The sequence below is a fragment of the Gallinula chloropus genome (assembly GCF_964237585.1).
Source record: "Gallinula chloropus genome assembly, chromosome: 1".
In the NCBI taxonomy this organism is placed as follows: Eukaryota; Metazoa; Chordata; class Aves; order Gruiformes; family Rallidae; genus Gallinula; species Gallinula chloropus.
The window spans coordinates 185,909,262-185,981,350 of NC_140085.1; the positions used below are offsets into that span (position 1 = coordinate 185,909,262).

The 72,089-nt window shown below is 41.3% G+C and overlaps 2 protein-coding genes across 2 annotated transcripts in view; one reads left to right on the forward strand and one right to left on the reverse strand.

The window, feature by feature from the left end:
• STOML3 (stomatin like 3) overlaps window positions 1-5,550 on the forward strand; it is a gene marked incomplete at both ends in the record, with an annotated part of 10,977 nt that extends 5,427 nt beyond the window's left edge. Inside the window, 4 exons of the mRNA XM_084261573.1 lie at window positions 1,118-1,200; window positions 3,073-3,276; window positions 5,059-5,193; window positions 5,350-5,550. Of these exons, the coding sequence (XP_084117699.1) occupies window positions 1,118-1,200; window positions 3,073-3,276; window positions 5,059-5,193; window positions 5,350-5,550 (623 nt within the window). The remainder of the gene's footprint in view (window positions 1-1,117; window positions 1,201-3,072; window positions 3,277-5,058; window positions 5,194-5,349) is intronic.
• Window positions 5,551-7,814: 2,264 nt separating this feature from the next.
• On the reverse strand, window positions 7,815-56,794 carry LOC311201787 (complement C4-like). Its single transcript, XM_084276231.1, has 41 exons — window positions 56,705-56,794; window positions 53,950-54,142; window positions 52,796-52,979; window positions 51,995-52,065; window positions 51,593-51,678; window positions 50,275-50,357; window positions 49,131-49,218; window positions 46,422-46,524; window positions 46,112-46,235; window positions 43,864-43,979; window positions 42,884-43,051; window positions 42,042-42,239; window positions 39,896-40,087; window positions 38,273-38,422; window positions 37,741-37,867; window positions 37,323-37,394; window positions 35,526-35,723; window positions 34,413-34,524; window positions 34,119-34,189; window positions 33,054-33,193; window positions 31,702-31,914; window positions 30,408-30,459; window positions 29,641-29,721; window positions 28,393-28,596; window positions 26,131-26,206; window positions 25,608-25,764; window positions 24,001-24,096; window positions 23,518-23,686; window positions 22,593-22,759; window positions 22,008-22,166; window positions 21,355-21,414; window positions 20,832-20,925; window positions 19,933-20,101; window positions 18,226-18,313; window positions 17,908-17,982; window positions 16,782-16,890; window positions 15,786-15,875; window positions 14,574-14,666; window positions 13,737-13,820; window positions 9,880-10,012; window positions 7,815-8,725 (listed from the first exon to the last, which is right to left on the reverse strand). Exons 1-41 carry the CDS (start codon window positions 56,767-56,769, stop codon window positions 8,590-8,592), a joined length of 5,046 nt encoding a protein of 1,681 aa, XP_084132357.1. The 5' UTR covers window positions 56,770-56,794; the 3' UTR covers window positions 7,815-8,589.
• Window positions 56,795-72,089: the final 15,295 nt, after the last annotated feature.

A 72,089-nucleotide genomic window follows, 5' to 3' on the forward strand; every position in this document is an offset into this window, starting at 1 on the left:
GCACTTAAAGCTCTCAGAGAGTTGCAGAGGTCCATTAAATCATTCATAACATATGGGGGGATGAGAAGGTTCTCTCTGCTGCAGTCTTGCAGATAGGTCATTTTTCTGAAGATAAAGCCACCCTCCCTGTCACAGCACAATACGAAAGGCTGAGGTCCTTGATACCAAGTATGGCTTTGATGTTGAGTAGGTTGGACAATGGAAAGTTGAGCTCATGCTGCAGACACTGGTGGGTGACAACAGAGGTTTAAATGAAGCCTTCAGCTCTGCTGCAGACTTTTTTGGGTGACTGTGTCCACTCTCCCTGTATCCCACTTCGAACACTGCTTGCTGCTGTCAGCTCTTTAGCTGTCTTCTGCTGGGAACATTGTAAATGTGTCAGGGCAGGGACACTGCATCTCTATGGAGTTTGTTACAGTCACCCAGGATTAGGTTACAAATTACAAATACAAACCAAACCAAACATGAGCTATTTGCACCAGCGCAGTTAACACCTCTGTGCAATGAAACTGGTAAAACTGGAAGTTAAAACAAGAAGAAAGTCCTTTCCAGGCACTGTCTTTCCTCTTGAATAATAGCCAGGGCAGGTGCGGAGCTCTTCTGAGATAAGAAAAATAGTTCTGTCAGGTCTCCCTCGCTAGTGAATGGAGAATGAGGATGCCTTCACAGGATGGGTCAGGTGTTGGGACAATGTTCTTCATGTTCCCTATGGGTGGAGCAGGAATCTGGACCCAGGAGATGTCTTTCCTGGGGACACACATATGTAACTGGCCTATGATCTAAAGAGAGGAAACTGGAAGAAGGCATGGAAAGATTTTTTTTTTCCCCTCAATAATCTCATGGCAGATTTGAGACTAGAATTTGAATCTGCCCATTCCTAGTCCAGAGCTTTTATAACTTCACATTATCTGCAGGTATCTGCATTTCCCTCTGTTACCTGAAGATGCACAACCTCCCTGTTGTCACCTCCTGTAGCAGAAAGGACAGCCACAGCAATAAGGCTGGCTCATTCTCCACCCTGTGGACGTTTCCATCTGTTTGCTTTGCATCAGGTACCTGGTTCTAGACTTACCTCTCAGAAGCAAGTGTTTAATCTAATTGTTTCTATTTTTTTCAGGTTTGATCCTCATACTTCCTTGTACAGACACGTTTATCAAGGTTGATCTTAGAACGGTTACCTGTAGCATTCCTCCACAAGAGGTACTATTCTCTAGCAGCCTTCCAAACCATGCATCTGATTCATTGCATCATCAGAAACAATGCAGATGTTTTATAGTCTTGCAGTTGTGAGCTACCATATAGAATTTAGCTTATTTGTTCTGTCTATGACTTCCAAACTGTAAACAAAAGCATGATCCTCTTGGGGGCAGGGCAAGAGAAGCTAGACTAAAAAATGGGCTAAAAAGAGGCAAGTTTTATTGTCATCCCACACATGGAAATGAAGCAATAGACTAGTGTAAGAGATCTAGAAATGAATGTCCTAATAAAATTAGGTCTGACATGCAGCTCACCATTCCAAAAAATGCCTTCACTGATGTTGTAGTTGCTTCTTGGAGGTATGCACACTCTACATGTTTCTTAAAATGTAAATTAAATATTGGTAACAAATCTCCTTTAATTAAAAGGAATTACCAGACAATCATCCACAAAGCTCACACCCAAGCAGAAATGGAGGAGAGTAGCTCTACACATTTTATTGACAAAACTTGACCAAAGAATTTAATTCAAATAATCAGTTGCTGAGAAATTCTTGCCCTGGAAATGTTTTGGCTCTGTATGGCCCCAGCCCCACCACAGTAAAGTGCTTCTGCTGGTGAAGCTGGCACTGCTGCATTCTTCCTTTCTTAAAGAGAAGAGTAGAAGGGGATGGGATGGCCCCAGGAACCCTTTGGCTCCTGAAATCAGCCACTGTGTTCCCTAGAGGAGCTGTTTCTTGGACCATTGCCCTTCCATAATTTGATCAATTTTTATAAATACTTGAAGCATGGGAGACAAAGGGAAATGGTCAACCTCTTTTCAGTGGTCTGTGGAGACAGGACAAGGGGCAATGGCCTTAACCTGGAGCACATGGAGTTCCGCACCAATCTGGGGAAGAACTTCTTCCCGGTGAGGGTGAGGGAGCCCTGGGACAGGCTGCCCAGGGGGGTGTGGAGTCTCCTGCTCTGGAGATATTCAAAATCCGTCTGGACACCTGCCTGTGCGACCTGTCCTAGGGACCCTGCTTTGGCAAGGGGTTGGACCTGATGGGCTCTGGAGGTCCCTTCCAACCCCTACGATTTAATTCTGTGATAATCCCAACAAGCCTTTTCTCAAAGTGCAGGTTGCAGGGGTACATGTGATGGAATGAAAAGTGGCTTCCCCAAAATGGAAGGCTGGAAAGAAGATGATTGCAGTCCTTGTGCTGTACAAAGTTTAACAGCTTTTGGCATGGCTGTTGCACCTGTTGGCACAACTTCTGCAAAGCACTTACTTGCAGGCAAAAAATGCGCAGAAGGGAAGAGACAGTGGAGCATCATCAGTGCTTTACTGAGGCCAAGTGCCTGCTGAGGCACAGGGGACTTGTCTGGAAAAAGATGACTTGTTTCCTCTATGAATGCTTAAATATTTTTCACTTCTCACAATTTCTTGCCTGTTGCCTTTCACTTTTATTTTAATGTAATGCTGTTTCTTACAAATATGTTGTTTAGAGGAAGTAAGACTGATCTTCCAAATGACATGCAATGTGTAAAACAGTGCTGGCCCTTTCTGCAAGAAAGGAAGTAGATAACCATCGTTTCTGACTGCAGAAGGAATTCATGCTGGTTGTGAGATTCACTTGCTGTTGAAGCAGTCGTTTAAAAGCTGTGTGCAACTTTTTGCCCTGGCTTTAACTGTTGGTGGGGCAGAGTGTCTTCCTTCAAGTGGTTTCTCAGGGGAATGACAAAGAAGTCAAAATAAATTCTTGGTTTCCTTGAGTTATCAGGGACATTTCCTCACTAAGGGGTGATGTGTGTGTGGGAAATATAATTGTCTTCCTTGGCAAAAGTGTGGGTTTGGATCCTTCTCTAATTTATGTGCACCTCTCTAATGCAGATTCTCACGAAAGACGCTGTCACTACCCAGGTCGATGGGGTGGTGTACTACAGGATCTGCAGCGCTGTCAGCGCAGTCGCCAACGTCACTGATGTCCACTTGGCTACCTTCCTCTTGGCACAGACCACTCTGAGGAATGTTCTGGGTACACAGAGCTTGGCTCAGGTCCTGGAAGGTCGTGAGGAGACCGCGCGAAGCATCCAGGTAAATCTGGCTCTTGAAATTCACTGACAAGCACGAAGTTTTGTTCTGGGGAGTAGCAAGTTAGAAATAATCTCTCTTTCTTCAACATCTATAACAAAATTTCCCTTTATTTATTTTTTTTTTCAATTATCTATCTCACTGCTCAGAGTTAGAGTTGTTCTAAAGGTATTTTCCCAGACTCTTTTAGAAGATTTGTTTCCTATTAAAAAGCAATGGAGATTTTGAAATTATCCAGTGAGTTGAATAAATCAGTTTAGGACTTCGCACAAAGGCTGCTGCAAGCAGTGAGAAAAAAGTCTGTTCTGAGGTTTAATCACAGCAGGGCTTGTTTCTACTGTCGTAACAACTGAGAGTACAGAACCAAGTTCACAGATTCACAGAACTGTAGGGGTTGGGAGGGACCTCCAGAGATCACCGAGTCCAACCCCCCTGCCAAAGTTGCTTTATGCTTTAAAATACCATTTGTTTGTTGGGTACTGTTTGCTGTGGTTTGTGGGGTTTTTGTGGGTTTTGTTTTGGTTTTTTTTTTTAATTTGGCAGCCAAGGAGGGAACAGAGAAGAAAGCAAAACCTTTTTTAGTCTTTTTACTCAGAGAAGAGGCATAGTCAAATAAAAAAGAGAGTGTACCCCCTCTAGCCATGACAGCTGCTGTGGGCAGTGCGGGGTCACCGTGGTGAGGTGGGTTGTGTAAGTGCAGCCAGTGCTTCAGGGCTGTGCTGTGTTGTTCACCCACAGTGTGTTTTTACACACATATACAGCATTGTGCTGTTTTGGGAAGTCACACTAGTATTATAAGAGGGAGAAGTTTGGTAAACGCCCACCTAAGGGTAGCCTCCTCTTCTCCAGGCTAAACAACCCCAGTTCCTTCAGCCACTCTTGATAAGACTTGTGCTCCAAACCTGTTACCAGCTTTGTTGCCCTTCTCTGGACATGCTCCAGTGTCTCAATGTCCTTCTTGAAGTGAAAGGCCCAAAACTGGGCCCTTAAGGTGCAGCCTAACCAGTGCTCAGTGCAGGGAGACAATCCCTTCCCCAGTCCTGCTGGTCACACTATTCCTGATACAAGTCAGGATGCTGTTGACCTTCTTGGCCGTCTGGGCACACTGCTGGCTCAGTTCATCCAGGTGTTAATCAACACCCCCAGGTGCCAGTCAGCTTTACAGGAACTCTTCCCCAACCCTGTGGCGCTGTATGGGGTTGTTATGACTGAAGTGCATCATTTAAGAGACAGTAGAGAAGCCACACAGGAGGCACTGTGTCTCAGATACTGGTGTAGATCAGCAAGAGTTTCAGAAAGTGAGGCTGTGGTCAGCCTCTTCTCAAAATAAGTAGTAATAGGACTAGAGGGAACGGCTCCAAGTGGCATCAGGGGAGGTTCAGGTTAGAAATTAGGAGAAATTTCTTCCCAGAAAGAGTGGTTAGGCATTGGAACAGGTTACCCAGGGAGGTGGTGGACTCACTGTCTCTCAGGGTGTTCAAGGAAAGGTTGGAAGAGGTACTTTGTGACATGGTTTAGTTAGTAATATAGGTGGTAGGGGGATAGTTGGACTAGATGATCTTGGTGGTCTTTTCCAACCTTAATGATCCTGTGATTCTGTGAAATGTTACAATACCTGCTGTACTTGCACCACGTTAGATGTCACTGCCCAGGGAAGGCTCTGTCTTTCTGTTGTGCAGGTTTGCACACTGCCTGTCCTTCTGTCCGGGAGGCAGGGTACATCACATAGTTTTTTTCTCTGCCATCACTGTGCTCTTCATCATGGGATGTGTGTTTGTCCCTAAGGATATCCTTGACAGTGCCACAGAGCATTGGGGAATCAAAGTGTCCCGTGTGGAGATCAAAGATGTCAGGATTCCTGTGGGCATGCAGAGGGCAATGGCAGCCGAAGCAGAGGCTGCTCGAGAGGCAAGAGCGAAGGTGAGTCCCACAGGCACTGTCCCTGCCAAAGCTACAGTGTCCCATACCCTTGTCTCAGGCACTCAAGTGCCTGTTTCTTTTCTCCTCACTGTAAAAGTGGATTTTCTGCACTATGGGCAGCGTTGCAGTGCTGTTTCCATTTCTCTTACTTTGCAGGTTGTGGCGGCAGAAGGAGAAATTAACGCCTCTAAAGCCCTCAAGCAGGCCTCCATGGTGCTGTCTGAGTCCCCAGCAGGTCTTCAGCTGCGCTACCTGCAAACTTTAACCACCTTGGCAGCAGAGAATAATTCCACCATTGTCTTCCCTCTCCCTATAAATATGCTTGAGGAGATTGTGCACAAAAATAGAGGGGGATAGAGAGAGTTCTGCATTAGCCTCTCAGGCAGAGCAGTTTTCCAGGAAGCAAGGGGTCCCAAAATTGCCAGAATTAAAGTAGAAGCATGCTTGGGTCCTCTGTACCAAAATTAAGAGTAAAAATAATTTAATAACCATGCCTAGCTCCCATGTTACAAGACTTCATTTGCAAACTTTAGGTACTAAGCAATTTCAGCTTAGAGTTATTTCCAGGTGAACTGGAAGAAAACATGTAAAATGCAATAAAATATGAAAAATACATGTTAGACCTAGTATGAAATTTTAATGATGCTTTCACCGTGATTTACAAAGTATTGAGTGTAGCAATTATTTGGTGATTTGTCTGCTAAGTGAGAACCTCTGAGCTCTTGATGTACTCCACACAGCAAAGGGGTCAGACACAGGTATTAAACTTAAGTCCTCGTGAGACGAAAGAAGAATTTGGCCCACAACCTTGGAGGTATTCTTTCATAGCTATTAGGAGAATTTCTGGATAATTGGTATGTCAGTAGAACAGCCTATTCTTTATCTAATATGAGTAAAAATTAGCACTTGCTTCACTGACCTCAGCTGGATTTTGCCTTATTACTGACATTTCTGTAAGCTCTGTAATAAAAGGAAAAAAATATGTGTCTGGGCATTAGAGTCATATTTCCTAAATCTGAAAGCTGGGGTAGACCTTGAAGAAAACAATTTACCCTATGTTAATTTAAGTGTCTGTCTTTCAACTTCAAGAGGTTTCTTATCTTCCCTTGCAGATATCATGAGGTGGTGGTGCAGGTTTTCCAAAAAAAAAAAAAAGAGGAGCCTTCCCCACCCTCCGTACATGCAATGCCTGGAAGCTGAGTGGGGAATGTTGCTGGCATCTGCATTCATCTGTCATTATACTGGAGTTTGCAGCTCTCTGAAAGAACTGGGCAGTTCACATTGCTGGCACGCAGCGGTGAGCTGTCTGCTCAGGATCTTAAGGCTCTTGTGGAGTAGCTGCTCTGGTAGAAGCACAGAATTGTAGGGGTTGGAAAGGTACTCCAGAGATCATTGAGTCCAACCCCCCTGCCAAAGCAGGTTCCCTAGGACAGGTTGCACAGGTAGGTGTTGAGACGGGTCTTGAATGTCTCCAGAGAAGGAGACTCCACAACCCCCCTGGTCTGTCACCCTCACTGTGAAAATGTTCTTCCACATATTGGTGCAGAAATTGCAGAAATTCCTGTGTTTCAACTTGTGGCCATTGCCCCTTGTCCTGTCCCCACAGACCACTGAGAAGAGGTTGGCCATTTCACCCTGTCTCCCACACTTCAGATGTTTATAAACATTGATCAGATCCCCTCTCAGTCGTCTTTTCTCAAGGCTGAACAGCCCCAGTTCATTCAGCCTTTCCTCACAGCGGAGATGCTCCAGGCCCTTAATCATCTTCGTAGCCCTCCTCTGGACTCTTTCCAGGAGATCCCTGTCTTTTTTTGTACCAGGGAGCCCAGAATACTCCAGGTGGGGCCTGACCAGGGCAGAGTAGAGGGGGAGGATCACCTCCTTCGACCTGCTGGCCACACTCCTTTTGATGCCCCCCAGGATCCCATTGGCTCTCTTAGCCACCAGGGCACACTGCTGGCTCATGGCCAACCTGTTGTCCACCAGGACCCCCATGTCCTTCTCCGCAGAGCTCCTCTCCAGCACGTCATTCCCCAGCCTGTACTAATATAAGCAGTTATTAAACTGGTAGGTGCTGCTGCTGTGTAGTATCTTGTCCACACAAGGTTCACTGCTGCCTCACCTATGCAGTAGCATCATCTGACTCCAAATTAACCAGATTAGCATGGAACTACTAATTATCATATTGCTGATACAGGCCCTTCTTGGTTTTGCTGCAGTGTAACACAAGCAAATTTTTGATCTCAGTAGCCGCTGGCACGAAGACAGTGGTGTGAATAGCTGAGGGTGGTGACCTGTTCAGAAAAATGCAGCTTTTCATTGCAGCTCTTCTCTGCTTCAGACATGACTGCCAAATGGCATTTTGCTGGCAGACTAAAGAAGTAAACCCTGCATTTGCAAGTCATCTATTTATTTGCATTATTAAATAATTTTCTACAGGCAGTCTTGTCCTAAGAACAGAGAGGGTTTCAGTTTTGGGGTTATTTTTCATTGCCAACTTGTTTTGTCATATGTGGAAGCCTTTTTGGCCATGGCAGCAAAACCCCCAACTTTCCCTGAAATATATTGCATCTCCACTACAGAAGCAGCAGTTCTTTAGAAACATTCCACCACAGATTGCGTCAGGTTGTTTGGGTTTTATTAAGTAATGCAAATTAATTAAAGTAAAAAAAAGAAATTAAGAAGAAAAGAAAATCTTGAAAGACACGTGACTACTGAGTGCAATTAAAAAGCAGTTCTGTACCCTCAGTGGGCACTAGTACTAACTAGCCCCTACCAAGTCAGGCACAGGACACATCCAGCCCAGTTGCCCATCTCTGCTGCTGAGCCAGTACCAGTTTCAGAAGTGTGTATGGGAATCCTGCTGTGGTACAAAAGGGGTCATTCATTCCCCTACACGAGGGCTCCACATTAAATCAGGAATTCACTGCGGTGCTGAAGCATGAGCATTGCTGTCTCTGTTCTTTCAGTAGCAGTGTAACACAGCCCAGTAAGCCCATGTGCGCCCAGTCTTCTTTCTGACCCATGCAAATTAATGTCAGGTAACTAATGACTGCAGTAATTGATCAACCCTGCAAGCACAATGTTTTTCAGTTTATCCCCCACAGGATAATGACACTGTTGTAGAATGGATCAGGGAGAGAAGTTCCTGCTCTCTCTTCATCAGTATCAGGGACAATAAACACAACAACCAGTAAAGTCACTGCATTTTTTTTGTTAAAATACCCCCATCTACACATAGTTCTTCACGAAGATACCCCAGTCAGCAAAACAGATAGCAGGAGAAGCGCTCTGTGATGTTCATGTGCTGTTCCAGTGCACAAGCTTTGCAAGAAGCATTCAGGAAGGAGCCAAATGTCAGTCACGCAGGCAGCATGTGAGGAGCAGAGCAGTTGTTCAGAAGAGGCACAGGTCATGCTGATTCATGAAGTCCTGCAGATAAGCACAGGCTTGCCGGTGCAGGGTGGTGCGGCAATCCTTGCTTTCTGGAACTTTCTCTACCCAGGTTTGTGCATCAAGGAAGTATTGCATCCTGAGTGCAAGTGGGACAGGTAAAGGAGGTGAGACATTACTGCTGACCTACAGCAACTGGAAAGTGTAAACTTTCTAGGGCCGTATCCCTCCACCAAAGCATCTCTGAAATCTGGAGGAGTTATACTAGCCAAGAAACCTGGTTTCACCACCACATTAACAACTTTGAATAAAGTTTAGGAAGAGTCAGTGCCAAGGTGGGACAAACCTGGTGGAACTTGTGTTTTGAGTGACATCGGGTAAGCTTGGCCTCAGTTTCTATTGGAGCTTTTTGGAGTGGCACAAAAAGCCCCAGTAAACACCAATGGGACACAGTGAAGGGGCATTTAGATTCAACAGAGCACCTCATAATGTTTCCTAATTTTCTATGGTGACAGGCTATGTAGCTTCTGGCACTTCATGACTGGAATGGAGAAGACTTTAGAGGTTATACCACTGCTTGGAGTCTTTGGTCTTTAGCAGGCATCTGTTGAAGCAGGCACCCTGACTGAAGCACTTTATATGGTGTCATATAAAGATGGAGGGAGGGGATCTTTTAGGTTTTTAGGAAGTAGTGCTTACAATTTTACTGAGAAGGTCTCCCTCCTAGAAGCTTTCAAAGGTACTACCTTTCTCCAGTTCTGCACAGGGAAATCATAAACATTTAAGACAGCTCCCTCACTGAATACTTAATAGCTGGACCAAATTCCTAATCAGATAAATTCACCTGAGAAATGAGAAGATAAATTCTCAACAAGAAATAAGAATGACATATTTGCACACAGGAGGTAAAAGAAATTTTGAGAGCAGCTTTTAGCCGCAGTCCCAACCATTTCTTTTGCAGAGGCAGCAGATGTGTAAGGCCTTTGCAGTAGATGGAACAGTGTAGTGTTCCCTGTTTTCCTTTTCTAGTTGTGGGTTTTTACCCCAGTGGAGCAAGGACCAAATTTTGATTCTGAAAAGTGTGGGAACCAGGTTCTGCACAGATGCAAGAGCCAATAGATTTGGGTTGCTCAGCTCTTTCCCACAGTTTGCCTTTTAATAATGCCAGAAGAGACAGTTTTTAATAAGTTTGGCCCTCCTTTTTCTTTCTGGAGGAATTCTAATAGTTTGAGTAACCTCTGGATTCATGGTCCGTGATAGCAGCCACCACTGCTCAGAAACAATTGCACTTACCTGTTGTGGCAATCAACTGTGTGTCCATCTTTCCCCATCAGGAGGTACCGTTTGCCAACGACAATGTTGAACTTGCATGTGGAGCGTGTTAGGAACTGTCGGTGTGCACCCACTTGGACGCTTTCATCAGCAGCTGTGGCACAAGAAGAGAAAACACCATGAGCTTTCCTAATAAAGAGTAGAACCGTAGCCTGCAGGACACAGGTCATTAATTCCACTGCTAAGCCAGGGTAATATTTCACTTGAGGGTTGTGGCTTGACATGGGAGTAACTGACCATATATTTCCTTTAACATTACTCAAAGTAGTGTTAAAAAGTAAGCCATTTCTATCTTAGCTGCTTGTCCTGGCCTCCTTGATAATTACTGAAGGGGCTGTGCTGCTACAGAGAACTTTCAGGTTTTATGGAGTTTGTTTAAATCTTAGAGATGGAAAGAAAAGGCAAAGGAAAAATGAAACATGCTATCTTACATTTCAGATTGCTCTAGTTCATAGTGGTCTTAAAAGCCAGCAAACTAAATTCAAACGTCTAAAGGCTCAACAATACAGCAGGAAGTATTAAAAACTCACTCTCCTTAGTGCACCTGACCTGAACTTCACTCATGTAGCCTTTATGCTATTTCCTCTGAAGCTGATAGGGCACGATCTGCACCTTGAGTACTGTGTTCAGTTTTGGGCCCCTCACTACAAGACAGACATTGAGGTCCTAGAGCGTGTTCAGAGAAGGGCAACAAGGCTGATGAAGGGGCTGGAGAGCAAACCTTATGAGGAGTGGCTGAGGGAACTGGGGTTGTTTAGCCTGGAGAAGAGGATGCTGAGGGGAGACCTTATCACTGCCTACAATTACCTGAAAGGAGGCTGTAGTGAGGTGGGGGTTGGTCTCTTTGCCCAAATGACAGGTGATAGGACAAGGGGGAATGGCCTCAAGCTGCACCAGGGCAGGTTCAGATTAGACATTAGTAAAAAGTTCTTCACCAAAAGGGTTATTGGCCTCTCAGACTGCCCAGAGAGGCGTTTGAGTCATCATCCCTGGATATATTTAAAGAATGAGTAGACAAGGTGCTTAGGGATATGGTTTAGTAGTGGACAGGTACAGTTGGACTCAATGATCTAAAAAGTCTTTTCCAATCCAGTGATTCTATGATTCTATGTGCTTGGTGATCTCCACGTTAAAAGAACTTTGAAGATTCTGGCCAAGAGGATTATTCATTCAAGAGCTGCACCACCTGGTGTGGAAATGGGCAGCCAAGAAGGGTTTTCAGGTACTCAGGTCAGCCTAACAAATGTCTTGAGGATACTGCATTGTTTGACTGGAACATCAGTTTTACATTTGGAAAAAAAAAAAATTGAAAATAACAGCAATATTGTAATTTCTTACTCTCTAACTGTCATGCACAACTGTGATGGCAAAATCAACATCAAAACAGCTTAAATTACAGGTAAAATACCACAGAAAAAAAGTTGTGCAGACTCTGCTTTCTAAAGTATTATATTACCACTACGGAAAGTCTAGTATTCAAAATAAAATCTTAGGAGAAAAAAAAACCCTAAAGTAGCAGTAGTGTTCTTGTTAGAACACTAACAAGATTTCAGAAAATTTGATGTTGAGCACTAATCTGTGAAACCTAGCTAAGAATCTTATCTAGTTCCTTGTTAAAACTTGCATTAATTTTACATACAGTACTTACAGGACAAAGAAAAGTCAATCTTCAGTACCATATGCTGGTTTACATCTGCATTCTTCCAAAGACTAGTACAGTATTACAGGTATTCTCATATAATCCATGACCTTTGTAATGCTCCTATGCTACACACTGAACTGAATTTTGATTTAGTTCAAGGAATGCAAAGATGGATGGGAATTACTTGAGAAAATGATGATGTTATGCTTCAGGTTCATCTCACTTAAATTACCACGGTGTTTCTCGGTTCATATACTTCCCAAATGGCTTAACACAGTTCAGACGCTGGGGATCATAAGTACATGAGCTATTACTATAACAGGTTATCATGTCATTTCCAATTAAAAAAAAATTAAATTGAAATATAATATTCTAAAATATCCAAGCACAATTTAATGGAACCAATTACTTGACGTTTTAGAGTCTATAATGTGGGAGGGAGGGGGGAAGATTCTGTGCTATTTTGCATGGGCCATACTGTTCCCCTAAAGGACTCATAGCACAATGAACTGTAGCCATCCAAAACACATGCACTATTTCTATTAATTAGGAAAGTAATCTGAGGAGTGCACATCAGCAAAATTCTCTTTTGCTGATTCCCAAACGCAAATAAGTGTTTCCATCTGTTTTCTGACCCAAGCCTTTATTGCAAGGATTGATACTGAAATAATGCTAGGGGTCCAGGGTATTCAGGGGGTCCTACTAATTCAAATCTATCCTTGATGATGGCAACAGAGACCAATCTCACTCAAAACAGCCACAGAAAATAACAACCTTACACCAGTCATAAGCTGCATTTTTTTCATCATCATGGCTTCATGCCTCTTTCCAGCCTTTCCCAAGCCTGCTGAAACAGTCTTCATAGCCTACTGGTGCTCATGAACTGCATCATACAGCACAAGCCAAAGGGGATATTAAAAGGATCTGGGAATGGGAAAAGTCATCTCTTCATTTCAACTTCATATTCAAAGGACGTTTCTTTCAGCTGTCAAGTAACAAAATCTTTCCAATGCTTCCCTGCAAGTTGTGCGTACAAATGCGTTGGGACCCAGAGCTCTAAATCCTTGTAGATCCTATAGGTTTTCTGGAGGGATTAATGGCACTTTCCATCACAGTACTGTAATCTCCCATGGTCATGGTTTGATCACTAAGTACATCATCATTTCCCTGCATATGGGAAGCCCTGGGTATGACAGATGCTGTCTCTGGATTCACAAAACATGAACCTGATTTTCTGACAGAAACTGAATATTTGGCAGGATTTTCTGACAGGAACTGAGAATATGGTACATCACAAGTTGTGTACCATAAAATAGGGGGTGACATTGCTAGTCCCCTGGGTAAAGATCAAGGGAGTAAGTTAATTTTTCTGTTCCAGACAGTGAAGACTTCAGGATCTTTGAAGTTGCTTTTTAAAGGCAATCTCTGGCTCCCAGACTCAAAACTGACAACCACGTGATACCACAGCAGCTGAAGTTTGAGATGTCATCTGACAGCCTCTCCAGAAATTACTTTGAAGAGTACCATTGTTCACTGATGCTGCTGATAAAATTCATGTGGGGCCAGCTGGGATGGCAGGCCTGCAATAGGGCATTGACTGTGAGCAGAAATAGAAAAGCTTCTTTGTTGTTGTCACAATTATTAACTTGAAGTTCTAGAAGTTTTCCTGTCTTCACTGGCTTCAGGCAAGTCACTGAGGACAACTCTTTGCCTGTTCTGCAAGGGTTGGAAGTACTTAATAACTGAGCAACAAGCACTTCAAATCTGCATCTAGTATTAGAACAGAGGTTGGTAGATATGCCTACAGTAGAAAAAGAAATGGATCAATAGCAGCCTATAAAGCGAACTAGTTGATGCAGAAGACCTGGTATCCACCCTGTGGATACTTTTGGATGTTTTATCTTAGACAAGCTTCAGTTTGGAGCCATGGACTGAATGCAGCTGAAATGTGTCTTCTGAATCACTTTCATCTGAAAAGAAGGAAAGTCATGTGCTCTGGGATTGCTGCACAATGTGAATCAGAGGAACCTATCCCTGAGCTGAACAGTGAGGTAGCTGCACCAGGTGAGCCTTGCAAGAAATCAGTCTTCTTGCAAGGCTAATGTAGAAGGATATCTGACCTTTCTTTCTCCAGCAAGGTAGTCAACTGTATGGAGCCAAACATTTTCATACTTACTTGCTTTAAGAACTCTGTGGATTTTGGCCTCATAGTAATCAAAAACATTCTTCTGTGTCTTATTGAGGACAGCTACCTCATACACTGCAACAGAAAACAACTGTGTGAGGCCAGATGGAAACACAAAATTGCATCTAAAAACTGAAAAATACATATGCTTTAACCATCTGTCTGTGCAGAGGCCAGTGTGCCATCTATTCACAAAACACGGGGATTTAAAAGACAACAGGATAGTAATCCTACATACCTAATATGCTTTTAGAAAGTCAAGTACTAATCAACAACGTCCAGATTTGTAATCTTTTTGTGTATTTTTTTTTAAAGAAGCTCCTTTATGATTAGGTCTTCACCTTTTTCCCTGTCTAACTTACCAAAACTGCTGAACCAGTTTTCCTTTAGTACTTCTTCCACCTCTCCACCCAAAGAAGGTACCAGAAGGGCAAATTGACAAAGGAGAAAAATTGTCTAGCTCTGCAGAACGAGCTGCTGAGCTATGGCATGCTGTGCAAAGACTGGTCTGTATCTCCATCCTGTAACATTAGGGATGTAGGGCATGGTGGTGCTCACACCATGGGTCTTTTCTTAACTGTATAATGTAATGTTGCCCATGCTCCCTTCCTCCAGCATTCCACTGCATCTTTCTGAGGCCTTTAATTTCCCTCTCACACCTCTGATGACTGTGATAGCACACAGCTTCATTTCATCTCCTCAGCCTCCAAAACAGATATGGAAGTCCTACTAACTTCAGAAAAGATCTAGGCATATGAAGGTACAAATTTATCCTTATTAGAAAGAACTATGTTTGAACTAAGTGGAGAGTTTTCTTTCATGCCTTACCATAATCGGCCGTAGGGTGGTAGCAGGCAAAACTAGAGCGTGTGTTTTGTACTACATTTTTGCTGAAAGTTGATTTTTGTCTTGGGCAGGGACCTAGAATGAAGAGAATAAATGATACATCTGTCTCTGTAGGCATGGATATTTAGACAGACCCATGTGCAGAACCTTGCACTTGGTTGTGGTTAACTTCATGTGGCTTGCACAGGCCCATCTGTGAAGGCTGTCAAGGTCCCTCTGGATGGCTTCCCTTCATCCCTTCTCTCCAGCATGTTGACTTTACCACACATTGGTAAACTTGCTTAGAGTGTGTTCAATCCCACTATCCATGTTGCCAATAAATATGTTAAACAGCACTGGTCCCAATACTGACCTCTGAGGAACACCACTCATCACTGGTCTACAACGGGACATGGAGACATTGATTACAACTCTCTAAGTGCGACCATCCAGCCAATTCCCTCTACACTGAGTGGTCCATCCATCAAATCCATGTCTCTCCAATTTAGAGGATATCATCTGGCACAGTGTAAAATCTTTGCACAAATCCAGGTAGATGACAACAGTTGCTCTTCCTTTATATAACAATGCTGCAACTCTATTGACAAAGGCCACCAAATCCCTCAGGAATGATTCACCCTTAGTGAAGCCATGTTGGTGGTCACCAATCACCTCCTTATTTACCACATGGTTGAGCACAGTTTCCAGGAGGATCTGCCCCATGAACTTGCTGGGTATAGAGGTGAGACTGACTGACCTGTAGTTGCCCGAGTCTTCCTTTTTTCCCTTTTGAAAAATGAGGGTTATGTTTCCCCTTTTCCAGTCAGTGGGAATTTCACCAGACTGCCATGACTTCTCTCAAATATGATGGAGAATGGCTTATCAAATTTATCAGCTACTTCCCTCAGAGACCATGGATGAATCTCATGGACTTGTGCATCTTCAGGTTTACACATACTCATTCAGTCAACATCATGACAGAAAATAAAATAAAATGACAGAACAATTTTCTTAGAGGTGTGGTGGAGGGATTTACATACATATACACTGCATTCAACTATCAAATCAATCCTGGATATCTTAAAAATATACTTGTCAATTTGGTACCAAACATACTAGAGGATGCTTTACGTCTTGTGTAAGATTTAGGATAACAGTAATGATCCTTTCTTGGCTTAACAATGATTTACATCAACACATTTAGTTATTGGTTACCTTCTGCACACTGGCAAACACTGCTTTGGCACACCTTTGAAAGCATGGCGCTGTGTTTGGGAGCACTGTAGAATACGCTGCACTTTCTGTCTGCGGAGAAGAGACAAAATGGATTGTCTTGGAAAGCTCAGGTGGAAAAGCAGAAACTGCATTTGCAGCCTACCTTTTCCCTGGTCCAGCAAAGTCAGAGCACTATGGAGTTAGGTGGGCATCAGCAGTGCACAAAGACCTATAGACTCGGCACGTAGAGTACAGGGATTACCTTGCCTTTCAGAAAGGCAACAGACTGGGTTGTTACTTTTGAGGTTTTCTTTGGGGGCAAATGTGGGGGTATTCTGTTGTTCAGTTTGGGGGGGTGTTATTTATTTTTTGTGTTTTTGAGGGTTTTTTTTTTTTAAAGTTGTAGTCTCCCAAAGCATTGTTTGACCATAGAGCTACAGTGAGCATGGCACTGCTTCAGAAGAAAGAGATAGGTTCACCAAGGTTACTGGACTGGTCTAATCTGTCTTGGATCCCTCAGCCCCAGGCAGAGTAGATACTGGTTACCTAACTCTGGCAAATGGTGATGATTTGCCCCTAACCTTCTTTGAATGGGGAATGAGATTGGTTCCTGCAGCAAACTCAGTACATGAGATAAACCTCTAAGGTTGCCTGTCTTACATGCATAGAAAGACATCATGACCGTGGTGATGTGGGTAGAACATGCTTAAAAGCACCATGACAAACAGGAACTCAGGAAAGTTGATGTAAAAACCCATGAGTGTAAAATGTGTATTTTCAGTCCATTTGCAATAACAGACCCTTCCTGAGAGGATCTCTATTTAGATGATCTTAAACCATGGGAGTAGAAGACAGTATTTGAGGCAGGTTATTTAAACACTTGATAAAATTACATGGTGTCACACACCATAGAAAAACAACCTTTCTGTAAACCAAAGTTTGTTCTTGAGGGTCCCTCATTCAATTGGTTATGCACTATTTTTTCTGTGTCCTTACCAGGGTTGTAAAAATCATAAAGGATGGCATTTGCTGGTTGAACTAAGCCCATGGGATTGATTTGATTTGCCCCAAATGATATACATTCTGGCTCTGGTCCACTTGTGATCTGGAAGAAAAAGGAGCAATAGTTATGATGTGTAATTAACTCTTTCTCCCCAGTCAATTCCTTATTCAGCCAGCACTAGCTGTTAGCCCTTGTTTCTGATGACACAGGTGAGTTAATCCTGATGGCTGCAGCCTCAACTTGAAGGAATTTCCTTCCATGATTCTTTTGGGAGATTTCGTGGATGAGCTAAGACTGGTAAAGATGGTTTTGTGACATGTGTATAACTTCATCTCTGCCTAAAATGGTCTGATCCAAACTCATGTTGTCACTACTTTGGAGTTGAGTTTTGAGCCTTTACCTAAAGCCACCTCTCCCAGGAGTAATGGGTGTAATGTATGTTCACAGCCTAACTTGTACTGGTGATCGCCAGCATCTACACTTTTCCTACTAAAATGCTAAGGTCAGGGACAGCTTTTGGCCCATATTAACTGCACAAGTTGTCTAGGACAGTCATAGCAGAAATAACTTTTACATTTTTAAATTTTTCTGTTGTCTTATATTTAAAAATAAATAAAAATCATTGTCCTGCGTGTGCTTTCTACAGCCCCTGCTTTGGCTGTGGAGGTGAAACCACTCAAGTCAGTGCAAGGTGCAGTCATTATCCAAAATATAGGGGAATATACTAGAGATTTTGATATTTGCATACGTTTGTCACTATAGGGATCGTGATCCAGAAATACTGAACTTCACATCCAAGGTGACCATGTGGAATTTACAGGACAACCTTGGACAAAAAAGCACCTTTTCTGGCTAGAAAGGATTTCCCTTTGTTTTGTGGGAGCCAAAGCCCAATTCTGAAACATGGACTATATCTCCAGGAACATAGAAAGGCAGAGGATGAAGGTGTATGTTTCCCTTCATCTCCTCCTCCAACCTCTTTCAACTGAGCTATTCAATACTAATAATATATGACAAAAGTCACAGGAAGGCAACAGAGTGTGACAAACAATAATGATAAGATTTAAAAAGTCTATATATGCTAGCTGAAATGGTTGGAAAATCATTGTGTTTCCTTACCTCACCAAAGTAGAGCAAAACCTTTCCTCCCTTGTACTCGTAGTGCTGAATGTACTGGTCTGAAGACATAACCAACTGCAGGAAAAGAAAGAAATTAGAACAAAATCCTAGCATAAAACATCTTTGCTAGCACCCTCTATGTTCTGGTTTGCTTTGTGCAGCTGCTTGATTTATTCTGCCCTCTTTCTTCCTTCCTAAGAGCATGAGCTTGGGCAAACCTCCCCCAACCAAGCAGGCTCCAGAACCTGAAAGATTTCAAAAGAAAAATTTTCTATAGAAAAGGCTATTGAATATTGCACAGGAAAGTCTGTTTCTAACCTGATCGAGATCCTTTGTGTCAGGCTCCAATCCACTCAGCAGAGAGAGATCAACCATGGACATTTTTGGTGTGTTGGAACCTGTGGACCTTTATAAGGGAGACCATCAGCAGAGAACTTATGCACTAAAGAGACTGCTTGCTTTGAAGAGTTTGGCTTTTCAGGTTTGCTAGTGGTTTAGCAAAACATTCTGCTCCATTCTGCTACTACAATCAATCTAGGTTGATTGTAGTTTGAAAATTAGCTGCCTACCTTATTGAGTGTAATGAGGCAAAATTAGTCATCTAAATTAGTCAAATGGTGACCTAAAACCCAGGTGTCTTGCCTGAGTTTGTTATCTAGACTTTCTTTATAGGCAGAAACTATCACACCTTCAAAGAACAGTTCATCCCACCATAAAGCACTGTGGAAGATAGGGAAGGTAAACAGCACTGACAAAGTTTCTATTTTCTGTTAAGGAATGAGTTTATCTCAATTTTTCATGGACAAAGGCAAATTTACATCATCTGCAAAGGCAAAACACCTCACCACTCTAAGAATATATATATTGGACTTCCAATCTTTCCTAACTCCACCTTCTCAAAAAACAGGTAGTAGTGTCATTGTTGAAAATTTAGGTTGTTCGGCACACAAATAGGGTACCTTGCTACAAGATTTTCTACATACACTTAGCAGTAAGTTTTGGCACCCTCCTTTTCCCCCATAAGGACTGTGCCATGGTGCAGGGAAGACATATGGTGATGCAGTCAGTGCCTTTACTTTTTCTTCTGTGTCTTAACTGCAACAATGCAAGCTGCTTGTTATTGTTTCAGCCTCACAGTCACACTCAAAAATGTCCTGCAGAACAGTGGATCTGGTAGTTGATAAATGTTAAATAGATATTAATTGAGAACCCCACACAATATGTTTAACTAGGGAGGGGAAAACTTGGGAATTATGGTCACTCCAATCCTTACCTGCCATTGTTCATTCACTGTCTGGGAGGTGGGATAAAAGCCACTGCCTCTGAGGCTTTGTCAAAACTCAGTGGAAATACTAAATTCTACTGGGGATCAGCACCTGCTTCTGCTCCCTTGTACCCCTCTAGAAGTGGAGCTGAGGACAGCCTCTGCTTTGTGTTTCTGCGACCCTTGTGAGACTGTGAAAGGGAGGGAAAGCGGATCTTTCAACATTATTCTGCACAGGTTGATCAACATTATTCTGCACAGGTTGATTTCTCTCCCACTAGCTCTGCCCTAGCCTACTTCTTGATTACCACAAGAAAATATCTCTTCTGCATCCTCTCCTCTCTCAAATAGTAGTAGACATCTTTTCTTTTTTATGAGGTCAGAATATGACAATGAAAGAAGTAACAGCACCTCTCCAGAAAGCAATGGAACTACATAAATGTGTTATTACTGTATTTCAATTGTATCTACTTTATTTAATGAAAGACTTTTAAATGATTAACCAGGCAGGAATTTTAGAGCCTCCCCAGATTTTGATGGGGCAGAATTTGTAATGGACATTTGAGGTCTATATAAACCATCTAAACCTAATTTATCATGTGGAAACCTTTTCTCCTGCCATAGGAAGGAGGATGCAGACTCACCAGGTATGCATACTCACAGATGATGAATAAGGTTGGATGGGTAGGATGAGGGTGACCGAGAAGGAATAAAAACAAATTAATTCGTTTCATAATGAAGAGCTGATCTTGCAGACCTACCTGACACAGACTTTGTACTGCAGTGGTTCTGATTTACTGGGAGACGACACATCCCTTTTCATTCTGCTGCGGATATCAAACCACTCTATTTCAGACAGTGGCTTAAATTCGCTGGTTTCTGCAGCAACCAAGTCCCCATAATCATAATTTTCATCAGAGTATGCGGATTCTGGAGATGACAGACACAATAAACCATGCAGAAATTTGACTGAGGACCTGGTAGTTTTGCTTCTTTTTGTATAACAAGAAATACCTGTGGCAGTCACACCACCTCTATGGGTTTTATCAAAGTTTGCTGTACACCACTTCAGTATTTCTAATTCACTCAGAGCTATAATTTTAGGCATAACTATAGCAAGAATTCTCTATGGATCTAACTAAGAATAAGGTTTAGGCTATGCATAAATATGTAAAGGACAATTCCTGCCTCCAGAAATTAGCTATTCAGAAAAAAAATATGCAGACATAGGCAGAGAGGAATGCCTATGAATACATACTTTGCAGGATTGAAAACACAGTCTTGTTGGTACGAAAATACTTATGACAGGTCTGTCCCAAAGAATTTTTAAGGCTACATGGTAGAAACCTTAAACTGAGCTGGGCTTTCTTTGTATGGCCACCAGAAACACTGCGAAAAGAGTTTACTCAACTCTCCTCCAAACAACAACAAAAAATTACTGATAGTAAGTTTTACTGATACTGTGTATGTTAGGTACGCTCTGCACTTACAGTCACTCCATTAGAGAACTACAAAAAATGTGTTAATAAACTGAAACCCTTCTGAAACCCTAGTTCAGAAGCTTCATGTTTTCTTTAATTTATTCCTGCTTTCCAAGGCTTGAAAGCCATTAAGTGTCACTAGCAGTTGGCCAAAGATGTCACTTTCCCTTTTCACTCACCAGAGTATTGAACAGTTCCTTCCATTTCCACTGTCAAAACCAAATCATTGCATGTGTTGTCCTTCAGCTCAGAAGACCAGTACACTTTTGATACCTAAGGTGAACAGACAAACAGTGAACCACTAAAAATATTGTTTAGAGAAGAAGGGATTTAATCATCCAGGACTTTGTCAAATGTTGATGGGAGATGGGACTACAGAGGGAAACACCGGTCTTCCAGAGGCACAGAAGTCACAGAGGACTGCTGTGGGTATAAGCAGGAGAGGTCCCATGTGTAAATCACAACTGTCATGGGACCTGTAAGATAACTCTGAAACTACAGCCACCTCTGACAGCATTGACATTTCATGGACTTAAAGTGAAAAATTGACTGCCCATCAGAGCAATCTCTAGGCCCCAAATTTTAGAAGTCTGGAGGTGGGAACACAAAGAATACAGCCATGACAGACAATTTATCAGTTTGTTTTCAAAGACAGAATAAAAGAAGTCCAGTTGGACTCTGAATTTCTGATTTACAACTCACACTCATTGTCCCGTTTCCTTTGCCATACACAGACACTTCAAGTCTACTTCCAAGTCCAAACTGAAAAAAAAAAGAAAAAAAAATCTAGTCTGTGCTGAGCATTTGATCTATAGTTTTCCTCTGATCTTCATGATCTTCTGTGCATTTGACTTTCAGAACTGGGATAAGGGAAAACTTTAGCTATGGAAGGAGTTATAACACCTCAAGTCTCATAGGACTTTTAATGTGCTGGGATAACTCTGGTGCCCAGGAGACATATTTTTCCCATGTTTACTGTGTCCCCTATAGCCCAGATTGGATATTTTCATAGATCCCAACACACTGAATATCAGAATATTCTCCTTCCTCCTCATTCCCTAGCAAGACTTGGGCTCCTGGCCGCACTTCACTGCTGAGGGAGATTCATGTCACCAAAATCCTTGAAGAGGGAGGAAAAGGCCTCTGAAGTGTGCTGCTAAACAGCTGTGGATTTTTTTTCTTTAAAAAGATTCTGGGATATTTCACAGATTAAATTATTAAAAAAATTCTATGAAACAGCTGCATCACGATTGCTTGATACGAGAAAAGCCAGACCAATCCAATGTTTCCTGATCCAATGTTTCTCCTGTTTGAGGAAAAAAAAAAAAAGATTGAAACAGTCGATGGCTGTGTACCTCTAGCTGCTTCTGTATTCCTTCATGAGCATCAGTCAGAACAACAACGTAATTCTTTTGCCTTCCAGGTGTTTCCATTTTTACAGTCAGGTTGGTGGAATCAGTGTTCAGTGTCTGTATGCTGTATGCTGACATCGCTTCAAGGGCCACCACTGTGTCCTAGGTGAGAAAGATGCAAAACACCCCTACAATTATTCCAGGAAATTTCATCAGTATGTAAGGTGACATGATCAATCACCTGGAGCTATTCTTCAGTTTTAGTTTTTGCTGCTTTGAAGTTCTCCTGTGTCTGTCCCTACCTGCACTATTTGTTTAATTTCCCAGTTTCTTCTTTTAACATTAAAATCCTAAAACCACTGGAGTCCTGACCTTTGATAATCATGAGTCTTCATAAAGACAAAGAATCTTTGCTGGCTTCTAATTTTTATTTTTTTTTAATTAACGGGCCAAAATCTTTGGTGCTTCATAGACCAAAGTAGTTCAGGATTAAATATTATGGTGCCTTTGTATAGAAAAAAAAATATTCATGGGGCTTCCATTTTCTTCCCTCCCCCTGAAACTCCACCTGGACCAGTTGTCAGGCACCTGTGTAGAGAAGTATCCTCCACCGTAGTTCTTTCTTTCCATCAGCCACCTTGCAATAGGCTTTGCATACTCCATATCTCTCAGGAGCAACGTTTGAAGCAATGCATAGGCAGTGGTTTCCACCGAGACTGCATCGTTGCCATTTCCCCAGTAGCGCTGCTGCTTTACTGCAAGAATAATTCAGTCTTAAATCCCCTTGGTAAAGACATTTGCCAAAAAGTTACTATTGTCTTACACAACGGCTATTTCGTGGCATAGCACTGAGGCACCACAAGACACAGATGCTGTCAGCATAAACCAAACTTATAGGGAGAAATGAGTAGCATGGCAGTGCAGCCACATGACTAGCACACACTGGAGTGTAAGAGGTGATACCCATGTGGAGCTGGAACAAAGCACTCAGAAGTGATGAGGGGTTTGAAAGCATCTGGGCTGGGAAAGACATCTTCCTTCTTGTTCACAAATCCAGCCTGAGCTATTCCCATACATAGCTGTTCATTCCTATTTACCCATCAAAAGTTTTTTTGGGTTTTTTTGGTTGGTGGTTCTCTGGTTTTGTTTTTGATTTTTAAAGTGCCCTTTAGGGGTGTGGAAACCTTGAGAGAGACAGCAAAGGAAGCAGAAAAGGTAAATGACTATTTACAATAGTTTTGTTCCAATTCCAGTGTTAGGTAAGATCATGATCCAAGCATCACAATGCTAAATTGTTACTTTATAGTGATATTAATGATACAAATTAAGTATTACAACTTAATCATTTGACATAGTTATGTGATTTAAACAATCGAGTACATTACACCCATAAAAGCACACTTCTATAAAAGTATACAGTCTTAATTTGCTTTGTTCACACAACAGAGTGCTGCTAGCACTTTAATTAGGAAGACAGCTTTCAAATGGAACTTTTAAGAATGGTTACTAGTACCTGCATCAAAAACGGAACAGCCCCGTAATTTTTCTTTCGCCAGCCGGGCTCCTTCACTGTCAGACTGCACAAGTGTCAGAGCATAAGCAGTGATAGCTGTAGAATAGCACTCAGTATTTGTGGAAAGTTTATTGTTCATGTAGGCCACTGCTCCTCTTACTACTTGGTCCTGTGAAAACGCAGAAATAATCGATCTAAAAAGACCTACCCATTGTTACTGCCAGTGCGAGGACTAGGAAAATTGAATAGCTCAGTACAGTAATTTCTGAGACAATTTTGCTAATTTTTGCTTAGTGATTGAAGTCACTGATGTTGGAGTGTGTAGCTTCAACCTTGTTGTACATTAGGCCACGGCATCTATTCCTGTGCACCACAAGTGTAAACAGACTTTTACCTCCTCATTTGCATACTCTAAGGTAGTAGGGTTGACATGCTATTGTGCAGTGGCTTTCAGACATAAAGATAAAAAGTCAGGTTACCTACCACACCAGGTGACTTGTAGACCTCTAAAGTCTGTTGCAATGCTATAGTTACAAAGGCTGTCAAAGCCAAATCATCTCCTGCTGACTTAATGCCACCCTGAGATGAAACATGGAAAAGAAAAGTTAAATATACATGTGCATAGTTATGATTATGTTAAAAAAAATACTTTTCATGGAGTCAAGAACCTTCTTGTCAAACCATCTGACCATAGACCATGTAGTTTTACCCTTTAATTTTGCTCAATAGCTTGTGGCAGTCTAAAGTGTGTCTTGTACAATGGCAGATGGTTTGCATTAGGCAGAGTTAAAAGATTAGAAAACCATTACAGCCTTCAGTTGGTAATCACATATTTCATTATTTAACTCATAGTTAAAAATCTACAATTTCTTATTGGAATATTCATGGTTTCAACTTACAAGCACTAGTGGTTTGGGTTTTTTCCATTTCTCTGCTACTCCATATAGTCTAAAGAACCCTTTAACACCCAGAACTTTTCTGCTGTAAAGGTGTTTATAGACCATTACTAGATCATTACTTATTCCCATTCTTGATAAACTAAACACAGAGCCCTTATTAGCATTTTTTCCATGAAGATTTGCATTTTTATTGCTATTCTTCTTTGTGATTCTTTTGCTCATGCTCTACTTTGACAAGAACCTTAGGATCTTCAACAGACTTCAACAACTTCTTCACTCAGCCCCAAATGTTTATCCTACGGAGAAGGATATATTGTCTGCTTGGAAAGACTTAAGTCTCTGTACAAAATTATCCTTCACAGCTCTTGAAGCAAATGTAAAATAGAAGAGAAGTATCTCAGTATGAACACAGGTCAAAAACCTTTGATGAGTTCTTGAGCTGGATTGTTCCTTTTTCCCAACAGTATTACATCAATTGTGGGACTGGCTTTGAGGATAAAAGCATCACTAGTGATTTGACAAAGATCATTAATAAAATAAATACACATTTTTTTATATTTCAAATCTGAATTTTCAAATAAATTTGGAAGTTGCATATTATTTATATATCCCACATGCGTCATGGACAGTGCAACAATTTTGTGTTTCTGGACACTTGCAGAGGATGTATAAACTAACACATGCAGTTGGAAATTCTGATTAGGTATGAAGATTTATATTTTTTTGTCACCATAGTAGTAGTTAAATACTGAAAGAGGTTATCCAGTGAGGCTGTGAGATCACCATCGTTGGAGATAATCAAAACTCAGTTGGACATGGCCCTGGGCAATCTGATCTAACTGGAGCACAGGTTGGACTAGATGACCTCTGGAAATTGTGATTCCACAGCTCTATGGCCTTTGGCAATAAAAATAATAATTTTTTTTACCAAGGACAAAGATCTTAGAATTAATTTTTCTAAGTGAATAGGTCATCTGCAAAATTATCTAGGATTGCATCAAAAATATAGGTGGTGAAGTGATAGCTCTAATATAACAGACCTTTTAACAAAATGTCTCATTATTGTGCTTCTGACATTATAGATTTCTTTCCTGTAGAAACATTTTTGGTTTCTCAACAACTCTGAATATTCCTTTTGATCCCTAACTGCCCTAAGTGTGCAATAGATTCTTCCAAATGTGGATGACCTACCTGCATAGTCCTGTCCATTACTGGATGATGGTCGTGGAATGAATTATCTGGCTGCTGTTGATTAAGCAAGTAGGAAATCGAGTTGCGTATGTGACTGTCTTGGACACTAATGTATTCTCTGCATCTTGTGAGTACTTTAACAATGAATGCAGTTAACCTGAACAAAAGATAATGTTCCAAACTTATGCTGACATATATTTATAGAAGGCTATATTGATAGGAAAAAAAACAGTAATGCTGTAGACTCATTCAATACAGCACCTAGTGAGCTTGACCTAGTGACCAAATAGAAATAACTTGGTGGCAAATGCAAAATAAGCAGTGGCTAAGCCTCCTTCAGCAAGGACTAAACATGCTCAGAGACTTACATGGCTGACTATCCATAATGAAAGTATACAGCCAACACTATGCCCACCAGATTTTGAAAATCCATCCCCCTAGAAAAACTTCTGCTGCATCAAATGATAGTTAGTGGTATTTTAGATAAAAATGAACCAAAGTTGATTATGAAAAATACACTTACCAGACACTACTGGGGGTTCTTTTAAATGCTCCATAGGAACCATCTGCCTTCTGAAATTCAAGCAGCCTAGCATAACCTGTATGAACAGGATAGAACATAACTATTCAGTGAATACACATATTTCTTTGGTGTTTTCATACATCACTTGTACTACCATAGACATGTTCAGTATTGACTAGTGGAAGAGCACATGTTCACTGGTGCATTTAGGAGGAAATTATTAGGTCATCAGGCCTTTGACACGGAGAAAGCTCTAGGCTTAGAAGGTGCTCTGAATTGTTTGACTTAATTGAGCCATGAGAATAACCTGAAAACTGCAAGTACTGATAGTTACAAAGCATTTTCTGTGTAGTGAATCTTGGGAAACTTCTTTCCCATTATTGACAGCTTTTCAAGATGCTAACTTTAAGGTGCATGGCATCAAGAATACACAAAGCATATTCTCTAGGGTCAGACATAGGCTTAGAAATCATGAGCTGTGGCCTGAGATCTTGACTGTTACTATCTTGAAACAGTCTGTACCATAGCCACACAACTCATTTTCTACCCTGGTGAACTTCACTAAGAATCAATAAAAGCATAATATAAGAACTAAATGCTCATAATACAAAATACTGATCAGCAGGATCTCATGTCACGTTAGGCAATCTGGATATGCAGGCAAAGACCTGCATTTAGTAACTGTTAGCATATTTTTAATCTCTATTTATGCCCTTATTTTTCACTGCTGAAATGTCTGAAGACATGTGCACACTGTTACAGTTACATCAGCTGTACCTGCTACTGTACTGATAACTCTTGGGCTGTATGTTACTGCCTGTGAGCTGGAACATCTCCACTTCCACATGCTGTGGTCCTGCTTTTGCTGTACATTTAACATCAGTTCTGGATCACGTCTCGGAATGGGCTCTTCAAGACACATCCTTGCAGCTGCCCCCTCCCTAAGGAAACTCCCTCCCTGTGTTGGTCCACTGCTGTTGGAGTCATTCTAGCTCATGTGATGATGAAGGGATGCAAATGATTAATAAAAAGACCTTTGTGAAACCAACCATAGCTAGAAGGTAACAAGAGCCCCAACAAACAATCCATCCTTGAATGATGTAACATACTAACAAGAAAGCTATGAATAAGGTAATTTTGTTTAGAAGAAAGGCCTTGAGGAGAAAACTTGGTAGATAAGCAGAGCTTTGGGGAAGACACGTTGTAGATATATAGAAGAGGAATTCTTGCCTTCATTGAATGCACATGTGGAAGTTGGGTCACCCATGATATATAATGAACTGAAGAGTGTGATAGGATGAAGCTGCCACCCTTGAAGACATGGATGGGGAAGAGCTCCCCTCGACTCAAATTAGTTGAGAAGTGGAAATACCACAGAAGGAAGAAAGAAGGTGGGACCCCCAATTCCCAAAATATCTATGAATATGTATTAGATTTCCCAGAAATGTGTTGAATATGTATGCAATGTTTGTATACAAACAAGCTACACCTACAGCTTGGTGTGCCTTGGGAGGAATGATCCCTAAGCACCCAGCAATGCAATAAAGGATACATGCTTAACAGTTACACTGGGCTCTGCCTGTTAAGTGAATTACGGTGTGGAAAAGAAAGTGTCAGTGGTGTGATTACCATTGGGAGTTTCCTTAGCAATATTCCTCTTGACGAGCACATCTGCAGCAGAGATGTCTACATCTCAGCTGGTTATCCTAGGAACTGTCCAGGATCCAGGGAGAAAAATAAGAATTTTTAGAACATAATTCTACTCAATCTATTTTCACAGAAACACGGAATCTCAGAATTGTGGAGGTTGGAAGGCATCAAGCGATCAAGAGATCACTGAGTCCAACCCCCCTGACAAACCAGGTTCCCTAGGACAGGTCTCACAGGGAGGCGTCCAGATGGTTCTTAAATATCTCCAAAGAAGGAGACTTTGCACATCTACATTAGGGGGAAATAACCATCTGGCTTTTGCTATCCATTTACTCTGAAAAGGATTGAAATTGCTTAGCTCAGATTTTACTTTCTGCTTCTAAATTAGGCAAAAGAGAGGGTGGGTTGTGAATGTTAGTAGCGTGCAATATCAGATGTAGGCAATTAGTCACCTAAATCTGTTTCTCATGTCTGTCTGCAGACTGTCAGAGGCATTTCTGCATGGCTGTGTTAAGACAACACTCACTCCTTTGGCAAGTAGCAATGGTTACAGTGCAGTGCAAAGTGATAACAAAGACTTTGTCAGTTGTCACTGAGTTTTTTTCTGCGTACCTTTTTCGATCATGGCAATGGCGCTCTCCTTCCGCTCAGTATTTAAATTCACCCACTGGTCACAGGCATCCAAGTACTCAATGGCATAGACTGCAGGGGCCATTTTCACCATTGTTTGCTCTGCACAGCCTGTGGGCACTTGAATAAGTTTCTCAACTCCAGTGAGACTAAGACAATTTTCAACCGAGTCACCCATAATATTTCCTGTTGTAAAAAACATAAACCATAGTACACATCATATTTAAAACTGGCTGATGTAACATGAAGAAAGGTGATATTAACTGCAGGTTGACACTCCAGCATATCCTGGTATTTCTTGACACAGTTTTTGGCTACTTAAGACTTGGCAAAACTAGAAAAAACCAAGGATGAGGTGTGAGGCCCTGGGAAAGCTGGAGACAGGAGACTGGAGCAGCGAAGGAGCATGGAGAAGAGTCCTGAGGATGCTGGAGTCAGGAAAGCATCAAAAGGGGCAAGACCAGCGCTTCAGGTTTGGGCTGGAAAAGTCTTGAGAAAACCAGACGTAATCCTCCCACAGAGGACAAAAGATAGTGCCTTAATCATGCTAAACATTTTTTACAGAGTTCTTTTTTTTTTTCCCTTTCTGTAATTTTCTTATTTGATGAAGTCAACCATCCCCATACTTGAGATTGGAAATAGAAGGCAATACCCTTTGCATCAAGAATGCATTATTTTACATTTTCTGGGAAAAAAATGTTTTTATCATTAATAAGAGTACTTTCTAGTAGATGTTTTTTAAAATATGTATGCAGGAGTGTACATATATACAATATATATACAGTTATTTGGTTAAATGAATACATGGTTGCAAATATCTTCTCTTTAGAAAAACAGATCTTTCCAGAACTTAGACATTAGTGTCTGGCATATTTATTTCTGATGACTGAAGAAAACTTCCACATATCTACATGCAGTGTGGTACTAAAGAAGGTGAACTCTTCCCTTCTCCTCTGGCCTTCTCATAAAATAATCCAGGGCACAGTGAGCCAGGATGGACTGCGTACAGCTATTATATCCAAGCGGAAAAGGAGTAATCAGAAAGAGGAAAGGCAGTGGATCAACCTTGGGTTTGTTTTGGTTTATGACCTGGGCATGTAGCACAGACCATTTGAGACAAAGCAGAAAAAAGGAAGAGAGAATGGAAATGTGAAGCTTGGGAATGAGCAGTACAAGGAGATAAGACTGTTGTCACCTACGGAGATGTTGTGAACAAAAGATTCCTTTTACCTTGCAGGCTAACTAACACTTGACTCTCGGAATCCGGTACCATGTCAGATGGTATGTTCAGGTCCAATGTGTGAGAATTTACTGTAAATAAATAGCAAGGAGAGACCTACATCCAGACTCTTTAAACATGAAAACATACAGTGCAATTTTAGAACAATGCTTTTCATTAAACAACTCACAGTTAATGGCAATTAGGACAGAAATGTTATCAGAAACATTAAATGGAAATTTATGAAAAGAAATCACAGAATCTCAAGGTTGGAAAAGACCTTTATGATCATTGAGTCAAACTGTTCCTGTCCTGTGCTAAACCATATCTCTAAGTACTTCATCTACTTGTCTTTTAAACACATCCAGGGATGGTGACTCAACCACCTTCCTGGGCAGCCTATTCCATGTCCTGACAACTCTTTCACATCCTTACCTTTCTTAAATCGATTTACTTTTCAATCACTAGGAAAAATTTTGGGTTGAAATGAGCCTAGTTTATATTACCTTTTAAGACCCATTTTTAAATTAAATAGATGCCTATATAATATTTAAAGAATGCTACCTTGAAACACAGTAATACAAATCAGTTCTAAGCACTTAGAATTAAGTTCTTTTTCTTTCCTGAATCTTTTGCTATGGATCAGATGAGGACATGTGTGACAATTTGGGTACATTAAGAATTATTTCACTTTAACCATCAGGTATTCACACCAGGCTTTACATTCTGCGTCCCTACCCCAAACCACATCTGTATGTAATTATTTTGCATAACTTACAGTCATTGTTAATGCAAATGGTTTTCTCTTCTCTCTGTAAAACTCCTTCAGCCTGTACAATTGAGGAAGGAAAAGTAAAAAACTTTTTGCAAGCACTCACACCTAAAATTAAGCTGCATGAAGATCTGTGATCTCCACCCTGGCACTAGACCAGCAGATGGCAGAAACAGGTTGTTTTGGAGTTAGATTTCTCTCCAGGTAAAACTGAAGCTTCAAAGCAGAATTTCAATCTCCCAGTTGAGATGCTAATAAACTCTACTGACTTAAAAAACAATTATTATTATACAAATATTCCCCTAGAAGAAATTCCTTTAACACCAAAAATAACCCAGAAAAATTAAACTTCAAAATTTATTCCCAGCTTTGTGAGCTATGCATGTCCAGTTCACATGTGGACTCAGTTTTATAAACTTCTAATTTATGAAATCCATCAATTTCTCAGTTCATTTGTTGGTAAAAACTTTTTTTTTTTCTCCCCCCTTCTGATTCTCACACATCCCTGTTCTGACAGTCTATATCTTAACAAAGTTTTTTTACAGATGCTTTTGCTTTTTTGGTGTAGCACCAAACTCTGAGGCTGTGTACATCTCTAGAAAAGTTATGTCCTGTGACAACAGCAAGTTCTTAGCATCCTGTGCCTTTATCTTTGCCTACAGGTGTAAGGGTTCATATACTGCACTTCTTGTGTAGGTTGAAAATAGTTTGTGTTGGTCAGTGTTGACTCTTGGAGTGTCATCTTTTCTACAAGTCTCCACCTTTTCATCACTTTGAAAGAGAACCAAGGCATTAGTCAATACATCTTTCTTTGCATATATGTGTTTTAGCTATGCTATTGTTAAGCTTGAAGGTTCATTAAATAGAAGGAGTCGAATAAGGTTAAGCTTTATACCTAGCAGAGGCAATTTCTTTCTCAAAATATTACTAGATGAACATCAGTATTAGCTCTATAAGGGAAAAATATTTCTTATAGGTATTGATGAAGCAGGTGGAAATTAAATATTGAGATGGACACTGTCTGCATGGAGGAAGCTGCTGTGTTGTGGGTAGAAGCATGCTTTTTTTACCTTACAGAACAATTATTTCCTTGTACTCTATACATAAGTCCAACACAGGGTTTAATTTCTTCCCTGTGATAGAGCTCAGTCCTTGCTCAGAAACTGGTTTCCTGAGATTGCTTCCAGCCTTATGTTTCTAGGATTTCACTCCCTCCACAAGATCTCCACACATAGTGAATATGATGTTTGAGGAGAAACATGTGTCTCTGAAGTTCCTGCCCTCAACTAGTTATACCTACCACAACATCGAGGTACTTCCTAATGCTATCACTGTGCCCAGAAACAGCGTCGTAGGCAGTAATAGTAATTGGAATTTTTCCAGTAATCAGAGGGACTACTGAGAAGTAGGCTGGTGTTGCAGAGTTCCCCTTGGCCGTCAGTGTCATCTTCACAGCCTTCTCTGTCAGCTCTGCAGTGCACAGCCCCTTCACTGCATCCAGCATCACTGTAACCTGTGGAGACAAGGCAATGTCTGTGATCGGGTTTAGTGCATCAATGGACAGGAAAAATACACAAGCTTCACCATGTCTAGAAAAGAATGGGAAATGAAAAAAATTATCACAGGAGGCTCTAGATTTTGCTTAAAAAAGAAATAGCAATGAAGACATTTTGCAAGATGGAAAGTGTTTCCCACTTCATGTCCCCAAACTTCTTATTCTCCATCTATAAAATGGGAAAATTTTTTCAGCAAGAAGTGATCAAATGCTGGGACAGATTGTCCAAAGAGGTGGTGGACGCTTCGTCCCTGGAGATACCCAGTATTTAACTAGACAAGGCCCTGAACAACCTTCACTAACTGGATCTGCTCTGAGCAGCAGGTTGGATCAGAGACCGCTGGATGTCCATTTCGACCTAAATTGTTCTACACCCCTATGATCTGCTAACATTGTTAACATTCATCTACACTGACTAAGGCTGTGAAGGAAAATCAGTGAGCATTTCTTCATTACACTGACTTTGCAATGTAGTTTTGGCATATCCCTGAACCATGGGGAAGTAAGAAGGATATTACATTTCTGTACATCTCATTTCTACAGCATTCTACACAGTTTATAAGGTGCTGGTCAAGCAGAACTAGCTGAGAGGTGGGAAGAGATGAAAAACAGAGCACCAGCCCAAGGATGTGGGAGGCCCTGAAGTCCAATGGCAATTGTAACCATAAGCAGAGCTGAATAGGTGTCACATGCTGACAAAATGTCTTGCACTGTACACACAATGAATTTTCCGGCTAATATATTGGATTATGTGCTCATAATTTCCACTGCATCTTGTGTACCTGCTTTATCAGCAACTGGGTATTGGCAAGATTGGCAGGCAGCAAAGATGTAACTGGTTGCTTCAATGACAGGGGAGAATACATGTCCAAAGACAAGCAATTTGTGTGTAAAATATGGTAATAAAATCTGGTTTATACAGTAAGTTTGGTAAGTAGAGCTGGGTCCTGTCCTTCGGGAGACTTTCAAATGAAGAGCGTTGTGTCTGGGCTGTAGGAGGGCACTGAAAGGTGACTAGATCATCTACATTAAATTATTAATAGCTATACATGTAGCTAGCAAGAGGTGTATAGCACAGCAGTTGGTGATAACACTACCTGGAGATCGTTGGGCAGGTAGTTGTAAATCACTGCCTTTACTTCTAGTTGTTCATGTCGTCTGACTGAGTATGGTAATCTCAGGGACACAAAAAAGTCTTTGAAAACTGCAAAGCTGTGGGGGTCAGCTACACAAAATCCTGGGATGAGAAAAAACAAGAGTTAAGAATTACACACTTAACATCAGCTCATAAAAGGTTAAATGTCTAAGCAATATCATTGCCTAAGCTACCTTGCAGTCAAGAGAGGGTGAGTGAGACAGGCATATCCAGAAAACATTTCAACTCACTTGTGCTAGAGACTTATCTCAGGGGTAGATGACTTGCCCCATGGTTTTCAATAGGCAGAATTTGGCAGAAGTGTTTATAGCTCTTGAGAGTGAAAGGTGGCCCAGCTTTCCTGCAAAGGCCATGCTTAAAACACAATGACTTTTCCTCACTCTCTGTAAATAAACTCTATGCCCATCACTGCACCCTGGATGACTCTCCCTTTCTAAATCGGGAGTGGGAAATACCAGGTGGACCCTTTGTCCCTCCTGCATGGTCCCAGTCAATCCCTAGAAGCTCTCAGTGAGCAGCACCTGGGAACCCAGGCTCTCTGGTGTCCAGCCCTTGGTGATCCTCTGCTAGTCTCCTGGTGTTCTTCTCTTAGGCTTTCCAGAGACCACAGACTTTCATGCTTCTCTGAGATGGCTAGAACTCATTCCCAGAGATATTAATATATTCAGTGTTACTAGTACTACCTTACTTGTGGCTTCCTGTCTGTATGGAAGCTAAAATGAGACGGTTTATAGACTGAAATAAATGAGACAGTTTTGATTGTACAATCCATCCTCCTTCACAGCCCACTTCATGGTGTCTCCTTTATAAATATAAATCTACCCCTTAAATTCTAGCTGGTCTTTAATGTCATTAAACAGAGGGGTGAACATCATGACCTAAACTCCATGTTTTTCAGTGCAGACTGTCTCACTCTGCCACCACAACACTGTATCTCTGTTTTAAAAAATGTATGTTTTCTATTCATCCATACAAAGAAACCAAATAAAATACCCAATACTTATACCTTTCTGAGGAGATATGCTTATTGCCTGAACTTCCCAGGTAGTTATAGTGTCAGGAACAAAGTTTTCTACACTAAGAAACACAAAATAAAATATATTAGGAAGGATGTATAAAAGGTAAATATTGTAATTTATGGAAGTCCTTTGTGTCACATAATGCTGAAAACTGAAATTTATACACATTTTACTGTACAAATTTAGACGTATCACAGAATCATAGAGTTGTAGGGGTTGGAAGGGATCTCAAGAGATCATCGAGTCCAACACTCCCATAACCTAGTGAGGTAACACAGTACCTATGGTTTCCAGCTTTTGTGATTTCTTTGAAATTCCACCACCAGGTCTCAGGAAAATAGCTGCGCAAGTTGATAGAAGTTTCATCAAACACTTCTTCATGCTCATCAAAGTCTGAAAAACAAAAGATTTCTGTTCTGAAGTCTTTGGCTTCTGACCTTACACTGTCTTTAAGAGAGTCAGTTTGATGGAGGGAAAGCTGCATGAAAGCCATCATGAATGAAAAGTCTTCACCTGAGTTTCATCATGTGCATTAAAAAGTAAAATGCTGAAAAAAAGCAATAATGAGAAAAGATTGTAACTAACCAAAAATAAAACTCTTCTTTCCATGTTCAATAACTATACACTATTGAACAAGAAAACATTCCCCTTTAGCAATGTGTTGAAAAGATGGTCCCACCATACCATATTTGTGACAGACAGAGCAGGAAAGGGGACATCTGAGAAAAATGGTAGCAGAAATTGCACTTAACATGAATTTTGTGTGTGTGTATGAGACGATCTCTTGTGTGATCAGTTAGACTTTAGAATGAAAAGAGGAAGAGAGAGGCTGAAGTGGTCTCCCATCTCATGAGGTAGTGCTTTGGAGGTACTCAGGTGTTGTAACAGTAGCACCACTAATAAAACAGTCATGAATCCAAGATCACTCAGAGCCCCAAAAGCAGAAAAACACCCCATTTGCTACAAGCAGAGGTCAACAACTCCTTCCTAAGTCTGTTCTGGCCCAACAGTGGCTAAAGCAGTGCCTGCCGTTTCTCACCCCAAGAAGCTTCATGTCCCAGTCCCACCTTCACAGTGTACAGTTGTGAAGATGCAATGGACATGTGGGTGCTGCTTTATAGCAGCTCACTGAAAGAGTGATGTGAAAACTTCCCTGCCCTGACCTCAGAGGAGGTTTGGTTTGGTTTGGTTTGGTTTGGTTTTTCTTCCCAATGGACTATCAAATTCTTTTTCCAAAACAAACACTTTCAGGGGTGAAAAAATAATTTTACATGGCTGACACTTCTCAACAATTGTGTTTCATGTTATTGGGAAAAATTCACTTGTCTTAACCTTCCCTTGCCACCATATGAAGGGTATTTTTCTCTAGCCAGTTGCGTATGACTGTTCTTTACATCGTGCCAAGCCCACTCTGGTCCTCCGCTTCTGTTTTCTGAGCTCTGTGGCTTTCTCACAGCAGTCCCGGAAGGCATTTCGGCATTCAGGGGATCCAGTCACTCTTTCTAGCCTTTTCGCACAAGGAAGCCTCATGGGATTTAATTTCATTCCATCTTCACAGCATTTATGTAGATCAGGGTTTTGATATTTGCTGGCTGCAATGTAATAAGCCCAGTATTAGTCCTGAGAACTAGTGGTAAGTGTAAAGGCACTCATTGTGCTCATTCCTGTCACTCCTTGCAGTTGTGAATTGTGATTACAAAAGTCTACCTTCAGCTTGGGGGGGCCTGTTCTCCATCCTAAAACCAACCCACAAACATAGGAGGAAAGAATGGGCCCCAAGGCATCCTAGGTATTCTACTCTAAATTTTCTCTCCAAATTCAAACTGTAAATTAAAAATGCCTCTTTCATGCACTGGAACAAGATATCTTGATATAGTCATGCCAGTGTTCTCATTCTTGAATGAAGAGACTGATATCAAAGGAGGATCCCAGTTTCAAGGCTTTGTGTCTTTTGGCAAAGAAATATCAAATTTTTTTAGACAAAATATTATATGTAATTGGAGCACAAGTACTAAAGGTGCCTTAACTTCAAAACAGTCAAGAAAAAAACCTAGGACCTATGAAAATTTTTCTGGCCATACAAATGAAAAAAATTTTAAGTGATAATGATTCCATGAGAAGTTATCTAATAGAAGTACTTCCCATTTAGGATTACAAACTGTTGGATTAGTTTCCATTTGTAGCCAGGTCATTCTTTGGTTTTATTTTCAGAGCTGTTTTGATAGACAATGCATCAAGTCATGTAGCACAGTATAGAAGCCTATGCTCCACCATGTCATGTAATGCAAATACTATGACCATTAACATCTTGGTAACCTTTACTGTTCCATCATTTCTTGGTTCCTAGGTCCCAGCCAGTATCCTTTGCCTCTCCCGGCTAAACCTTCCAGGCTACCTAGATGAGCAGACATAGAATCATAGAATCATAGAATGGTCTGGGTTGGAAGGGACCCCAAGGATCATAGAGCTCCAATCCCTCTGCCACAGGCAGGGACACCAACCTCCAGGCCTGCATCTACACAAGGCTGCCCAGGGCCCCATCCAACCTGGCCTTGAACACCTCCAGGGACGGGGAATCCACTACCTCTCTGGGCAGCCTGTTCCAGCACCTCACCACTCTTTCTGTAAAATACTTCCCCCTAATATCTAATCTAAACCTTCCCTCCTTTAGCTTTAGTCCATTCCCCCTTGTCCTGCCATTATCTGCTCTTTAAAAAAGTCGAATCCCCTCCTGCCTATAAGCTCCCTTCAGGTACTGGAAGGCTGCAATGAGGTCCCCCCGCAGCCTTCTCTTCTCCAGGCTGAACAAGCCCAGTTCCCTCAGCCTCTCTTTGTAGGGCAGGTGCTCCAGCCCTCTAATCATCCTTGTGGCCCTCCTCTGAACCCTCTCCAACAGTTCCACATCCTTCTTGTATTGGGGCCCCAGATCTGGACACAGGACTCCAGATGGGGCCTCATGAGGGCAGAGGAGAGAGGGACAATCACCTCCCTGTCCCTGCTGGCCACTCCTCTCCTGATGGAGCCCAGGATACCATTGGCCCTACAAGCTGCAAGAGCACACTGCTGGCTCATGTCAAGCTTCTCATCCACCACAATCCCCAAGTCCTTCTCAGCAGGGCTACTCTCAAGAAGCTCTTCTCCCAGTCTGTATCTGTGTCTGGGATTCTTCGTCCCAAGTGCAACAATCATACCAATTCCTGACAGTTGCTTCTGTAAATCCAAAGATCTCTTCTGTCTTCTGTCAGTCTCAAGGCATTTATAGTCTGGGAAAGCAGAAAAGAAGAGCTTGGTTATGATACTATGACAGTAACAACCTCAACATTTGGGTCATTCATGGATTCATCTCAAGACCTATTTCATTCAGAGTGTGCTGAGTTACCTTCCGGCCCTGGCCACCTGCTGTACACACTAGCTGAGCTGGAGAGCAAAGGCCAAGATCTGGGCTATCTGAGCTGCCAGCATCAGTGGAAGCACAGAAGAAAAATCCACAGGCAAGGGAGATCTTACACCATCACAATAAAATGTTTCTGACTTTTAAGCAATTGGCTTCCCCAGCTTTCCCCACTGATCTTGTATAAACATCTAAAGCAAAGGACAGATTGCACTTACCCTCCCGAACATTGGATGTAATTGTATCTGATAAAAAGGCCAGACCAACATCAGTAAAAACCTGAGCACTATCTGCACCACCACCTGCAGAACATCCAAGATCATACGAATTCATAGCTTTAAATACCTGCCAAATAAAATAGCATAGATGGACTGTAAACATCTGCCAAAGTCTGGGTATTTTTTTTTAAATATATTAAAAAAATATTGTAGCCTTTTGACTTGCAGAAGCAACACACCCTGGTGGTACAAGTTGCACCTGGAAACAGGGTAAAGCTGAGGGATGCTTTGGTTGGGATATACTTTCAATTTGTTGGGATTTTTTTAATGTACAAACTGGTGTGCAGCAGCAGGGCAATCTCCATCTTAAATATATAATTACTCTTAAATGTATCCTAAATTGTAAAAGCAAAAACATTCTCAAGTTTAGCAAAACTGTGGTTAAGCCATTAATTACATTTTGCTCCTCTCAATAGACATGAAAAAACAATCGACTAATGGATATGAGAATTTCTTCTTAAAAATATCTTACTTTTTTGGCTGTAAGCTTATTTTTCTTGTTAAGAATAAAAACTGCTTTATCAACCACTGCTAAGGCAACTGTTCCCACATGGTCCATTTCAATCTGTAACTTGGCATTATCTGTCGGTTCATACACGTCTTGCTCTGTTCTCACTTTAATCTAAACAGAAAATAACAAAACAAAAATGTCACATTTGTTAATGAAAAGCATACTTTTTGGGTAGGGAATAGAGTCAGCTGTGACTGTCAGCAGCTATAGGCTGGGGGATGGCCCTGTTTTGCACTGTTTCTGGTTGGGATCCTGCCTTTTGGAAGATGTAGATGCAGGTATCTCTCACTGGAGGACAAAGTTGGGGGTTAAAAGATGTGTCCATGCAAGATATTGGATACTGCCTTTCATTGACACCAAAGGGAACTGAAACCATGTGTAATGGATTTAATGAACTAGGGCCTTCAATGTAATTTTATTATTTTCCAGCAGAAACAAAATCATCATGAGATGATACAGTAAAAAAACAATTAGTGTACAAAATTAACTGTCTTGAAACAGCCTGTAATGGGACTACCTTCTTCCCATCTCACACTTGAATTTTTCTAACATGACCAGGCTCAGATCTGGTGTGTTTCTGATGTAGACACTTCTGTCATTTAGGAAGAAGTAGTCACAGAGACTATTAGATTAACGGGGAATTATTGATAGAAATAACAAATTGATTGTTCCTGGGTTTTTTCATCTTATGACTGAAGCATTTCCTTGTGTGTTAGAGAAGGAGACTTTTTCTTGCAAGTTTTGTTTGTTGGTTTGAGGTTTTTTTTGTTTGGTTTTTTGGGGATTTTTTGGTTTGGTTTGGTTTGTTTTGTTTTGGTTTGGTTTTTCTTCCCAATGGACTATCAAATTCTTTTTACAAAACAAACGCTTTCAGGGGTAAAAAAATAATTTTAGATGGCTGACACTTCAGAACAATTGTGTTTCATGTTATTGGGAAAAATTCACTTGTCTGATTTTTTCCTTTTTACTTTATGGTACCAAAAAAGGGAGAAGTGCAGGAAGATGAAAGAAAGGTATGGAAGGACTCCTATTTCTGCCACGCTTCCTTTTCTAATGTAAACTGGTTCATTGGGGTTTTTTTAAGTCTTATTTAAGTGCTAAACATATCAGAAAATTACTTTTAACAGTAATGAAAAAGCTTGAAAATTTACTTCCAATTCTTTTAAAAAATATTTCCAGTAAATTGCTACCCTTTCATTCATTTGAAAAACGTCACTACAATAACACAAGGTTATAAAGAGATTCTGTTCCTCAAAAATTCTATTGCTTTTTCCCCTGAATATTTCTAATATATAGGCAATAGCAGAGTGAGATTTACCTCCATGAAAATATGTATTTTCATCTCTTTGAGGTATAGCCTGTCATATGGAAGAAGGTTATCATCACTCCTGGGAGCCTTTCCCAGCTTTATCTTTTAACAAGAATCCTGACAACTCCCTTTTTTTAAAAAAAAAAAAAAAAAAAAGAAAATTTCTGTCATCTATTTCTTTTTTAAACCCCAGACCTGCATTTGCTCTGCTGATACACCATGTTTTGGTTTTTATTCCAGACTTTAATGATGGAAGCTACTTGCTTTGAAGGTACCTTTCCTTCACAGACATCCATAACATCCACCAATACAGAATCAGCAACAATCTCTCGACGCCCCTGGTTCTCAATGAAGTAGTAAGCTAAAAAGCGAAAGGCAGGTACCATCTTCTCAGTGATTTTTAGGCTTATTATTTGGTTTGAAGAGCGGACTCTTTCCAAAATCTCACTGTTACCCTTTGCCACAACCTGCAAGGCAGAAATAAACAGAAATTGAGTATTTTGAATAGACATAAGTATTTTGAATATACATAAATACATTTTTCTGAGGCCAATTCTATTTAAAGTTTATTCTCTTCTAGCAGCACCTAATTGTTTTAAATCCCAGGCTGCATACCAGTAGCCTGGAGGAAACCACCACACAGTGCCTCTAGCACAGGGACAAGGTGGTAAGCCTGTGGCTTGCTGGTCCTGTGGCCTAGGTTTGTACACAAATCTACCTCCTTTCACCCAGTCTTGCAGCTTGCAAAAGCGGGTTCCAGATAACAGTCTTATTTTTGTCTTCTGCAATGACAGGTCACCACCCTCCGGAGGGTGATATCATCAGCATTGTCATCAGTACTTAATCTTTTAGATGGTGTGGAGGGGTTGGAGCAGGAGGTTTCACCCAAAAAGTTACTGAGGATAAAGTATCACAGACTGGCCCTTAACTAATTTCAGCCCATTTTGCACTATTTAATTCTTTTCTTCCCATGTGATGCAAATTATATTCATGGCTTGTCAGAGGAGTGGGGAAACAGCCATAGTGGCAGTGCTAACAGTGCTCTTCCCTGAACAAAATACATGCAGCCTTCCTAAATGCACAGTGAAAGGGCTTCAGGAAGAAACAAAGACATGCTGCAGCCTGGTCTGAGATCCTCACTGCCTTCATTTGGGTGAACAAAGTTTGGGAGAAAGTCTCACTGCTCATCTCCAGCAATGCCTTCCTGTAGCCTGTCAGCGGCAATTCCAACCCTGTGCTAAGTCATCCAATTAAAATAAAACCCAACCCCTAAATTTAGCTTCTAGGGATATAATTATTACACTATATCTAAGTTCTATTAAAAATAAATGTGAACTGATGCCCATGGTGCTTATCGTCCTGGGAAATTTAAGCTGCTAAGGGAAATTATGGCAAAGAAAAGGAAAAGGGAATTTAAACACTTTTGACATTCAACAGATTCACTTTTGGAATGTATTCATGAACACATTTGTCTCCTTCAGCAAAATAAATACATTGCATTCCTGATGCCAGGCTTTTCCATCCATAGAACTGCTTTTCAAATCCAGTTTCAGAGTGCTATTTAGGGCCATACCAGCCAGTGTCTTCACTGATCCTTAGCTGTTGGAGGTAAAAGTAACCTACCTGTCACTAGTATCAGGAGCAGGTAACATAGACCCATGGTAATATAAGAGTCACATTATTCATGAAATAAGCAATAGTTAACTATAAATGGCTGGGATATTCAAGGTTCCCTAGAATATGATTAGGTTTTCTAGTTGCAGGGATAATATCTTTTATATATATATATATATGTATATGCATAGGTGTACATTATATATGTGTGTTTATATATATATATACAAAACAAGGTGGGAAGTTCTGTAATAGCTGATCGGTATTTACAGGAATCAGACCAATAAAAATAATATTTAATAATGGCTTATTGCAGGGCAAGAACACAAACTGGAAGGACTGGGACAGAATGAGATCTGGATTAAGAGATATTAAATTGTCATAGAAATCATAGAAATTATCCATCTAGGATTTCAACTTTTAAGGCTGTCAGTTTAGCATTTTTCAGAAATATATACACCCACATAATTATACTGAAAAACATTGCCCCACATGGACCTATTTGCTCTAGATTCTATTAGAAACCACAGACTAAAACATGTGCCTATGTGTCCATCTTCAGGAAAAAAACCCTTAAGATTTGTATATTATATACCTACAAATATTGACTTGCACTTAGCCTCTTCACTGAACTGAACAAACCCAGTTCCCTCAATCTCTCTTGGTAGGTTTACGTGTTCTGGGACACTGATCATCTCAGTTGTCCTTTGTTAGACCCCCCTCTGTTTTCCCACAAAGTAACTAGATAGATGTCCTGGACTGTATAATTTCTAAAAGAAATTATTGATATGCTATTGTTCAGTTTACCATATAATAGAAATAGTTGATATTTCCACTGCCAGATGGGCGAATATCATTCAGGGTGATGCGTAAGGTATCTCCCGGTGCCACGACAGTATGTGGAATGCTGATGCTGAGGTAGTTTGCGGAAGCAGACTGGTATCTTTCAGCTGTGATACTTGCTTCAGGTGATTCTAATTTTTCTCTCCCCTCTTCAGCCTTTACCTGTCAGGGAAGCAAGGACAGAATGAGTCAAGTGTCCCTCAAGACACTCATAAATCATAGGTTGCCAGGTTATTTGAAAAATGCTAGGAAATCAGACGAGTCACAGCTGAGACCTCAATAGCAGAACCTGGAGTCAAAGTACAGGATTGTACTTATCTCTCACCTTCTTTTGTCTCCTTGACAGGCTTGGCTCTTTCAGAATCAGAATCAATGGCTCAAAACCACAAAGTGAATTTGTGCTTCAGGAACTTTTCTCTGTCTTATATTGTGCACATATCTGAGCCCTCTGAGTGTCCAGGTCCAGCCAACTGTCTACTGGCTTATGACCTTTCCCTTCACCTTCTTCTCAACATTTTCTGTCACTTTTCATGGCAACATTCCTTACAGTCCCATTCCCATCCTCTTAGCCTGGAAAACGTGCATCCAAACCACAAAATAAAGCTCACCTTTACCACCAATGCATGCACTCCCAAAGCTCTCCTGCCCTCAGTGAGACATCCCCCAAGCTGTGCAGATGGCACAAGAAATCATGTTCCACCCTCTGTGCTAATTTAATGAAAACCGATCGTCCTCACTGTCATCTGTGATTGCCTTATGAGCTTCAGCGGCGTATTTTTAAACATGGATCTTTGGGTTTCCTTTACCTTTATTTGAAGATTCTGAACATCTCCAGGGATGTTGAATGTAAAAGGAGTTAGGCCCTCTGCATTTGAAAGTACAGTCCTCTTCATCGCAGATTTTCCAGGCAAGGTAATAGTAGTAGTGACAGGCACAGAACCAGCAGGAGAGCCATCAACCAAAGTGACAGATGCCTGTTGGAAAAACACATCTTTCTGTTACTTCAAGGAAATGCCTGGGTTTAAAAAATGTCCACAAACAAGAAGCAATTATTGTTGTAAAATCAGAAGAAGTACCAACCCACAACTTCACAACTTTAGTGTTGGAAAATTTGAGCTTTGAGAGAAGGGTGTAGCAATTGATTCTGTCTGGATTTTGAATAAGCTCAAAACATGTGAACATAGCTTAAGAGCTGCCCTAGACTTTCACTTTGCGTCTGTTAGATCTCAGCTGATCCCAGAGACACTTAACTGTTTTAAGGTAAACTTCTAACTAACTCTTTGGAGAAAATTTTGTAGTAAATATTGAAGGTGTGCAGTTTAAAACTTCAAATATTTAAATGTTTTGGCTTTTTTTAAAAGACAATAACTTGTTTTAGTTTTCAGAATTATAATTTTACATGAGATATATTATTATTTTAATCTTAGGATATGGAAGTGAGGAGGAGGCTGCTACTGTGTAGCAGTAGTACTGTAGAGTAGTAGTAGTACTGTAGAGTAGTAGTACCGTAGAGACCTATGTAATAGAGACCTGTGTAGTGCAACAGGGCACAGATGACTTCCAGAAGAAACACAGCATTTTCTGGCTTCATTTTCCCTCCTCAGGCTCTGTGTGTACAGAAACAAGACACACCAGACCCATAAACAGTATTGCCATGTTGGACCTATTCCTGAAGGTCTCTGTCCTACAGAGCTCTCACTGGGCCAGATAAGGATTTTATAAACTGAGCAGATATGATTCCCTTGCTATGGAGACAAATGCTCACATTTGGCTAAATACTACGTACCACAATAGAGAAGGGGGCTCCAGGTACAAAATACTTTTTGGTGTTAGACAGATCAACAACATAAGGTGATTTCACAAACTTCACGTTGCTGAGTTCTTCTTCCCTCACCTCACCACCTGTTAATATCAAACAGCACGAGTTGCCATGACCACAGTAACCATGTACTAGCGTATTAACATCGCACACGTTGTTCCTTTTTCAGGATTAATTGCATTTTTAGCAGTGTATATGAAGAAAACTCAAATATGATCTCTCCCTAAAGTGCTTCAGTCCTGTGGAGAGGAAGAGCTGGTTGCACGCGGATGGGGGACACAACCAGAGGCAGGCCGTTGTAAAGGTGTGCGGTGGTCCTGCCGGACAGCACTGCCAGGTCTGTGCCCTCAACAGCTCAGGCACAGAGACCTGCAAAGTGGTTTGCTACTCACAACATGAAAATTTTCCTCTAGCATATTGATTGGAACAAAGTTAATAGTACCTAATAGCCTCTTGTACAACTTTGTACCGACAGGACAGCTTTAGCATTTTAAATTCCCATTTAAGATTCTTCAAGTTAAAAAGCTCATTCTTCTAGTTACTTCTAGTTAAACATCTACCCTTAACTACTCCTAGAAAAAACAGTTACATGGCTTGCTTTAAACCAGTACATTCAGAGACAAACTTCCAATGCCATTATTTTCCCCTTTAACACTCCAGCGTTGAGAGATGTCACCCAGCCCACCAGCCTTTCCCTGTGTGGTGGTTTCATCAGCTGATATAACCGTGGGGAAGCATAAGAGGACTAACAGGACTCATGAAGGCTAGATCTTCCTCTGCATCTCACTATAGTACATATGCATCACCTTTAGACTGATGTCTTAACCAGCTGAGGTGCAAAGCAAGCTCATATTCCAAATTCAAGTAATAACTTGGCAGGTACAGAAGGAGTAGACATGGGTGAGGCAAGTGGTCAAAGATCTCAAGGGGAGCAATTTATTTGCCGTCATACAGGTGTTTGGTTATACTTTGGATGGACAAGGATACCTTAGGCACCCTCAAAGGGCTGCTTATGGGTCAGATCCTGTAGAAGAGCAGTTATAGGAGACGAGCACTTCTGGAGCAGCAGTGAGTAGCCACACAGAAATACAAAGGGCATTTGAAATTGTACTGGACATCTGTGTTCTGCTGAGTGAATCCAACCCAATGTAATTTTATGCACAGTAGGGGGTCAGAGGAAAGGGACTTTCATGCATTATGACACAAGCAAGCCTTGCAGTGAAGATTGGTTTCAGTGGCACAAAGTTCCCCACATGAAAAATCACACTAGAGAAACAGTTGTTACTCATAGAATCATAGAATTATCATGGCTGGAAAAGTCCTTCAAGATCACCAAATCCAACTGTCAGCCCTACACCACAGTAACCTCTAAACCATGTCCCGAAGTGCCATATCTACCTGGTTTTTTTGAGCAGCTCTGGGGACAGTGATTCCACCACCTCCCTGGGCAGCGTGTTCCAATGCCTGACCATTCTTTCAGTGAAAGTTTTCCTAACATCCAATCTGAATCTCCCATGGCACAGCTTGAACCCATTCTCTCTTGGCCGCTCATGAGTTATTAGGGAGAAGAGGCCAAACCCCACCTTACTACAGCCTTCCTTCAGGTAGCTGTAGAGCGCGACAATGTCTCCCCTCAGCTTCCTTTTCTCCAGGCTGAACAGCCCCACCTCCCTCAGCCTCTCCTCATAAGACCTGTTCTACAGACCACTAATCAGCTTAGTTGCCCTTCTCTGAACCCTCTCCAGCACTTTGATGTTCTTCCTATACTGTGGCACCCAAAACTATACACAGTACTCGAGGTGCAGCCTCACCAGGGCTGAGTAGTGGGGTAAGATCACCTCCCTGTACCTGCTGGTCACTATTCCTGATGCTGTTGGCCTTCTTGGCCATCTGGGCACACTGCTGGCTCCCGTTCAGCCTGGTGTTAATCAACACCCCCGGGACCTTTTCAGCTGAGTAGCTCTCCAGCCACTCTTCCCCAAGCCTGTAGCACTGTCACTTATTGTGGCCGAAGTTCAGGACCCAGCATTTGGCCTTGTTGAAGCTCATACAATTGGTTTTGACCCACCAATCAAGCCTGCCTAGGCCACTCTGCAGATCCTCTCTACCCTCAAGCAGATCTACACCTCCACTCAGCTTAATGTCATCTGAAAACTTACTAAGTAATAAATGGAGTATTTACATTGATCGCTCAGCCAAGGCATAGTGTACTTACTTGCAGTTTCTACAGCGGTAACAGCAATATATAGATTACATCCTTCCAGAGTGGAAATACTTTTTCCTATTGTCTCTTCCAGAAGTGATGTATTTAAAGTAACTCTTCCCCTTCCATCTTGAATCTAAAACAAAATTGAAAAAAAAATAATAGTACTGATCACCCTTGCTGGTTTGTTGCCATTAGGATTAAAAATTTACTGCTCATAGCATGACTATGGTATTATAGAGATCTATATTTTGGTGGTTTCTGACGCTATGCAGCTCGTGGTGGATAAGTCAGAATAGTTCCACTGAACTCCAGTACTTACTGACAGCTGTTGTTCCAGTCCTGTTTGAAACTTTTTCTCACTTTCCTCAATTATGCCAAATCGCACATAGGCAGCACCTTGAATCCCTTTCCCATAAGAGTGTCTTTGGAAGGAAGAAAAGTGAGGAGGTGAATCATTACAGTAGTAAACAGCAAACATAAACCAAACTAATAATTTTATGCTGAAATAAAATAGGGATATCTTTAGGCATCCCATCAGTGGCTAATAGCTTGAAAACAGAAAAACAGTCACACTAATAACACAAATACGAAGACTTACTGACGTGTATGCAAAGTGGTGATTTCAAGTGTGGACAAATATATGGAGTAAATCACATTGGCAGAATCACACATGGAGATTTCATCTCCTTCACAGGGAGCAAGGGAAGTATCCAGTCTATTTGACCTCATGAACAGAGCATTTAAAATTGGGGGGGGGGGGGGGGGGGGGAGCAGAGAATCATCTTAGAGACTGATAAAAAGTATTTGGTACCTCTGAAGACACGCAGAAACATCCTGCCTGCTAAAATTTTAATACCTGCATTAGACAGACACCTTCCACCCCATGTCTTTCCTGGGGATGTAGGAAGTGTAGCACAGGCACCTCTTTTAAGTGAAATATTTGCCAGATAGGTATCTGGCTGGAACACCCCATAACTCTCCATAGAGGTGATGAAGGGAGAGGATAGGGCACACTGGTGTATCTGGCAGGTTCCTTACTCAAGGAAAGCCTGGCAGATGGCATCCCTTTGCAGCACAGTGTGTGATGTGTTATGTGGGATCTGTCAAGACCATGATGGTGTCTTTTGCTTGTGGAAAACTTGCTTCATCTCAGTTCCGTAATGGTTTATTTTTGTTTAAAAATTCTTTCAAATTGACCTGATCAGCAGCTCTGAACTGTGCCAGTGACACCAACTGTGAGGCAGTTCTTGTAAAAACTGCTCAAAATGCCAGAACTACTAATTGCAGGAAACAAAATTGAGTAATACCAAATAACTGTTTGTTACATGCATGGCCAGCTCAGAGAAAGAAGTTCATTTATCAGGAATTCCTTATGTTGATTTTGATGAAAGTCAGGCAGGGGCCTGTGTAGTTCCACTAGGACCTTCTCCAATAGACAAAGAACAGTATCCAGTCATTCAAATCCAGTTTTCCTCTTAAATAATTATGATGTTAATGAGTAGTGAGGTACATATGAAGTAGTTGCACAGTCCATAAACTCAGAATTGAGTGTTGCAATAACATGAAGAGAAATATTTAGAAATTATTAAAATATTAAAGCCATTTATCTCATATCACTTCATATCACAATAGCAAGTAAATATGATTAAAGGTAATAATTGTTCAATAGGACAAAATAAAGAAGTGAAGGTGGCCAAGAGAAGATTAGAAGGGTTGAGTTTGTTCGGCCAAGCAAAAGAAGGTGGATACAGGACTCTGTCTGCTCTCTCCAGATGCTCTGGGGAAAAGGAGGATCAACACAGGAAAGGCAAAAATCTCAAGGACAGTAGGCAGAAGACCAACAAGGTATAAGCTGGCCAGGGATGAATTTAGGCCATAAATAAAACCTGCTAGATCTGGGTGTGTGAAGGATCAGTCTTCCACTTAGACATAGTCCAGGGTCCATGCAGCAAATCTAGCAACTGCACCGTTTGGACGTGAAAAGGAAGTACATTGCTCTAGAGAATTATTTGACTTATCTCTCCATCTTTCCCATATGCAAGGTGAGGAAGATATTTCTAATTATTTTTTATTCCAGCTGAGTGGTAAATAAAGGAAGAACATTCCCCTAACAGGCAGCCATTTAGTATTTCTACTGCTAAGAAACTTTAAAATTTAACAGCCAGGAAGACTTGAACTACCTTGAGGAGCCCCTGTTAGATCATACGTCAAAGTTTGATCTGGCAGTGTGGGATCAAAATACCAGCAGAAAATACTTATTCAATCCAGGTTCAGTCTGAGCCGTCCAAAGTATTCAAAATATTTTGGAGGGTTAAATTTTCATTGCCTGACTTTCCAGGTGACTCTATGTTTGATGCCATTCTAATCTGATATGTGTTCCGGTATAGTTTATTCTCCATAGAGACCTGACTTGTGGTCTGGCCAGTCTGAGAGCTTTGTAGTCATGTCTTGTCCAGATCAGTGTCATACTACTAAACAGTAATGCACATGTCTGTGGTGATTGCCACAGAAACTCCTCTGACTAACTGTATTTATGGGCTTGGAAGCATTTCTGCATAAAAAGTTTACTCTCAAATAAGCACCAGCTTATCATTTCTAAACTTCACTGGGCTTTGAGAAAATTTCATGCCCAAACTGGACTCCAGGTCAACTTGAATGACATTAAATAGCAATATCTGAGGCTTTAGAAAGTGTCTAAATGCTTAAACAAAAAATGTAAAGAAAGGCAGGTTATTGGTTTGCCTGGTACCTTACCTAGCTACACAGAGGAGAATCCTAAATACTCACCTTTTTACTAGCAAACAAAAATATTCAGAAAATCTTGTTCCATCTTGATCACCACTGCTTGGACCCATTTTACACTAATGTCTGGAGTCATTAGTGGAAATAGAGCGTATATAAGATTAAAGTCACATTCAAATAAAGGCAGAAGCTGGTTAACAGTTAACGACGAGAAAAAGGAGGTAGTTGCCAAGTCCATGCTCTACTTATCTGCACCTTAAAACACCCTCACTGTTAGCACACCTACTTTGCCTCGATATCAAACACAAAGTTTTCATTAGAGATGTGGTAGTATGGTTCACGTGGGATGAGTTTGACTTCAAAAGATGGAAGTTCTGCATGGAAAAAAAAGAAGATGAAATATCATGACATGCTAGTTTCAAACATACCATAAACTCCTGGCATTTGGCAATGCCCTCTGAGGATGCTCCTGTGTTTGGTTCTAGTTTGAATCATCAGCGCACCTCTGAAACAAATCTGATGGTCTTCTCTTACCCTGCTTTGCTTCAATAGTGGAGCAGTCTTCTAATGCACAAAATTGACTTATTTCCTATGGAAATGAGCCAGAAGATGTGCTCCCACTGCTAATGGTCTTAAGGTGCCTTGGACTAGAAGCAGCCTGAAGTAAACCCACCCTGAAATGGGTTGAATGTGGACATGAGGTCCTCAGCATTGACTGTGTCACTCCACAATTTGTACCCATAAAGCCAAAGTATTTGCTGCTGTAGATACAGCCAGAGTCATTTGCTTGTGTGTGTAGGTGTTTGCAGAGGATGCAGTAGCAGCCACTAGCCAGTGCAAAACTTAAACTGAGATTTTCATGCAATCCTGGGGCTTTCTTTTGCCTTAGAAGGAAAATTTACAAGAAAGCATAATTATAGCACAAATAAATCAAGCCATTTATTACCCTAAATTGTTAATTTTCTACATTTTTTACCAGTGCCTTTATTGTCTTTATGAAAAGCTTCTCTGAACTTGGGAACAACTCTAATCAACTTGCAAGCTGCATTCTTCTCAGAAAAAAAAGCCCAATATTTTTTCTTCATTCTAGTCTTTACTGAAAAATTCAACCAAAACTGGAATAATTTTTAAATGGAACTCATCTCTATTTTTTCTGCAGTAGGAGGGCCCTTCAAAAAAGGATGTTTTGTGAAAAATGTTAAAGTTGTGAAATGTGTACAAAAATAATTATTGCTTTTCCAAATACAAGTGGAAGACACACAAAGCCAGATTTTTCCTTCTGTACATCAGAGGTAGCAATGAGGAACAGGAAGTCTGTAAATCAAGTCCTTAATACCCAACTACAGTCAGGTTTAATCACTGCGGCATACTTTTTAACAAGTAGCAATGAATTCACACATATTTGTTATCCAAATTAAATATTCTCTTACCATAGATTTTAACTTCAAATTCAGCTGAAACGTTGGACATTTCATGTTGATAAAACCAAGCTTTGATTTGCCAAGATCCAGGCCTAAAGTTCAGATTGACCAGAAAACAGTTGATTAGATTCCCCAGATACTTTATGACACTAATACATTTAAGTTATCTCTACATGCTAATATTTTCCTTGTTTTGATCTCATCTCAGACTAACTTATTAATGGATTTCTCCTTGCTGGGAGGAATCAGCAACATATTTCCAAATGTCCTGAGAAACTCAGAAGGGCTTCACAAGGGACTGCAAGATAATTTATTTATAAACCACATACAACATGCTGCCTTTGAAAAGCCTTCAGACGTAGACAATTCATATGTTTCCTTTAGCTTATCCTCACTGTGATGTCAAAAGTAAATTTAGCGTGCAAGAATGTATTGAAAGAAGTAAAAACTTCTCTGTTGAAATCAGGAGTCATTAATTACACTTTGCAAATTGGGCCTTTACAAAAGTGCTCTCCTGAATGTAGTTATATGGTTGAGCAGATACTAAGCAGTTTGCTAAATTGCTCCTTACCAGGACAAACGTAACTAACTGCAGTACCTGAACATTAAATTCTTGACTCAGGTCTCAGAGATGAGGTACTTAAAAGTAGAAAGGTATTAACTGCAGCTTCAATCTCCATTCCATGGTGGAGAGGGAGAGGAGGAGAGGAGAGGTAAGGAGAAAGAGAAGAAGAGGTGAGGTGAGGAGAGAAGTAATTCAAGCAATTCAGCAGTTAAAAATCTTAAATACTTATGTACTTTGACAGGTAAAAGGAATGCATCTGGATGACTTGATCCTGCTAATAGGAGGTAGGCTTAGTCCTCCTTACTTTAGATACTATACTGTGAGGTCTTTCATCTGTGTAGGTCCACTCAGGCACCTCTTCAGTCAATGGAGAGGAGAAGACAGTGCTAAGGCACAGTGCATCTCATCCTGACATAGGCATCTAAGTCAGGCCAGATGAATTGCAGCCTAAAGATGCTCCAGTGTCAGAGAAAGGAGTGCAGGGTGACCAGCTCAGGTGTAGACCCCAGCATGGCAGGAGGCTCCAGGCATGGCTCCTGTCATGCTGTGATGCTTCCTAAATGTAACCAGAGCAAAACTCATCTGTTTTTAGTGTATTTCCTGTCTCCCTGCTCTTGTAACAAAATGGTAAAGCAGACAACACAGAGTAAGAAAAGCTAGAAAAAGGGAAAACAGGATCAGAGCAGAATGAAGGGAAGGACAGGACTCTCTTTAGCTTGAAGATAGTTCTGCTGCAAGGCACGAGGCACAACAGTAACATACTCGGCAACGTCAGGTATTTCAAAGGTATCACTGAACACCCTTTTTATTTTCCGTTCTGACTTTTTAACCACCATTCCTTTAGTATTCTGTAGAGAGAGAGAGAAAGCAAACATAAAATTATGCACCAGGTGCCAAACATTTACATCCAAAAGCTCAAGTTTATATATTACTCTTGAAGCAATAGAGTGTTCTGCTCACTTTCCTACTTCAATACTCACGTTACATTTCCCTTCATACTCTTGATATTGGCCAAAAAAGACTAGACATATCTCACAACGTAGCAATACTGATTTCTGAAGAGGGGTCATATCTATTGTTTTTCTCTTAGATCATTTGTGGAAGTTTTTCATAGTTGGTGTGCTGAGGAAGCACTCAGTAAAAGCCTTTTTTTGGTATACTTACTAGCACAGCGACTGTAACGGTGTCTTCTACAGGCCTCATAGCATTGTCCAGAATGAAGACCCTGTATTTTACTGTTTAACAGAAGAATAAATGCGTTAACATATTTATTTCTGACGTTCCTAGATAGTAGAGCTGCTGAATTTAGGATACAACACCATCTTTTAATGAAAAAGGAGTCTGAGAAATTTCAAGAAGAATTAAATTCTTCCAGAGGCTTTGCATGTTACATGACCAGAGACCTTTTTGAAGAAAATTCAAAAATATGATCAGGGAGCGTCACTCACTTTTGTGTTTCTTCTGGAGTCAAGGCCTGCTACCAAACTCAAGAATATTTTTGACTACCCTCTCTTGTTGCTTACTGAATTTGTTAAGTAACAGAACAGTTGTGGTTTTAAAGTTCAAAGGATATTTGGTGTTGCAAGCAGAAGCAATTGGAGGCTTTTTTTGTTGTGGTTTTGTTTTGGTTGGTTGGATTTTTTTTTCAAATTCCTCACGGTTATTTTTTCCAAAGGAAAGTAATTATTAAGCTTTTTGGACAAAAAGGAGTGGATTTTTTTTTAGGATCCTATTGGAAGAGATCATGACTTTTTGACTTCAGTGGCATTTCCACATGGGATGCTGCAATGTGAAGAGCAGACCCTGCCTGTCGAAGGCAAGTTTTAAGTCTGCACTGTCTGGACAGACACAGGGGTTAAATTAGAAGAATTTACATTAGAAAGGATAGAGTTGTTATTGCTTTTTCTAATCATGCCTTTGTGTCATCTACATTCAACATCTGAAATGTAGAATTTGCATGTTAACCTTTGGAATTTGGTGTGTATATAGTCTTATCTGTCTGAATAAAAATGTATCCTTTCTTGGAAGACAGGAGGATGCGAATGCTTCTCGAGGGCTCCTGGTAAAGCTCCCTGCTTTCGGTGACGAGCAGAACATATGGATGATTGCTCCTCTTGAATGTATCCTGCTGCAGACTCCCTGGTTTGATCTGAGAGCACAAGAAGAAAAACCCCACAGAGTCAGACATGAAACTGGTAACTTTGCAATCACACAAAGGCCAAAAATGGCTGAAGTGCTTAAATAATTTTATTAGCATTATTCAGCAAGAAATACTAAATTATATCTTTCTTTTAAGTAGATGTGCTAACTAATGTCCCATTTCCCACCACAGAGACACATTATTCTGTCTGATGGCAATGACTCAAACCCAGGGACTTTTCTTCAGTCTACATTACAGGCTTTGGTCTGAGACTTGACATTTTTAAAGGTTTCTCCTATTTTATAGCAATGGCCAAAGGCATGAATGCAGTCTTAGTTTAGGAGATGCAGAACAATGAGCAGTGATAAAAAAATCAAATGCTTTAAAATTTCATTTCAATCACGTGATCTATAGTGATGAAAAGATCTTTCATCACTGTGTGACAAAATACTGAGTTCGCTTGTTGGGCATTAAAGCACCACTGAAATTATATTAGGCATTGTTTTATATAGCTGATTGAGTGAATAGAATACTGCTGTCGCTGGAATGGGTATTTGGTCTTCTGTCTCTAGGGATCAGTGTTACAGATTCACAGAATCACAGAATCATAGGGGTTGGAAGGGACCTCCAGAGATCATCAGGTCCAACCCCCCTGCCAAAGCAGGTTTCTTAGAACAGAATGCACAGGTCGGCATCCAGATGGGGCTTGAATATCACCAGAGAAGGAGACTCCACAAGCTCCCTGAGCTGCAGGGCTCTGTCACCCTCACTGGGAAAAAAGTTCTTTCACATGTTGGTGCAGAACTTCCTGTGCTCCAATTTGAAGCCATTGCCCCCTGTTCTATCTCCACAGAAAACTAAAAAGAGGCTGGCCGTTTCCCCCTGTTGTCCCTCTTCCAACATATTCCTAGTACGGATTATATATGTGTTTTTTAATACCAGTTTAAAACATTTACATCACTATAGATGATACACTCACCATTAATTTTTTCATGTCTTGGTAGTTGTTATTTTGGTTAAGATTAAAGATGGTCCTCTCTGATATAACCTGATTTTTTTTCTCATCTTTGAAATACGCAGTAACTGTAACAGGGTGCTGTGCTCCATGGACTTGAACTGTTATTGTCTCATGTATGCCCAGATGTATCACATTGGGGGCAGTAATAAGAAATCTAAAATAACATAGAAAAAAGGTTGTCCAGTCTGTAGTCTGATTTTTGCATAATACGAGGATGTCCAGTACAAATTTTAAAGAATAACAGACTTTCACATAGTAGATGAGTCTGGAACTTGAGGAGATCACCTAGTCCATCCCCCTTCTTAGTCAGAGAATAAAAGAAGACAGTTTCTAGTCTGGTTGATCCCCAAATCCTGAACCATCATATTTAGGTCCTACAAAAGTTCAGTCCCTATGGATGGGAGACAAAACAACCAAAATATATCCCAGGAACTTCCAATGCCACTTACAGACTGGTTTACCTCAGGGAAAGTTCTATTAACTCAACTTTATAGAAACAAACCAGGACATACCTGAATATATAAACAGATATTCATAAATACATATTTGATGCATAAAGAAGTCGTGCATCTTCATGTACTAGCACCTACATTATGCTAGCTTGTGCTTTAATGTGTCCAGAGGCATTGATCTCCTATATAACCATACGTGTGGGGTTTCAAGTTGCTGAGATTGATTCAGATGTCACGGTTTGTGAAATGCTGGCAATGAGAGACCATAGAAGGTGAGACCACAACCCTGGGAACAGCCGAGCTGGAGGCTGTCTGGGATTTAGTATTTTTTACTCTAATCTACTTTCCTTTATTGCTAACTCTGCTCTGGTGTGTCTTGGCAATTAATTTCATGACCTTTAAAATGTATATTATCATTCTCGACATCTTTTTTTAGGTATCTTTTACAGGCAAAAATGAGAGCACCATGTGCATAGCCATGTCTCAAAGATATAATGGCATATACACGAAGAATTGTTCTGAGCTCAAGAAAGATACTTTTGGAAAATTATTATTCTGCAGAAGAGTTCAAAAATCAAAGATAAATGATTTTACCATTATCAGAATGGTTTGGCTGAACTTTTTCTTACTTTTTGAAAAAAGTCTCTTCTTTCTTAAAATTATAAAATGAAATGTGGGTTATGGAAACAAGGGAATAAAAACCGTGTTTTCTTTCAACTGAAACTCAGATTTACTTCTTTTTTTCTGATAATAACCACAGTTTTATCAGTCTTGCCTGTAGATTTGTGAAAATACCTTTTAATATTTCTAGTTTATAATGAATGAAGAACTTGGTCTTTCAGTTATATCCACCCTCTTTCAATGCTTGATCTTTATTCTTTTTGTATGCCTAATTGTCTTCTCTAATTCATTAGTAGATTAAGTTTGGCATCTATATATGTTCAAACACTGGAATGTTGAGAAGGAAGTTTTCATTTTCAGCTGTGTTCATTGTATTTTCTCAATGGCATTGAAGGGGTTTTACTCTGAAAGTGCCACTGCATATATAGTCTCTTGGCTCTAGGAAAAGGTGAGTGAACTTATATAAAAGACCTGTCTTCAAATATGGAAAAGAGAGAGCAATTCTTGCTCTCTGCCATAGCCTACAGAAATTTAAGGTCTTTTTTTTTTTTTTTCCTTTCAGTGGTATAGTTAGTTGTTCAAAACTGTACTTAGGAAATAGGTCAGACAGATACGATCACTAGCCTACACTGCCCATCACTGCTACCAGCCAGACACAAGCCAGATCTGGTCTCAATGCTTCATGATGATGTTTTCCTGACACAATGTTCAGCTTTATACACCTAATACATTCAGAACCTTGTATTTCCCACATCAAATTACCTCAAAAAAGAACTATCCCAGTCCCTGTTTTCATTAAGATTTTATCATAAATGACAAAGCCCATGTTTTACTGAAGACAAAGTGGGCATCAATGCACCGTAGCTATCCCAATATCAAATTTCTATGGGGCTGTAGTTTTCATGCTAATGGGGACTCTAGAGGTGAACCCTAAACTTGCTGCCCCAAGTCTGGCCCTGGTTAAAACCTCGTAAGGAGAGGAACCGGTATTCAGGGCTGGAGATAACTCACTCAAGGGTGACATGGAGGGGGGAAGAGGATTTGCCCAAATATCCTGTCAAAGCTCTCCTCTATGGCAAGGTACTGAAAAAGCTCAATCATGGTGGGAACAAAGCAAGAATCTCTTCTTCTGCTGCTCTGCCCTACAGATAAAGGTCAATTTGAAACATCTTTAACATGCTCCATAGGTTTCCTCACAGAGAAACACAGGAATTTGTCCAACTAGAAGAACCAGTATCAATGCATGTAAATCTCCACTAAAATATAAAGCATCAGAAAATCCGGAAGCTCTCCCAAATGTGAAACCTTTGCTTTCTGCAATGTACAAATCAATTACAGAGAGTTATTCTTCCCCCAGATTTTCCAATTTGATAAATATCATAAAACAAAGATGAACAAGCAGCAATAACAACATTAACATCACACTTTAGAAAGACAACTTTAATTATTTGTTACTGAATGGAGATTCCTCCCCTTAAAAGGGCAGTTTTGAGTTTTTTACTTTTTACCTTATTAAGGTTACACAAATTTTCAGAAATCTGAGATACAGGCTTTGTTAATTCTATATCAAGACCACTATATTTCCTACTTTCTCTTTCAATGTATTTATTATAAGCGAAGAATTAATAATAAAATGTACTTACGATGGTGCTTCCTGTGTATTGGAAAACAGTGAACAAAAGATCATAAAAAATACCAGCCCTTCCATTGGAAAACTCTACAACATCTGCAAAACAGAAACACCAAACAGCCACTGTCAATCTATCGTTGAGGTGCAGTTTGTAGGAAATGGGCTGATGCCACATTACAGCAAAGAACATTACCTGTCCTGGTTATTTATTAATAACTTGCAAAACCATGCAGCCTGTAATGATGGGCGTGCAGCGATGTACAAATTAATAGCCTGGGGTGAGACATTCTGGACTAAGCCACAATTTTACTTCTGATTATCCACTCGTCATTTTCCAGCTTCACTATTTTCACAGGATAGCAACTAGAAGTCATGGGCAGAGAGGAGTTTTCACAAGTACTGCAAAGGCAATCCCAAACTCAAAGAAGACACCATGGATGAAAGTGTTGCTGTAAAGCATTTCAAAATGAGGAAAAAGGCAAGTGACAGGTCCCATCTCTATGCCATTAATTAACTCCAGGCATCTCAACAGTCCAGCAAAGGTGAGAGAAAGCGCCTTGTGGTTTAGATAGCACCAAAGGAACTGCACTGGAAATCACAGAGTCACAGAATGGTTTAGGTTGGAAGGGACCTCAAAGACCATCTAGTTCCAACCTCCCTGCCATGGGCAGGGACACCCTTCACTAGACCAGGGTGCCCAAACCCCCTTCCAGCCTGGCCTTGAACACTGCCAGGGAGGGGGCAGTCACAGCTTTTCTGGTCAGCCTGTACAAGTCAGTCCCAATCTGTACTCTCAAAGGCATTCATCTGCTGTAAGTGGAAATAAAATGGATATCTCTGAGCCATTCAGCCCAATTTTCCTTTATAGTCAAGACAGGGGGCTTTTCCAGAGGGCCATAAGTCTTCGACTTATCACAAGCACATAAGATGACTCATCAGTTGAAGCCATTCCAGACTGCAGTAAAGACACATGTCTTAAAAGGCAGGGTACTCAAAAAAAAGGGAAAAAAGTTATCTCAGGAATAACTGTGGGAACCAGTTTTGATCAAAAGCAAATGGAAGAACAAACTGAAACTCTCATCAGGTCTCATTTTTTCAAGCCTTTGCTGGATCTTGTCTCCCAAACATAATTTTGTTGACCCATGAGAATGGAAAACTGCCCATCTGATTTACAGGGAGGTCAAATCCCAGATATTATCACATGGCTGACCAAAAGTTCTGTGGGTAAACTGCCCTTTAGCACACCAAATTTATGTCTGTGTCTTTGATTATCAGCAATGGGTGCCTTAAATCAGCACTGCATTCTTTCTAAGATGAATTCATGCTCACAGCAAGGGCTCACTGCACCCAGCCACATTGCACTGTCAGGGTAAAGGGACCTCTGTTTCATCCCATCCCTTGCCTAAGGGACATCCCTTGCCTTGCTCTTCAGCCATCAGCAGCTTCAGCAAGAGCTGCTTCAAGACAGAGAAATAGGAGAAGAGAAGAAGGTGTAAGGTGTTGACAAACAAGGTCACTTTTACCCTGGCTGTGTCACCAGTGTGGTAGCTCCCTCTGAGAGAAAAACATGTGGATGGCAAATGCTTTTGTGTCTGTTGGTGGTCACAGAAAGTACTAGTAGTGGTAGTAACAGGAATGTAACAGGAATGTTTCTGGCTTCAAACTCTCATGAGCAAAAGTTAAGCTTTGCCTGCTCTGGGCAGTTGGGTTTTTTCCCAAGAGCCATCCTGTTGCTTTCTTCCGGGTTCCACTCTCATGTCAGGTGTCAGTCAGCAAGGGAGAGGTGAAGAAAAGGAAATATGGACCCTCAGCATCCAAATCCATGCTTTCTGGGAGTTGTTTGCAGGAGATCAGAAACAAGAACTGTTAAGACCAAAGTTATTTTCACTCTGCCTTCACTCCCCACCCTCTAATTCCCTCTGCAGTTACACACTGACAGAACTGATTTATTTCCATACCAAAATCACATCATTTTCCTCAGGACCTCTGGCCTCCCAAACCCAAGCTATTTGGTGAAGAAGAGTAGAGATTTCCATCATGAAGCTAAGCTTCCACAAAGGTTTTGCGGAAGTTCTCTTGGGAACAGGGCTCATGCTCTCCCTGGAGAACCAAGAGGCTTAGTAAACTTGTATCTGGTAAAATAAGGACTTCTCAGTCTTGCATGAACAAAGAGAAGATAATGGGGGAAGCTAATTAACAGCAGCAGTAGCTGTGGAGCTTTCTAAGGTTCCTGCCATTTTTGGAGGCAGTTCCAAGGTCAGTGCTGATGCAGTCACTGAGCAGTCTTGGTCACTAAAACAGAACATGAAACTAGCCTCAAGTTTTGCTCCAGAACAAAAAAAAAAAAAGAAGAAGAAAATTAATCACCATCCACAAGGTCAATGCCCTTTCCTTGAGAAACCCTTGTGAGTTCTTGCAGTCAAAAAGTCAACAGTTTACACAAGAACATGAGACAACCAGCATGGATTTCCTATTCCTGAAGTCACGGGAAAGGCAACTTTGCACTGTGGGGTCACACCAAAACCTTGCTGTTGTGCCAGCCTTTATCAGCAGGGAGGAGAAGGGCTTTCCATTGTCCAGGCTGGCTTGTTTGTCAGGGGGCCAAGGTCTGTTTGTACAGCTATACAAACAGCCATGTATGAACTCACAGAGAGACATTTTCATGGATCAGTTTTTAAAGGGGACCTTGTATAAGCCATTTTTTGCTTTCACTTTTTTCAATTGGATTTGCATGCTTTTGTTTCCTTGTGCAGGAGGAATATACACACACGCACATGTACATAACAGCTATCCATAGCTATATGTTGCAGAAACATGAATCTAAGAGGTATTCTGCCTCATGATAAAAAAGGCAATTTTTTTAGCCAAACATAAACCAGTAGATGTAGATAAATAGGGATACTCTCACTCTCACAAACAAACAAATATAGACATAACCATTTATATAACTAAACTTAAAATTTCTTCTGCTTTATTTGCCTGTCTTTGGTTTTAGACAAAATGATCATTGCGCTGATTCTCTAGTAGCACAGGTTCTTCACATAGGCTGGGATTGTGATTTCTAGTATGATGCAAAATATTCCAGTCCAAAGCCACATTAAAATATAATAAAATATGAAGTGAAATGAAATGAAAGTATCTTGGTTGAAGGCCTCCAGCACATGCATGAAAGAGAGAACACGGGAAAATCGCCTTGGAATAACTTATGTGCCTGTTATTTTTCTAAAGGCAAAGTCCTCTACTATTTATTCATCAGACGCATTTCACCAGGTATGCTATCGATCCTTCAGCTGACCCCCAGCCCAGCCCCACAGAGTCTGGGACTGATGTATGTGTAAGAAGGAACTAGTGAACCCTGAACTCAGGAAGACAGGCTTGCTTTATTTTGACTACATGCTATCTCCCCTTTCAGTAGCTTCATTTGAACTTTTGTAGGTTTTCACGGTGTTTGGAGCACCTGCACCAGTTTTTCTGTTGTTCAGCTTGAAGTTCTCCCAGAAGGTTTTTTCCCCTTAATCTGCCTAAATACTGACTAGAGCAAACTTCTTTTCTCCTCTGCCTGGCAGAAGGGTACAAAGGACGGCTTCACAAAGCACATTTTACAAATAAGCACCGTGGTGACATCCTCTTTGCTGAGTTGCAGGGAATTGTGACCAACACAAAAGGCAATATTTCACTTCTGACAGTTCAGAAAATTAGATTTTAAAATCCTTTTTCAACAGAAGACCATGAAGTGGAGGTCTAATTTGAAAAGTTCCTCTTAACAGTAGGATAACTTCTCTTTAGTATCAATGTAAATTGGAAATGCAAATTGTAACTATATACTTCTTTCTTTACTATAATATTGGTCATGAAACAAAAAGTTAATCTAGGCTCTAGATGCTTTTTCCATTAAAAATTGTCCTTTTTTTTTCTATATTTCCTTTAAATGTTCTGCATTTTGTTCTCCCAAGTGTATCTGCTGAAAACAAGAAAAGAAATCTATTTAAAAGAGGAAAACCAGTATATCTATGGCCTTTTCTGCTCTCAACGAGGAGCCTGAATTTCAGGGCAATTGAGCAACCAGCCTTACAGTATTAACTGCTACTGTAATAATACATCCTGTTTTTTTTGTCAGATACCTTTTTCAGGACCTCAAACCTCTTAACAACTCTAAGAAAGGTCAAATTAAATAAATACACCATCCAGAGGCTTAGTGGGAGAAAAAGCCACTGGATGGGTCATGATCAGGACAGGAGGAGATGTGTAAGCTTGCAGGTGGCTCTCACCCCAGGAGAAAGCAAAGAACTGCTGAGGAACAAAAGAAGAAGAAAACAACTTTATTTTTTTTTTCCTTCCCAAATTTCATTATAAAAACCAATGACAACCCAATTTTCCTCACTACCAACTGTAGCAAATATAGAAATGGACATATTTAAAATATTTTGATCTTTCCCAGCTTGTCCATTATTCAGGACTGTAATTGTCTCTCATGGGAACTCTTCTTTTCCTGTGAACAAAAGACAAGATAAAAACAGCCAAAAGCATCTTGAACATATCAGTGACTAAAGCTAAAACAAGAACTAGCTGAGAAAAGTAAGAGTAAAGGTTACACACCTGATTTTTAGATTTGGAAGCATATTGTGACATCAAGGAAAACCAGTCTTTTACATGGACAGAGTTTAGAGAAGTAATTTATAAATATTATTGACCCTCACTCCCTGCATTTGCTGACTCACTGTAGTGAGATACTCTAATATAACCTCACAATTATTGTCCTTAAAATGTTTCAGAAACTAGAGGAGAAAACGAGTCTCATGCTCTGCAGAACCACAGCTAGCCATGTGCCTCTCTGCCACTGGCAGCTTTCCTCCCTTGTTCTGATCTGCAAGTTAAATCTAAAACACTGATTTCACTCAGAAACTTGGAGAAACACAAGGCACAAGAACGCTTCTCCTCTCCCAAGCCAGGGAGAAGGCTGTGCTCTGACTTCCGTCCCACTCAGCTCCACTGAGAGACCAGAAGCTGTCCTACCTTTTTTAATCTTTCAGTTTTATTGTTCAGGTGTGAAATTCAAAGAGAAATGGGAAAATGAGACAAGGTAATGATGTCAGGAGAGTTCTGGTTTTATTGTGAAGGAGAAGCTGCACCATTACACCACATCTCAGCATCAGGAGTCTCAGAACCTCCTCAGGGGGCAGAAACCAGCACCTCCCCAGGGGGCATTGTCCTGTCACAATAGAGTAAAATCAAGATTACTTTTCTAGCAGTTTACTGTGACAATGATTCAGGTAATGTATGCTGATCTTTTTTTTTTTCAGAAATTTAGCCATGGAGCTCTGACCCTTTGTAGCTGTCAGCTTTTTAGGCAGCTATTTGCATGAACAATGTGCCTCTTTGTAGAGTCAGGAGTAGGTAGAGAAGCTGTGGCTGCCCCTCCCTGGCAGTGTCCAAGGCCAGGTTGGATGGGGCTTTGGGCACCCTGGTCTAGTGGAGGGTGTTGCTGCCTGTGGCAGGGGGTTGATACTAGATGATCTCTGAGGTCTCTTCCAACCCAAACTAGTCTGTGATTCTACAAGGCATGGTACCCAGCTGGACATGGTGCTCATAGCAGGAATCTTCCCTCTTATTAATCCAATTTTGCATAAAACTGTCTCCGGCAAAATAGTGGAAAGAAGACAACTCAGCTGCCCTCTCAGTGACTTGAGTGAGAGGGGAATATTGATGCCTTCAGAAGGGGATGTCCCCAAAGCCCTGCTGATGATACTTAGGTCAGACACATCCTGCCCAGATTCTGTGGTTTATGCGCTGATCCTACAGGAAAATACGTGAACAAAAAGGATATTTTATTTATTTAGTTGACACATCTTGGTAGAAACATGGATCTGCCCTTGCTAATACATGAGCACATGTCCTGCTATGTATTTTTATGATGTGGGTCATATTTCCAGGCCATTCATGCTTAATTTTGACTTTATTCCTGAATGAAAAAGATTAACTTTCAGTTATACTGGGACATGGTTTAAAAACATCTCTGCACTGTTCTGGTTCAGCCTGTGGTCCCAGTAGTGACCCTGCTGCCACCTCTGGCAGCAACTCAACCTGCAGCCCTGCTGTGAAAGCCAAAGCTGGTGCTGTACCTCGTGGGCATTTGACTACCAGTGCCACCCACACCCAAGCATCTCTCTTAGCTTTCCTTCTTCTACGTGCACTGGAGGTTCCTGCAGTGTCTGTTTGTGGTGTGGTGGGTAGAATAAATAAATAACAGGTTTGAAAGTGCTGGTGCTGATGGGACTCTAAGCCTCAAGTAGAAGCCCAGGTCCGAGCCCTAATTCCCTGCGTCCTCATGCTATACCTGGGCTGGACACAGTCTCTAGTCCTGCACCCAGAGCCCACTGGTCTCTGCCATCCAAACAGTGAGGCAGACTCCTCCCCAAGGCTGTACACAGCATGGGGGTGCTGTGCCTGGCCCCTACTAAACACCTTGGGCTGTTTGTCTTGCCTTATGGCCTTCTCCTCATCCCTTACTGCCACCAGCAGCAGCTTCATAAGGAAATTTGGGGCTGGCTCCCATTTCACAGGCATTTATATTCCTGCCTCGGCAATGGCAAATAAATGAATAAGCAGTAGGGAGAGATCATTTTGAATTACAGTGTAATCAAATGGATTGCCAGATTTCCAAACCTCCCCTTCCTTTGGTGACTTTCTTTGGCTTCAGTAAGTGTACTGCAGGTGGACATTTAGGCAGCAAGCCCTGCTTCAGTTTCTGTGAAGAGTATTAACAGATATAAACATATTATTATCAGATATAAATATCTGCCATAGGTTTGCTGATGTGTTCTCCTCTGACACACCAAAAAGTGTTGAATCACTGTGGTAGCATGAATGCCTCTGACATGGGTGACATCTGGGATATTCATATAGCCTAAGACACAGAACCCTGCAGCTAGAATCTGATAAATCTCCAGTATCTACCTACTGCTGTTGCTGTAGCTTGAAGTAGCATCAAGGAAGCTTTTGAAATGACACAGTTTGGGAAAAAAACAACCACAACTTCCCTTGATTCTATGGCTAGAAAAGGTGTATTACACATCTTGTGATCATCCTTTATGTGATTATTCAGAAATAGCTGCCTGTATGTAAAGGAACCCAACGTGCTCTGCAGAGTATTCCCATCTTGGTAACACCACTGCACGTGCATTAAAGATCACCCCCCCCCCCTTTGAAAAATATTATCCATGGCAGCTTTCTGCACCTTCAGTTTTCACATCTTTAATTTCTACCTACCTTATTTTTTTATTTTTCCCCACTCCTGGGGTCTCTCTGTGTCTGCTTGCAAAGCACCACTTAGCCTAGTGATGGGACAGGCAGTGATGCTGAAGGGATGCTGCAGGCCTCCGGCAGCATGCTCGTACAGGTTCGGGGTGCCATCCAGCGGGCAGCTCCGCTCTCCATCACAGAAGCAAGTTTTCATGAACTGTGAAGCTGTCAGTCCTGCTTTTTGTGCCCCTCCCCACCCCCTTCTGTTCCTCACAACAGGCACTAGGACAAACGGGGAGTCACTTCACATGCCACGGGTGGTTCCCCACAGTGGAGGGAGCTCATACGTGAGCTGAGTGTCTGGGCTCCATGACAGTCAACACTGCTAGTGGGTTTTAAAATAGCATTTTGGGTTATCCTAGTGGAGGGACCTAACCTGGTCTGCTCTAAGGAGCCTTTAAACACTTGCATTTGCAAGAGAAAAAGAGAATGATACTCCTCCCAAAAGATGTCCCAGGTGACCCACTGGGAGTTCAAACCCAAATGCATTATCTTCTGAGATGCTTCTGGTGGGATTTGTATTGGGATACTGAGAGCCACTCACATCTTGACATCATGGCTTTTCCTCAGCTGTCTCCAAAACCAACTTCCTTGTACACAAGTCTAGTTGCTATCCAGAATTTTAATCTACTGTCCAAGTCTATCACTTTGCAAGAAAATGCAAGAGAAAAAGCAGTGATATTCAACCTACATTTAAGGGTAAGGTTTTTTTAAATGTGTTAGGTTGGAAAGGGACCTTAAAGGTCATCTAGTCCATCGACCCTGAATGTTTCCAGGTGTCAAGTGCCAGTGTCTCAACACCCTCATAGTAAAGAACTTCCCAATGTTTAATCTAAACCTACCCTGCTCTAGTTTAAAACCATTGCACCTTATCCTATCGCTACATGCCCTTACAAACATACCTTCTCGAGCTCTCCTGCAGGTCCCTTCAGGTACTGGAAGGCTGCTACAAGGTCACCCCAGAGCCTTTTCTTTTCCAGCCTGAACAATCCCAACTTTTTCAGCCTGTCTTGATAAGGAGAGGTGCTCCAGCCCTCTGATCATTCTCATGGCCCTCCCCTGGACACGCTCCAAGAGGTCCATGTCCTTCTTCTGCTGGGGGCTCCAGAGTTGGACACAGTACTCTGCGTACTGGAGTCAGTGTGTTCTCAGTTGGCAGCACAGTTCAAAGCTAGTCAAACACCTTGCTCTACCCAGCTACATCAGCCTCATGGCAATAGACCCTGGAAGGCCAGCTGAACTATTTTCTGCTGACTACCACCGCTTATTACCAAGAACAAGGCTTCCCTCACTTTTGTCTTTTCTGAACAGGTTGTTGCAGTCAGAAGCCTGACCCCACTCCATGCCTTATGGACTTTCTGATTTACTGCAAAGTACTCTTCCCTCCCCACTCCTTGCAAGTCGAAAGCTTATCAGGGAAAACAGATGCCTTGAAAATGTGGGGCCCCTATTCTCTGTTCCAGTGAAATTCCAGCAGTGACTAGAAGGGAGGGGAAAAGATTACTTTAAATCATCTTTAAGCTCCCCATATCTCTCAGTAGACAGAGGGCTAGCTTCACTTTTAATAGGAATTAAAATGCCTTAATGTATTGTGATACAAGTCCAGCTATTTAGGCATGGTAACACCTTTCTGGCACACTGGAATAGGCAGAGAGGGCCTTTGACTCCTGTCAGGACATGTATCTCTGAGATAAAAAGAACACAGAGGAAAAATACACCTTATAAGGATATTTTTTATTGTTATTACTTATTCTGTTTTACAGTCTGCAGATGGCCCTTCTGCCATGAAGGTTATAGTAGAAATAAAGGCTGGCTTCATTGTTTTTACAGTGCTTTTAAGGAATAAATAACCCTATCTGCTACTCAGGTATCTGAAGTGCTCTCTCTAAGCAGTCAGAGAAGCAAGGCTCCCTACACAGGGCAACCCAAGACCGAGTAAAAGCAAGATGGTGTGTATAAGGTACAGAAGAATGTAGCTATGAATGTAGGCATAACACTCCTCATGCAAATGCAGATAAAGAAAAGGACATTTCTGCAGGGCTTTTCTGCAGTCCTGAGAATTATACCCTGACCACCTCCCTATCCAACTGCAAAGGCATCCCACAAACATAATATCTATGGCTACATCTATCCCCCTACCCTCACTTATATGTACAATTCTTCATCCCTACCACCTACACACAATGTCTCCTGCCTACATGGTCTTCCACTGCAGAGTCCCCTGAATTATAGAACCACAGAATGGTTTAGGTTGGAAGAGACCTCAAAGATCATCTAGTTCCAACCCCCTGCCATGGGCAGGGACACCCTCCACTAGACCAGGCTGCCCAAAGTCCCATCCAGCCTGGCCTTGAACACTGCCAGGGAAGGGGCAGCCACAACTTCTCTGGGCAGCAACCTGTGCCAGGGACTCATGATTCAGTGATTCATGACTATCAAAGCTTCACTCACCACCCTCACAGGAAAGAATCTTTTCCTAATACCTAATCTAAATCTACCCTTTTTTCAGTTTAAACCCAATGCCCCTTGTCCTGTCACTCCATACCCTGATATACAGCCCCTCTCCTCCTTTCCTTTAGGCTGCTTTGGGTGCTGGAACACAGGTCCTGCACACAGCCCTAGTTTCTCAGAAAGAAGCAAGCTACTCATTAATGGTCAGAGAAGAGAAAATAAAGCATTTCTTATACGGTGGAGTTCTGAGAGCCAGCCAGGCCTTCCTAAAGTCTAAGCTTATTATCAGTAGTTATGGTGAGAGATGGTAAGAGGAAATATGGGTAGGTAAATCTATGCAGAGAAACGTTCTTATACCCATAATGTTGTGCTCCATGTTAGCTAACAGAAGACAAAGGTACTGGGATAAACTTTCTGGAGGGGTAATGGTATAAGAGTGGGTATAAGAATGGTATAAGAATCCTTGTGGTTTCTTTTTGGGGAAAAGGAATCATCAGCAACGCAAAAACTCAGGTTAGCAGTTGTGAAACAGAAAAGCAAAACTTTGAGGGTGGAGCTGTCTTTCAATCTCCCTGTCCCACTGCATTTTGTGGTAGTGTGCAAGGGGGGATGCCCAGGAAGAAGCTCTTTAGCATCAGCATTCCTGCAACAGTGAAAGGAGAGGAGGTTTTCCCAGAGCAGCTCTGAAGGGAAGCATCTATGTGAGGGTATACAAATGGGGGTGAGGGACCAGAGGATGAGAACGTAAAAAAGCAGATGCAGGTTTTTGTCCTGTGTGATCATTAAATACCATGTCCCTCCTCCTGTTTTACTTGCCAGCCACAGTTGTTGGGGTTGGCCTAATTTTCAGTTTCCTTGGAAACTTGTTAGTGAGCATGTTGATTGCCTTAGCTGGAGTGTAATTAAAGAAAAGCCTGTGAATAAAGAGACTGTGGCAGTTTGGGGGGGGTTAAGAGATGTGGGCACATCCAGGTTGATGCGCATGTGCCGGTGTCTTTCTGTGCGTAGCTGTATGCTCACCCTACGGAGATTTCCGGAGGCTGGAGGTTTTCTTGGGACGGTGCAATAGCTGAGAAGAACAGAAGGTGGCATGTCTTCAACATGTACATGCAGCACAAGGGTACAGTAAAGGAAACAGAGGGAAGAACTGCAGTAAAGGGAAAAGAGAAAGGAAATAAAGGGATATGGGAGCAGACAGCTAAGCCCCGACCATGCCCAGTTTGATCTGTCTCTGCTGTTACAGACCGTTTTAGCACCGAAGGCTATTTGCTTTCCCCATTTTTGTAATGTAATTCACTGATGCAGTGAGGGCTGATTTTACAAGACTCTGAAAATTGCCTGGTCAGTTATGATTCATTCAGTTTTTGATACTTTAACATTTTTTATTTATTTTATAAAAGATAGATTTTCATAGTATGACCAGTTTATTATGATCTGTATTGGGAAGATAAACTTGGCCCTGGCAGTTTCCTGTTAAAGTGTGAGTACGTGAGAAATAGCAGCAGGCAAAAAGGAGAATGAATTCACATTTGCCAGAAAATTATGAAGCAAAGAATCCAAATTAGTAAATTAGAGAAAATTACAGAACAGCTGGTTCTCAAGTCATTAATCTTTCTGAATAGTCAACCTGGCTTTGTGAAACTGTTAGCATAAATAAGGTCCTTTTAATCTGCAAGCACCCTCTTGGCCTGCATATCTCATTTTTATCTTTTTTTTTTTTAAATTTATGTTCTTTTTTTCAACCCACCAATCTATTTTAAGCACCAGGTTCACATCTCACTGTGTGACAGCAACATAAAGAAGACCCATTCATGGCCAACATTGGTGACTCACCAGGTAGGATGCGCCTTGGGTCTTGAGCTCTCCTTTCCACTTTGTTCTACGACTGATCACCACAGCTCGTTTGATAAAAAGCAGACTGAAAGTTAGGTTTGAGTGCTCTCAGAGGGACAGTGAGGGCTGGTCTTGGTAAAGCCCATGTCCACGGGCACTCATGTGGGAATAAAGTGGCACCTTTGTTGCCCCTTTGAGAAATCTTGGACCATGTCCGACAGCAGCCGGCTCTTCTTTGTTTAGCAGCCAAATTCCCTCATCCCCTGGGCAGCTGATTAGCTTTCAAATTCATGCCTTCACCAAATGAAAAAGACTCTTTTAAAATGTCTGGGGACCGGGGAAAGAGGCTCACGTGGCCCAGATGCTGGCAGCATCCCCCATCGCTAGCGCTTGGAGGCACATGTTTGCTGATTGAGCCTTGCTCCTTGTTTGGGGAAATTCCAGGCCACTCTGCTAATGAGCGGCCAAAAGGAGCTCAGAAGAGGAACTGAGAGTCCAGCACCCCACAGAGGTGCAAGGAGAAGCTGCTGCTATGGCTGTCGTTTTGCCTGCACTCAGGAGGGGGAAATCCTGCTGCTGCAGCATTTTAAAATAAAATAAATAGCAGAGACACTGAAACATGGACTTTTGGAGAACTTCTGTCATTTAATTCCTCTTTCTCTCAATGCATTTACTTGCTGCTCTCCAGACACAACATATTTTGGAAGAATGGTTGTGCTGCTCCCTGGCATCCTGCAGCAGAGCAGGGCCGAAAAGCTTAATCTGGGAGCAGAAATTGCAGCTGCTGGTCCCAGAAGTCACCATCTGGGAGACAGTCCTGAATGCCACCAGTTTGCTTAGTTTGGACTCCAGCAGAGTGTATCAAATCAGTCTTCCCGACCCCAAGTGCTGGGAGGTGCATTCCCAGGCTTTGGCTATGGGTCTGGCTACCATGATTCCTTCCAGGCAAATATACCTTGAATTTTGCTTCCCAGCTTGTAATCTTCATCCTTGTGACCCTGTCAGAGAACTTGTATATATATTTTTAAAAAAGTAATTATTATAGAATACAAACATGTAAGCACACACATAAAATGTGTACTATTTGCATATCTTGATATTTGTCCAATTTCTATAAAATATACAAATATTACACATAGCCATATCTAAAACTTCAAATACATACTGCATAATAAAATCTCTATAAAATTTCTCTTACAATAAAAGCATGTTATCCGTGTGTCTGACCACATGTGCAATTGTTGCAGTTGTGCTTTGAAATCAACCATTTCACAGAGAATAAAACTTCTCAGCCACTTCATGAGGAGACTGGGATAACACATCTTTCTACAGATGATGGTTCCAGATGGGAATTACAGGCAATGCCTAAATGCCATGTTTTTAATTCTTGGCATCATCCTTACCATTCATAATGATGTTATGGATGTCAAGTGCACTGAGGAAGCTGACTTTTTTTGGAGGAGAAATATCCCCCTGACACTGTCATTTTGAGAGCCATATCTGAAGGGAAAATCCTAGTGGCAGTGCATCAAGCCAAAATTGCTCTGACAGAAGCTGCAATTGGTGGTCCTGTTGATAAGCACAGTGTTGTGGGGCAGGAAAATCATCACAGCAGGGGAAGTAGTAATCAATGGGTGCAGCAGCTGCTGAAGAGGTGGGCACACAAATCTTGTGGGGATAATGTGTGATAAACACTTCAGATTTCCTGAGGAGATCTGCCTAACTGCGCAGCTAGTTTGGAAAAATCCTGCCAGCAAGAGAAAAGTACTGGCTTGAGTACTGTATCCAGGTCTGGGCTCCCTGGTACAAAAAAGACAGGGATCTCCTGGAGAGAGTCCTGAGAAGGGCTATGAAGATGATTAAAGGCCTGGAGCATCTCCCCTATGAGGAAAGACTGAGTGAGCTGGGGCTGTTCAGCCTTGAGAAAAGAAGACTGAGGGTGGACCTAATCAATGTTTATAACTATCTTAAGTATGGGATGCAGGGGGAAATGTCCAGCCTCTTTTCAGTGGTCTGTGGAGACAGGACAAGGGACAATGGTCTCAAGTTGGAGCACAGGAAGTTCCACACCAATATGTGGAAGAACTTTTTCACAGTGATGGAGCACTGGAACAGGCTGTACTGCATGCTTGGGTGCATGAGGGTGGCATGAGGTTTTGGGGGCATCATTTGACAGCTCTGATTGATTGATGAGTAAGTTCCAGGCACATGGAAGGTCACTGTATGTGTGATGTGTGGGCAGCAGCTGATGCCTAGAAAGCTACCACAAAGCTTCCTCTCTAGTTGGGGCTCTTTGAGGGTAGATGATACAAATCTTTCCCTTCCTCGTGGTTACTTAAAATTACTTTTAAGCAATTTGGTGTTTGTGTTTCTTTGTGCCAGGATCATTCTGGTGCCATTAGAAACATAAGAAAAAAATACATCAATGAAAGAGACACTCGATAGCCCAAGACATACTCTTTTAACCTTCGGTTACAAATAGCAGAGAATAAACAGAGCATGTTGATAAGGTAAACAAAACCACCAGCAGTATCTTTTACCTCTGCCCTCACCTTCCTCTCCCCAGATGCTTTACCTCATCCCATCCATCTGGATCATATGCGTGCACAGGATATGCACCAGGAAAAGGCTATTGACTCGTGTTACCATTTCAAGCAACCCTCAGCAGGAGGTCTAGGCAGATGTGAGGTGCAGGCAGGCCAGTTGTTAGAGAAATAGGGTGCTGGCAAACTGAAACTTGCATCCCCTCTCACCCCAAGGAAAAAAACCCAAACAACCAACAAACAAAAAACCTAAACCATGTTATGTGTTTTTTACTTTATATTATCAGTTCCAAGCCTGGGACTGGTGGCTCTTTGTATTACTGTAAGGGCATTCTGGGTTGGGAGACCTATATTCAACAGTGCCCAGTAGTGGAGTTGCAAGGAAAGGAAAGGGAAGATGAACAGCTTGATCTTTCTCTTGAGTTCTCCAGCTTTTTCTGGTCCAGGCTTTGTGAACTAGCAGTCAAAACAAATAGCTGATTTGAATGGGCTTTTCTCCCATGAATTTCCCTCATTTGTTAGTATGGTGTACACATCATCCTTGAGTAACAAGCCTTGCAATTTGAATTTTGTGTCAGACAATTAGATGTTTCCTACTTAATTTCATCCTTGTAGCCAGGACATTTTGTTGGGTGGAACCTCTCTAAAACATTACAAAAAATAGTGACCCATTGTTCTCTCCCCGTCGGCTCTGTAACATTCTGGATTTAATGCACCTCTACAATACTCTCCCTTAGGTATTGACTTCTGAGGGAGAAGAGTGGAAGCAAATCTTACCTATTTAATGTCTCCTTACAGGAAGACATTCCTCGCCTTTTATCATTCTTCTTGTGATCTGCTGTGTCACTCACCCCAGTTCCATTATGTGCTTTTTCTTGCAGGGAATGCAAGAGGGAGAAAAGCAGAAATCAATTTAGAAGGGTGGGTTCTTCATGCACTTATCCAGATGCCTCATTCTGTCTTCCACAGCAGAGCTTTGACCTTAAAAATGAGGGAAAAAGACACCACGGGTGACAATTGTTACACCTCATCTTCTAGCTGCATCGGTTTAACTGGAGAACTTCAACTTGTGCAGCTGCGGATTCACACTGAACATGTAAACTTACACTCAGGAAAAGATCTATCATGAAAATGCAAGTAAGAGGAGCCAGCAGGAATATAGTTCATGTTTGAGCATTGACCATGAAACAAACCAAGAAGCATCCTTAAAAGCTTCGAGTTGCTCCCTTCGTTGGTACCAGAGGTCACAATGGTTACTTACCAAACCAGGAG

What these genes read in the sequence shown, in the direction of transcription:
- LOC311201787 (XM_084276231.1), bottom strand. Translation starts at nt 56,769, where the DNA reads ATGGAAGGGCTGGTATTTTTTATGATCTTTTGTTCACTGTTTTCCAAT. An exon ending in CCGTTACAGTCGCTGTGCTA is followed by an intron (nt 51,679 to 51,994) that starts GTAAGTATACCA and finishes CTCTCTCTACAG; the next exon opens with AATACTAAAGGAATGGTGGT. An exon ending in CTGTTCCGTTTTTGATGCAG is followed by an intron (nt 22,760 to 23,517) that starts GTACTAGTAACC and finishes TTATTCTTGCAG; the next exon opens with TAAAGCAGCAGCGCTACTGG.